Source organism: Solanum pennellii, chromosome 1 (assembly GCF_001406875.1).
Source record: "Solanum pennellii chromosome 1, SPENNV200".
In the NCBI taxonomy this organism is placed as follows: domain Eukaryota; kingdom Viridiplantae; phylum Streptophyta; class Magnoliopsida; order Solanales; family Solanaceae; genus Solanum; species Solanum pennellii.
In genome coordinates, this window is record NC_028637.1 from 59,636,279 (window position 1) to 59,708,367 (window position 72,089).

General features: G+C 36.6%; 2 protein-coding genes across 2 annotated transcripts in view; one reads left to right on the forward strand and one right to left on the reverse strand.

The window, feature by feature from the left end:
- Positions 1 to 3,478, forward strand: part of LOC107021658 — a 14,921-nt gene extending 11,443 nt beyond the window's left edge. The window contains exon 2 of the mRNA XM_027913704.1: positions 3,128 to 3,478. Within this exon, the coding sequence (XP_027769505.1) occupies positions 3,128 to 3,478 (351 nt within the window). The remainder of the gene's footprint in view (positions 1 to 3,127) is intronic.
- A 36,795-nt stretch (positions 3,479 to 40,273) lies between these two features.
- Positions 40,274 to 41,440, reverse strand: LOC107028675 (F-box protein CPR30-like). Its single transcript, NM_001323453.1, is given in 1 exon segment — positions 40,274 to 41,440. A coding segment is annotated over 1 exon segment (1,167 nt).
- Between the last annotated feature and the right edge of the window lie 30,649 nt (positions 41,441 to 72,089).

The window sequence follows — 72,089 nt, forward strand, 5'->3', positions numbered from 1 at the left end:
TTGAAATTGTTTAGGGGATATAGGACGCCCGTGTAATTAAGATATCTTTTTTAAAATTTGGAACAACTTCAGATGTTACTTTATGTCTTTTTACTATTCCGAATAAAAACACGACCTCGATCTATTCAAAAGAAAGTTTACGAATTTAGGCAGATCCATCAATGTCACTTTTCTATTCTTATCTAGACTACGTCAAAGTCAAAGACAACCCCAAACTTCATGGTCAAAATCTGAGATAATTAGCGTTCCCCGGCTACCCACAAATAAACGAAAAATATATTTGACACGATAAAAAATTGGCTCAAAATGACACGGTCTTACTATTTCAGGGTAAGATCGTAAATTTCAAAAGAATGGGAAGGGTGATAGGGTAAATTCATTATTTTATTGTACCCAAAGTATCCTCTAAAGTAAACCATTTTAAAATCTATTAAACCACTACCTTTTGAAATTGAAACCACTTTTGACTTTTCTATACTCTTTTCTTTGCAAACCACACTGTCCAAAACTGTTATATTAGCTCCAATACTCTATTGAGATTTGGGAGCATCATATTTCTATCAAATTTTTGGGTATTTCTCCATTCTTGTTCATTTTAAAAGCCCTTTATTTTCGTTCATAATTTTCATTTGAAAAATTAAATCAACTGCAATACTCTATTGAGAGCACTATGTGTTCGAAATTTTCGGTCATTCTCCATTTTTCTTCATTTTGCAACAACTCTCTATTTTTATTGATATTTTCATTTCATGACAAGTACGTCTATGTTGTTTTAAGGATTAAAAACAAGGTATATATTCAAGTTGGCAAGAATGTGCTAATTTGACCTTTGAAGTTAGCTTAAGTTTATACCAAAAATACAAGAATTATGATGATGTTGGTGCAAACTTTAGAAGATTGAAATATTCGAACAGATGGTGTGAAATTATGCCAGGAAAGTAATGGGGAATCATTAAGTAATTCTGTTCATTGAAGTTTTTGTTGGAAATTAATGAAAGATTAATTTTTTAAGGCAATTTTGTGGTGTTAATTTTAATATAGGATTGCATGTATATTTGTATTGGGTCTTATTTTTTGCATTTTTCCTGATATTTTTGGTTGGGTCTGTCAACATAGGAACTTTTATTGAGTAAATTAGAATAATAACTTTTTTTAAAAAGGAATAAACAAATTATGTTATGTGATTATAAACAAATATTATTGCATGTAACGCGTTCGAGTCTGGTGAGGTTCCACTTTAGTTATTTTCTTAAAATTACTCTCTTTAAAGGGGTGGGGATTTAAATTTCTATTATTTTTTGGTTAAAAAATGTGCAAAAGTGTAACGAACCGAGCCTACTGACAAGTCCAAGATTTAGACTCATTTAGAGCTTTATTTACAATGATTTAGTGTAGTCAAATTCTTATTTTGTGGCCATGATTCATGTAAAACCCTTGATTTCTAGGTATATAGATTGAGGAACAAAGCAAGGACACTAATTTGCAAAAAGAATCAAAGTGAGATGAAAGACTGAAGAAAAGCAAGCATGGTGATTTCCAAGTCCATTTGAAGAGTCGCCGAATGACTATTTGATCGCCTAAAGTTCCAGTGTGTCAAGCCCTGAAGGAGAAAACCAACTTGATGAGAGAAAGGAGCAATCGACGGATTTTTGATATGCGATGCAGTGTTGGATCACCCAAAGTTACAGACCTTGAGGATGCTGAAGGCCAAGGCAGAAGAGTGACGGAACTGATCAAAGGGCGGATCGCCGAGCTAAGCGGCGAGCCTGAGTTATTGCATCAAATGTCTCTTAGCAACATATTTTTGGTGACTGTAAATACATTCTTGAACATTTAGTTTATCATGAAGTTATGATTATAAAAAAAATTCTGAATCATATTGAATGAGTATTGAGACAAGTTTTTCTAGTTTTCTTAAGCTTTGAAGAATTGAAGTTTTTCACTTTCAAAAAATTGAAATTGAGTCTTCGAGATTCTTCGAATTGGAACAATGTAGGAACGACGATCTTATCCAGTTAATGAAAACTCAATTTGGTAACGATTTTTATCTTTTTTTATGATGTCTAGCTAAAATCTCAATTCTTAGGGTGTGAGTATGTGATTATGAGCAGATTTAGTATATGGCAATTGCTAATTGTTAGTTTTAATGTTGTTTAGAAGTGAGTTTCAGTAATTGTGGTTAAATTAAGAATTGTAGTTGCAAATGCAGCTCTACCTTCGTGCTTTTAGCTTGCTCGAGATAGATATTTTAAAACCAAGATTATTGATTGATGGTCAGTCGGTATTGGGTTGACATGGGTTCAACTTGACAGAATCTATTCTAAACGCAATCCCACATATTCAGCTTGAGAGAGTGAATATCCTAAGGTGTGGGCTGATCTTATTTTGCTTTCTTGATTATGTTCGATAGAAATCAACTTGATTCGGGATAAATAGTTTGAGAGAAAATTTATTCCCTCTATGGCTTCGCTTACTCACTAATATATAACTATTTTCTAAGAGTCGTAATTACCCATTTATCTATATTAGCCAATAATCGAATCACATCCCAAGAACCTGACTCATTGTTGTTATTTCATATTGTTTGTCGTTGTTGTAGTTGACAATTTTAAACCAAAACCCCCCATTTGATATTAATGTCATTCCTTAATTTGTATTATGTTTTTATTCAACAAAGTCTATTCCTGTGACTGATTTAATCATATTCATACTTCTCGATTGATTCTCAAACACGTATCGCTCATTGTTGGAAGAACCCCAACTCATTTAATTAGGTTAAATCGTTGACACATAAAATTGGATGAAGTGTCTTTGATACCGTTATTCAATCAAAATGACGTCGATGCCGGGAAGTGGTGTTGTTTAAGATTTTTTTGGTGAAGTTGAATTTTGTTCTTTTTAGTCATAGTTGAATCTATTTACTTTTAGTTTTAGTTTGTTATTTTGTGTTTTCAAAAAAAGGATATGAGTGTCAACGGAAGCAATGGTACCCAAGTGGGCCACCAAGATGACATCAAAAATTCAAATAATGTCAATAAGCCGAATGCTAATGACCCCAATCTAATGAGGTGAATTGGTGCCATTCGTTTTCCTCCGATTAATTGAACGTTGTGTTCCACATTACAAGCTCCATGCTGCAACTCTTGCAATTAAAAGGTTGTTTGGTGGTTTTTCTCATGAGGATCCACATGAGCATATCAGAAATTTTGTGGATATTTTTAGGCCGTTCTCCTTCAAGAACATATCCCAAGAGTCAGTCTGGTTGAAGTTGTTCACGTTTTCTCTAATGGGAGAAGCGCGCAAGTGGTTATCTGAAAAACCAAGAGCCTCCATCACTTCATGGGAAGATATTATCACTACATTTCAAGTGCGATTTTTCCCTCCTTTGAAGATAATGATACTTCAGGACAATATTCAAAGCTTCAAGCGTCTAGCAGCAAGCCAATCCATGAGATTTGGATACAATTTAGGAAGTTGATGTTACAATGCCCAACTTATTGGTTTGCATGAAAACGTTTTGCTATAGTACTTTTACCGAAGCCTTAATTCAGTAAACAAGGGATAGCTAACCAACTTTATCTAGGAGGTTTGATGCAACAACCTTATGTTATAGCAACCCCACAATGGTATGACAAAATCAATTAGGCATGGTACGCCCGTGAGGATCAAGTCTCTCATATCACTTTCACATTAACTAAGGAGAAACTTGAGAAAGACCAAAGAGAGAGAGATCAAAACATGGACAAGATCATGACCCAACTTAACATTTTGTCTAAATATGACATGGGAGATAGTGGTAGGAGTGGCAATGTCGTGGTGTTGGGTGTGTAAACCCCAGAGGGGTCAAGTTTTATGCGTTGTATAATGAGAAGATGAGATGGATTTTGACCCCCGTTGGATTCAAGAAACTATAATGTTGGAGTTTGTAAAACTCATCGAGCCATGGACAAATCAGCGTCTTGCCAAGCAGGTCGGCAACCTCGACTTTGTCAGCCGTTTAAACCCCAACTTAATTGGAGGTCCTGTAAAAATTGGTGAGGTAACTAGCCACTCGGCGTGTCACTGAGTGGTACAATGAACAAAATTAATGTCGCTGAAAGGACGAAAATTGGACAGTTTTAACGGCCAAAAGATTAAAAGTTCAAACTCTTTCACACTACCTCACATTTCAACTTTCCAAAATCACACCCGCACTATATTTTTCTATATTTTTGCATTATTACCATTTTTAGTTGTTGATTGTGTGTGCGGAGTTGGAATTCTTTGTTGCCTAGCTTTTCAAACTATTTGTTCGATATTAAAGGTTGGTTTTCCAAATCCCGAACTTGTATTTAGCGGTTTTTACGCAAGTGCAATTGTTTTGCTCTTAGTGATGTGTGTTGGGCCTGTATGAATCGTTGATGTGTGCTATTTTACTTGTTTTGAATTCATAATCTTGCCTGTATTGCCTAACTGTTGATTTCCCATATTTCATGCTTAAAACTAATCTAAATTATGTGGTTATGCTAAACCGTTACTGGGTTTAGTAGGGTGAAGTCTGAGTAACCTGCATTTGTTCCAAATGACATATTAGTAGAATCAAATATAGGGTCCAACGATATCTACTCTCATCCCCATGGATAATATCTTAGCAGAAGCAAGGCTTGAAGATTGGTGATTCCTCATAGCATTCTAGGATTTGCCCATCATTTCTCATATGTTATATCATTTTATATTTTAAACATTATTGTATGGGTTATGTCCCAAGGCATCCATGTTTTAGATAGTTTTGAGACAAGTGTAATAGACTTCTGCTTTTGATATGAAAACTTTATGTTGTTGAAAATGTTTTTAAGTCCCGCTCATTTCTATTATCTTATGTTAAGAAATCTAAGTGGCTTGTATGACGCCTCTCGAGGTCTTGTACGCCTTTTTATATCTAGGGGTACCACTGGGTCATAACAAACTTGGTAATCAGAGCACAAGGTTTAGAATGGCTTTAGGATGTTTCAAAACTACATCAAGTAGAGTCTTTTTCATAAGTATGAAGTGCACTATATTCATGAATGAGAGCCCATTATATGTTTAGAAAACTTTACTTCTTCATTACTCTAAATCGTGCCATATAGTTTAACTCTATAAGGTCTCTCTCCTGATCATTACCTGATGGTCTACATGATATGACTACTCAAAGAGTTCATGATATAATGAATGAGGGAGATAATGTGGATCAAAAAGCTTCTCCTCAGGCTCTGATTGACCCTTTGGCTGAAAATGTAACACATGCGGAGTTTAGGAAGGATTTTACAGTTGGTTCAAGCCGTGATGGAACAAGCCAATAGGGATGTAGTGGTACCCGTGAACCGAAGTATGGTCACGACGATGTCAAAAGTGAGGGACTTTACTAGGATGAATCCTTCAGAATTCTACGATACTAAGGTTGAGGAAGATACTCAAGAGTTTATTGACAAGGTCTAAAAGGTGTTATCTATCATGGGAGTGACCCAGTGGAGAAGGAGAAATTGGCCGCTTACTAACTAAAAGGGGTTGCTCAGATTTTGTTCAACTAATGAAATAAAGTGAGATAGGAGGAAGCGGGTCCTATAGAATGGGAAAGATTTAAATATGCTTTTATTGATAGGTTCTTGAGATGAGGGAGGAAAAATTTCTTGAGTTTATTAACCTTCGACAATAAAACATGAGCCTGAAGGAATATGCGTTGAGGTTCACACAATTGTTAAAATATGCTCCCTCTATTGTGGTAGACCCTAGGGATAAGATGAGTACATTTGTTTCGGGAGTGCCTTACTTGGTAGTGAAAGAATGTAGAACTATTATGCTTGTCCATGGACATTTCTCTTCTTATTGGTGCATGCACAACAGATTGAAGAGTAAAAGCTTAGGGAGAAGTCTAGAGAAGCAAAGAGAGCAAGAACGAATAATGTCAACTTTTCATACCCTAGGTCCGATGTATGGGGTCGTTCAAGTTTTGGCAAATTTTCTCCAGGCGAGGTTCTTCTACTGTACCTCCAAGGTCTAACAATGAAAGGGTGTCTAATTCTAAACCTCAAAGGGGAAATTGTATTGGATCCCTATTGCCTACTTGTACTAGGTATGGAAAGAAGCATGAGGGTAAGTGTTTAGCCGGTACAAATGTTAACTTCAGTTATCGTCAGAGTGGTCCTAAAATGAGGGATTTTCCAATAAATAAGTCTAAGGTAAGAGATGGAAAGCAAGATCCTCCTAGTGGTTTGAGGTCTAATGCTCGAAAACAAAACCAATTATATGCGTTGCGACTCATGGTGAGAAAGAGAGTTCTCCTGATGTGGTTACTGGCATGTTGAAAGTTTTACAACTTGATGTGTATGATTTACTTGATCCAGATGATACTTTTTCTTTTGTGACATCATATGTGTTTATGAGATTTTATATGCTTCCCTATGTGTTGTTAGAACCTTTTTCTGTCTCTACCCCAATTGGTGATTCTCTGGTGGCTAAGAGGGTCTATAGAAGATGTCCCATTTCCTTGTCACATAGAGTTACTCCTGTTGATTTGGTAGAGCTTGATATGCTAGATTTTGATGTTATCCTTGGTATATATTGGGTGCACTCGTGTATTCTATTTATTGTACAACTCATATAGTCAATTTTAGTTCCTTAATGAGCCTATCCCTTAGTGGATAGGGGGAAATTGTATGCCTAAGGTTAAGTTTGTTTCCTATCTAAAACTAGAATGATGATTTCTAAGGGTTGGATTTACCATCTAGTTAGGGTGAGGGATATGGATTCTAAACCCTTACTCTTGAGTCGGTCCCCATTGTGAATGAGTTTTTGGAAGTGCTCCCAGATGATGTACCCGATATTCCTTTCTAAAGAAAAATAGAATTTGGTGTTGACATTCTTCCAGATACGCAACCTATTTTTATTCCTATTATAGAATGGCTTCGGCAGAATTTAAGGAGTTGAAAAAGCAATTGAAAGAGTTGTTAGATAAGGGTTTCATCTGACCGAGTATCTCTCTATAGATGCTCTAGTTTTGTTTGTTAGAAAGAAGGATAATTCACTTCGTATGTGTATTGACTTCTGACAATCAAATAAGGTGATCATTAACAATAAGTTTCCCATTCTGAGAATAGATTATTTGCTAGATGATGCTTCTACTCTGTGATTGTGATCAACGACACTAGCCTACAGTAGGAGGAAAGCAAACAGTAGGAGCAATCTGATGTGCTGTATTGATCTAGATTGAGATCCAATCGATTGGTTCAATGCTTCACAATTTTCTCTCATTTCGTCCAACACACGATCTTGATCAGTGATCTTTTGGAGAACGACTTGAAGTGTCTCCTAAACACGACTTTTTTGATATTCTCTAGACTTCTTCCATGCGTGGAGAGGTATGTTCCTCCCTTGACGTTTTCACTGGTTTTACACCTGAGATATTTTTTGTGGTCAAGTCATGTAGTTGAGATCCTATTGGAGCTAATGCGAAGTCATCCTCCAGATTGTGATCTGCCTCAACTGGATCGCCACCCTCTCTTTCTATCGTGCTGAGAGTACTCCCCCACACGAACACAAAGCGAAGAAAAATAAAACAAAAAGTAAAAATAATAATCACTACACTAAAAATAACTAAGAATTCTAAGTGAACTATATTTTCGCATGAAACCAGTCCCCGACAGTGGCACAATTTCGATGTTTCTACTATAAGATCGTAATCAATGACACTAGACTAAAGTCTGAAAATCTACTAATTGAAGCGCATATAGTAATCAAACCAAAGGTTTGGGTACATGCTTTCGATAGAAATTTTTTCAAAATAACGGTAACTAGGCTAAGCCTTAGCTAAAAATAAATTCACTCTCGAGCAACTTGTCCAATATCAAATGGGTTCCTCTCAGACACCCGCTCGTCTAATGAAGACCGGACTATGCCTTCTCCACACCCTCTCTTTAGATGAAGAGTGCTTGGTTATGGGACCCAGGTTAACCCTCTCGGGTTGACCGTCATGTTGCCTCACTCCTTAGGACATCAATCTAGCGGTCTTAGTTTCGCGACCTCTCTCACGAGCAAGCCGAAAACACATGGATGGTTTTGTATTCGCAACTACAAACCCATTAAATTAAACCACAACCACTAGGTGAAATCACTATTAAAAATGCATCTAATCTTACCAGCAAGCAATACCCAACAATAATATCAACACATATTTGCTAAATCACACCCCAAGAATGGGGGATTTTAGCCACACATCAAAAAACAATTAAATACACCTAAAACTGTAAAGAAATCAAATGTGTATAAGAAATTAAATCATAATATGAACAAAGGAAGAAGAATGGAGAAGACCCCTTTCCAATTTTAGGAGGAAGAACTTCTTCCTTTAAGTCTCCCACAAAACCCTCTCCAAACATGAGAGAAAATACAAAGACCTAAATTTTAAAAACGAAAATTCATTTGAATGTTCAGAATTTCAAAAATAATAACTAAGTATAGTATTTATAGTTTTCATATTTGGTGCTGGCGAATCCGTTCGGTGTATTTAGTCGTGAATTACCGAAAAATTCGAAGATTCGCCCTTCTTCTAATTCATCGTTGTTTGTGCATTGCATTCAGCTTCTATGCGTTCTAAATCATTGGATGAAGTAATTCTTCTTCATAAAACTATTTATTGATGCACCGAATTCTCCTTTTCATCGCCTTTTGAATCAACTTCCTTCAGGGATTCGCTTGCCGGAATAAAGGGTGAAATGCATCCTTTTAGCTGATCACCAAGTGTGCTTGGCTGTAACACCTCAAAAATTGTATGACCTATAATAGAGCCTCAAATAATTAATAATGATGATTATTGACCTAAATAAGTGTAATTAACTTGAGTTGTAAGTATAAGAGCCTAAACGTCAAGAAATGACCATGACGTCCTGAAACTACTGAAATTAAACTAGTAGATGTCCTTAGATATTGTGATGGTTTGGGAGTGTCATATGAAGGGTAAAACTTGTAAAAACAATTTAAATCGGTAAATAATATTTTTAGGATCAAAAAGTCCAGGTGTGACCCCCCAAGGACCACCCTAGGGGTCCTTGAGAAGGACACAAACATTTGGCCAACGAGCTACCCAAGGCAGTAAACATTGTGCTTGGAGGGAGCACGTCCGCGACCACAAAGGGAAAAAATTTTAACTCATCTCGTGGATGTGTCGCGGACTCTACTTTCCCAAAATTTATTTCCATAAAACTTCACCGAACAGCTCGGCGACGTGGACTTGTTCGACGATGAAAATTCCAAAACTTAAAGTTAAGTTTGACTTGATTAAAAGGTCCATCCAAGTGAGGGGTGTTTTGGGTAATTTAAGGACTTAGTATATATTGAATTTAAGTAATTTTTAACCCATTTCCTCACCAAAACAAATCCCCAAATCAAAAACCCAAAAGCTCTTTCTTATCTCTAGTTTCTCTCTCTTCCCTAAACCTCCACTAAAGGACCTTGGAGCTTCAAGAAGAAGACCAATTCTCAAAGATTTCAACTCAATTTTGTGGCTAGTACTACAATAAGGTATGGTTTCTTTCACTCTTGGGATTTATTTCCCCAAGAGGTCCCTTCAAAGATGATTTCAAAATTCCCCAAATTTAGGATTTTTCTGTACACATGGGTCTTTTTCAAAAATTAAATTTGTGAATCAGTTATGATGAATTATGATTACTTAGAGTTTTTAAGTATATAATGAGGGTTAATTGTTGTTTTTCACATGAAATTCCCTTTGATCCATGTACTTCCCCAATTTCATTAATTATAGATTTGATATGGTAAATTGGTTGAGGGTAATGAATATATCAATTGTTTATATTGATGTTAGCTATATTGTTACTTCATGAATTACCTTGTGTTATGAATTGGTTAAAAATTTTTGGGTAATTATAGTATTATTCCCATGTTGTGAAAAAAGGTGTGAATGTTGGTTCGTTATTGAACTCAGTTATGAAAGGTCAATTACTTAGATAGTAATAATGTTATAGCTAAATGTGTTGTTGTGGTGTTGATGACAAGGCTCCCTCAACCTTACCCCTATACACTTCAATTAGCTATGAAGCATCAATGTATGTTATGGTATGATTGTTTTATGATTGAAAGGTAGTTCTCATGATTATAATGAATTGTTAAAGTGAAAGGTTTACTCACTTGCTAGTGTTTCTAAAGTGAAAGGATTGTTCTCACTTATGAACACTTATGAGCTATTATGATAAGATGTTTACAGAAATGGTCTAGTAAAGGCTAATGTGAGCTTATGTGATGACTAAATATGATTTCTAAAGGGAATAGATGCTTAGAACCGAAAGGGCATGTAAATGAGATGGAGGTTTTACGTTTAGTAAGTCCTACTTCCCACATGGGTTTCCTCATGTTTAGAAAGTCCGAATTCCCCAAGATATGTGTTGTCTCATGAGATGGAAACCCTCACGTTTAGCAAGTTAGGGTTTCTAGTAACAATATTATTGACCGTTAACTATGTGCACACATAGGACTTTAGCTTAGTAGATCCACCTAGATAGCTATGTACGAGAGGTTACACCTTAGGCAAGTGTTAACCTTCTCTTTTTAATGTGGGAGTAGAACACCAGATTCCATGTAGCTCTCATGGGCTCATGTCGGTTATTGCAACCTCTTTCCCTAATATAAAAGTAAATGAATAAAGGAAATGTATGGGCTCTCACTAGGGCTTTTGTTTAGGGTTTTCTAGGAAGTGTGAGGAAGGGTATGTGACTTCTCTTACACATTACACTTGTGGGATCGTAAGAGATGGTTCTACTAGTGTTTTTTTTTTATAATTATGTTGATTATGACTTGTGTATGTTAAGCTATGTATGATCATTATGTATAAATCATGTCATGATGAAATATGAGATTATGAATGTATGTATGAAGTTGGTCGTTTAATGTGATACTTAGCTTTGGATAGGGCTATGGGATTCTATACTTTGTGTTGTACAAGTATCGCTTGGATTGTCGACATATTGTGTCGATATTCTGTTGGGTTGGATTATGATGCTTATACTATGTGTATATTCGATTTACTAGGTGATACACTCAAATTTACTTCTCGAAAAGAAGTATAAGCGTTCGTGTCAAATAAAGAACCCAACTATGAGGTTGGGGTCGATCCACGAGGAAAATGATTTAGACTTAACCTTAACCTATTATTAATTCTATTTAGTCAAGTCCTTTCCAAGAAACAAGTAAATAAAAGGGGGGGGGTTTAACAAATAACTGTAATTAGCTATTTCTAAGTAAATAAGTAACAGGTTCAAAGATTTTATTTTTGTCAAGTAATGAGAGTAACTAGTGCTTAAGTGTTCCCTACAGGTTCATAACACGGTAATTCTAGCTATAACAATCATTTTCTAGTATCTTGCAGGCAAAGTGGTAAGTTATGTATTCCGAATTCCTTGATCTGGCAACTAGGAAATTTCACTCCGCACCTTGGTTCAGCTACGTGGGTATGCTTTACTAAACCTTACCTTTACCTCATATTAAGCATCATAATCGATGTTTGGCTTAGTTGTTACTTTGCACCAACCGACACTAGCCTATTAGATAGTGTATACTAAATCTACATTGATAATTTTTTTCTTATTATATACCTCCTTGGTCTGGGAAGTAGCAACAATGCGAGTTCTAACATCTGCACTCATTAAAAAGACTTCTAAATGAAAGAATTATCAATACATCCAAGACACTATTCAAAATTTGTTATTTTAGCTAGGTTTTACCTTGTTATTACCCATGGTTCCCACAACCCTAGTAATGTAGTGTAGTTACCCATGTTAATAATCACACAATTCCTATTAATTAGACAATAATTCATGCACTTACTTTGATGAGATTGAAGAAAATCCAGAATATTACTTGAATTAATCAAAAACTTGCAACAAACGATTCCGGAAAATAAAATAATTTTCAAAAAATCCCAAAATTCAATACTTAGAACAACCAAACTAGAAAATATCCAAGAGTCTAACCCCAAAAATGAGGTTTTTACAAGTATTTATAATAATAGAGTCCTAACAAAAGAGGGAAATCTATTTAAGGAAAATCTTGCCAAAAAACGCGTTTGAGTCGATGACTAGAGCGACGGACCGTCGAGGTCACGACAGACCGTCAAGGCCCTCCTTTGTCCCATACCTAACTCCTTTTTCTACTGCTTTCTTCACTAACTTTCTGTTACCATCGACGGACATGGATGACGATCCATTGCGTGCACGACGGTCCGTCGATGTCTTCCGTTCTTCCATACTTAGAATCTTTTGGAGATGGGTACTGGGGCTACTTTCTGTTAACATTAACGGATGTGCAGGACGGTCCATCGTGGCAATAATGGTCCGTCGTGGCCTCCGTAGCCCCACACTTGGTCTGAAGTCCCCAACTTCCTTTTGAAGCCTTTTTCTTCATATGACGGTGTCCACCTACTGACCGTCAAGGTCACAAAGGATCGTCGATGGCTCCGTAGGTCGTTACTTCTTCAATTTTCAGCGCATTTCTCCCACGTTCTTCTTCTGGACAGATTTCCTGCAAACAAAGAGAAAGCTACATTAAAACCAATACAAAAAGGCCTTAGACACACACTAAACTTAAGGAAAAAGTGTTGAAAGTACTGTAAAACCACGGTACATCAACACCCTCAACTTAAATTCGTTGTTTTTCCTCAAGCGACGCACTATGACTCACCACAAAATCTTTGTAAAAAATATCCTTATTTCAACATTTTGCAATCATCTGGCTATCAATCCCGATCAATTTCAAATTGATTTATGCATGCTATCACTATTATGTTTTTTCATGTGTATTAGAGCATGACACAGACTCACCACACACCAACACCTATATCTTCTTTGATCTCTACTAAGGTACCAATTTTCCAGTATTGCAACTAGTGTTCTTACTTCAAAACAACATCCTTATTTTTCACACAATGATTTCAACTTGAGTATAAGAATTATTTTTCAACACTCACTCTCAGAAAAACTTCTCACCTCATTTATACTTGTTGCCATAAGCTTTCCCTTATTTCACTGCTTTATGTTTACCATAATGCACTCTTAGGATCACGATAGGACTTTTTTATCTTGTAACTTAGGGTCAGGGTGAGGTAGGGTACATTTAGATATATTTTAGTGACTTGTTGCCCTCCTTGACATAACGACTAAGCATCCTACCTTTTTATCATTTTATTCCGCCCTTTTTCTCAATTTTCATTAACCTTGCTATTCTCCCTTATTTTTCCTTTTGTATAAGTGACTCTTCTCTTTTCTTATATTTNTATATATATATACATTTTCTTTGCTTTCAACTTTTCTTGAGTAACTTTTCTTTTGTTCTTTCTCTCTCTTTATTCTTTCAACCCCACTTTCCGGAGTATTCCTCATAATAGCCACCCTCAACTCATGGCTTTTCCATGAGTCAAGGTACACAATACCCAAAGTTGGGTCAGGGCCACAACAAGGTTGTTTTCTGCATTAGCCACCCTCAACTTATGCTTTGGGCATAAGCTGAGGTGCACATGTCCATGGAGGGACCAGGGCCAACATGTTGTTCCCAGAAAAGATCAGTTGGGGTAATCAAATGATTTGTATCAAGAAGGGATTAGTTTCATTCATTTTTTCTATTATTTAGGCTAAATATTGGCTATATTGAACAAGAGCTTATGATCCTTTCCTAATTTTCTATTACGGCTAACTTTTAGCAGGACTAACCAGGCAAGTTTTAGCACAGTACAAATAGTGGACTATTCAAATATTCCTCACACTCACTTGACATCTCATTACTCTACCAGATTATTAGACACCTAGTTCGAGTCTTAGATTTAGGGTCATGTAATGGTGTATCTCTATGTCATGCTTAGAGCACATATTTATCAGTTACTGTGCCTAGTTATGCAACATTTTCTTTAAATCAGGATATCATTTTGTTTAGCCATCGTGCTTCAGATTCCATTTCTATACTATGTACAAATGATACCAACATGCCAACTCACCAATAAAAATAACCAGTCTCTTGGGGAAAAAGAACACAAGTAAGAAAACCCCAAGATAGGATCGTGAGTTGGGCTACTCAGACTTCACCTTAGCACTCACTTTCCATTTACCCCACCCCAACAAAAATACATGCAATTGTCCTTAATGCATAAAAGTATATAAAATAAGGTGGTAGGTGAAGCAAACCTGAGGCATAAAGCGTCGGTGATCAACAAGATGGCAGGTCCGGTTGCCCGAAACTGCTCCATCTGTAGTCGGGACACCCTCAGCAGTGTCCTCAGCAACAACAACACCAACAGTAGTGCTCCTCTCAGCCTCATCAACTCTGGAGCTAGACGCCCTAGAAGCCAACTCTATAGCCCTCAACTGGCGGGCCTCCTCATCAATAAGCGAGGCTCTCCTCGCAGCTTCCAACTCAAGGCGCTCCTTCTTCCGAGCCCTGGACTCCTCCTCATCTTTAGTACGGTGCCTCTTGACATGCTCTCATGGTGGAGGTGGTGGAAATGTGGCAGTGGAGAACAAGGCAGCCAACAGTGTGTCTTCAGTGGGCTCTGCAGTAAGGGCCTCAAACTCCATCACCCGAGCCTTTAGTATAGTATCTGAATCTGCTCGAAGACTCTCCACAGTAGCCTGGAGAGCTGTCACATCCACTATAGGGGATGGTCGGGTAAGAAACTGCAGCTCAAAAGCGTCCAAGCGTTGTTGGACCTCCATGACCTTCCGCTCAGTATGCTGTGCCATCTTCCTCTCTAAGCGCTCATATGCCTCAGTAATAGACCCTTGCATCCAAGGCTGGATGTGGGGCAGAAGTGTGGCCATTTGGGCCTCAAGTTTCTGGACCCTAGCTAGCAGGACCAGTGTAGTAGATGGGATAGAACGGGAGGATCTCGGAGCACTGCTACCACTCGGGATACACTCGACTAGAGTGTTGTCAGTAGGATCAGATGTAGCCGGATTAGACCTTGCGTCTGTTCTACCGTGGCGGCAATGCTAGGTTCTCACCTAGTGGCTGCACCTCTATACGGAGCCCTCTGTTGGGATCCAACTCATTGGCCACATCCCAAATGAAGCCAATATCTACTGTGCCAGACGGGGTCTTGAGCACATCAATGTGCCACACGGGCACTCCTCCTAACCTACACAGAGCAAAAACCATGCACAGGAAAGGGTAAGTAGTAGTGAAATTGAAGACCCTCTCGTGCATCAGCGCCTGTAGTAGCCATGCAAAGTCCATCTCAAACTCCGAAATCATCATCGCCATCAGCATTGCAGGATCCCAGGTGACAATATTATCAGCAGCAGTGGGGGAAAGGAAGTGTCGGACCAGTAGCCACAAAAACTTGGCTTTGAAGGTGATGTTAGCCTTCTTGATACTTCCCTTAGGCTCCAACACCCAATCGGTAGACTCACCATCGATAGAAAGGTACTGTGCAATCTACAGCTTGGTGGTCTCTCTCAACTCTGGCTCACGCTGGAATCAACCATCTTTAATCAACTTCCACCGATAGTCGAACTTGGCGGTGAGAGGTGTCCGAGTGGCATCAATATCCGCGCCATAGAGATACCTACGGATGGCCAGCAAGGAAATATCAACCCACTTACCGCGAACTCGAACGTAATCCAAAGGAGCATGTTTGGCCGGGGCTGCCCGCCTGTCTAGCTGAGATTCGAGAGTCTCCACATAGGAGACATAGAACTCTCGGACCATCTCCTCACTGTAGTGGCCTACATCCCAAGCCATCTACTCCAGATGATGCCTGGTGAATAATTCATGAATAGCCGGCATGGTGGGGAGACTCCCCGTAAGGACCCGCCGCTCTACTGTCAGGTCCGGGTCATGACCCCCTTGTCATTCGACAACGTGACATTGGTGTATACCTGATATTGCCCCTCAACACACCACCAGTTGGGCTGATCAGTAACTAGGGTGGGACGCCAGTCTGGAGTGCTGGAGTAGAGTCAGCACTAGCAGCCTCATCAGACGAGGCAGACTGGGATCCGGTGGCGGGAGCAGAGCCCTCCTCAGACCCGGAGACCTCCTCAGAACCGGAACCTTCCTCAGAACTGGAAGCATCATCGAAGCCAGATGCTCCCTCAGACTGTGCAGCAGACCCAAAAGGTGTTCCGGTCAGTATGTACTCCTCTTCAGACTGGGAGGCAGTGACTACGCCGGGCGCCACCCTCGTGGGCGTGGCTCTAGTGGAGCGGGCAGCAGGGGTAAAAGTGCGGGTGCCTGGTGGCACGTACTTTGGGTCACGCTCATCATCTGAGCCTATGATAAGCCGGTTAGACGGACTTGGAATTCCCTCGTGAGTAGACACGGTCCTGTTTAGGTGTCATCTGTACTTGCAGAGAGAAGTAGTTAGTACCAGAGGAAGCAGCAAAGCATAGAAAAAAAAACATAGTGCAGAAGTACAAAGTGCAGGATGGACCCATCGATGGTCCGTCGTAGGCACGACGATTTGTCATGGGGGTCCGTCGAGGAACACTTAGAATTAATTTTAATATCATCAGAAATAAAGGTTCTGATAGTGGCGACGGTTGTGCAGGACGGACCGTCGAAGGGACGACGGTCCATCATAAGGGTCCATCGACAGACACTTAGAATTAATTTTAAAAATGTCAGAATCAAAGGTTCTGACAGTGTCGACGGTTGTGCAGGACGGACCGTCAAAGGAAATACGGTCCGTCAAAGTGGTACGTCGAGAGACACTTAGGGTAAACTACGGAAGGTAGTGATGACGGACCTGAATGATGACCCGTCGATGGACCGACGGTCCAACGACGAGGTCTCATATTGACCTTCAGGGAGTAGAGTTTTGCAGCCAAACTTAGATACCCTATCGTACTAATTTGAAGTAATCTTAGAACCCTAAGTTTATTAAACACTTACCTAGCATCCCATTATCCGTAGAGCATGAATTTTCTTAGTTTTAACATGCATTTTCGACAGCCTATCAAACCTAGGTCAGGATCACAATCATGCAGACACACTCTATTTTTTTTACAATACACCTCATCCCTTTCAATTTCAGTGTTCTAAGGGACTGAGGACATTTTTGTGGAAGTTTTTAGCATGCAACATGGTCCAAATTTAAGTACCCAAACAATTACACATCATAGTAATTAGGAATATTAACAAAAGCTAATCTAAGTGGATCAGAACATCATACCTGACAACTGTAGTAGAGGAATAAGAGTATGAACTCTAGGAGTTGAACAGCGGGAACAACCACCACGAACACCGACCGACAATGGACTGAAGAAACTGGGAGAATTTTGGGGAGAAAAGGGACTGTGGGAATTTGGGGTTAATGTGGGAAATCAGAAGATGAAGAGGGAATGGGAGTTAATGGTGATGAAGTGGGGAGACATGGTAGAAAATGAGGAGAGAAACAGTTATGAGGGGTTATGTGAAGAGGTGGGAATTTTAAAAGTTTAAAACTTTTAATTTTCAGTCGGACGGGTCGGGTCAGGTCGGTGGGTAAAGACGCGACAATTCCCCATCGTCGAACCGTAAAAGGATTGACGTTCCATCATGGGGGTCCGTCAAGGGTTCCCTAACTTAGAAAATTTGAAAGACATACCTGGGCATGACAGATTCCACCGACGGTCCGTCGATGGTTCCGTCGATGGGTGCAGCAGACCAATTTTTCTACTGATGTCTGGTGATTTGATACATGCACATTGAACGCCCATTAAGTTAATCTTTTTGTACTTTCTGGACACTTTTTGGACACACGTCCTAATCTATGCTCTAGACAACACTAGTAATAAAAAGAAAAGAGCAGTCAAACGGAACATTAAATAAAATCAAAAAATAATGCAACTATGCTTAGAGAATCATAAAAAAAAACTATAGTTGGCTAGAGGATACATATTGGGTTGCCTCCCAATCAGCGCTTGATTTAACGTCGCGCCACGACGGAGGGCTCTTGATTACTCAGACTTCATCATGATGATATGCCTCAATCACTTCCTTCGCCGTTTCAGCATGCCCTAGATATATTTTGATTCGCTGCCTATTCACCTTGAACCTAACACCCTCCTTGTTCTCCAACTCAACCTCACCATGAGGGAATAGTTGGGTGGTCAAATACGGACCATTCCATTTGGACTTGAGTTTGCCCGGAAACAAACGCAACCTAGAATTGAACAAAAGAACCAAATCCCCGACCAAAAACTTGCGCTTCTCAATCTTTTGGTCATCGTACTTCTTCATCTTTTCTTTGTAGAGGGTTGAACTTTAATATGCCTTCAAGCAAATTCATCAAGTTCATTCAACCCGTTTAACCTCTGTTCCGCAGCCTCATTCAAATCAATTTTCAACTTCTTCATTGCCCACATGGTCTTATGCTCTAATTCAACTTGTAAGTGACAAGTCTTCCCATATACAAGTTGGTATGGGGACATACCTGTGGGAGTCTGGTATGCTGTCCGGTAGGCCCAAAGAGCATCATCAAGCCTCCTTGACCAATCCGTTCTACTAGCATTCACCGTTTTTGCCGAAATTTGCTTAATCTCCCTGTTTCATACCTCAACTTGCTCACTAGTGTGAGGATGGTGGCGAACCCCATATTTTTCCAATAATCCCTTAAACAGCTTGTTGCAAAAGTGAGATCCCCACCTACGAACCGTCGAGGTCAGGACGGACAGTCGAGGGCTCCATAGGTCATCACTTCTGCAATTTTCAGCATAATTCTCTCACATTCTCCTTCTAGACAGATTTCTTGCAAATAAAGAGAAAGCTACATTAAAACCAATACAAAAAGACCTTAGACACACACTAAACTTAAGGAAAAAGCATTGAAAGTACCGTGAAACCATGCTACATCACTAGGTAAGAAGCATTTGACTAAAATGTCCTTTTATACATACATTGATGCTTTTTATACATTGAATCCATACTTAATACGTGTGATGTACTAACCCATATTTTCTTCCGTTTTCCCAAACAATGTAGGTTCGGGCCTTAAAGGATATCTCAAGGCTATTTCTCATGACATTTTCATTTGCTTCTCCAAGTTGGTGAGTCCTCAAGTTCGAGGAGAAGATCTTTATATTTTACATTTTCAGTTCTTCGCTTAGGATTGAAAGACGTTATTGTATTTCCTATTTCGAGATGTTCTCATTGATGTATGGGCTAAGTCCCAAGTTTCAATTCCTTTATGTCTAGATGGTACATTGTGACGGAGTTAGATTATATTTTTCATATATGAAGTGAAGTTGAACTTCCAAAGAAATTTTTTTTAATTTTTCCATATTTTTATTCTATGATATACGTTATGACGTATGCTAAGGTCTTGTATAAGACCTCTTCGAGGTCGATATGCTGATAACGACTAGGGGGTGCTCTCTGGTCGTTACAAACTTGGTATCAGAGCATAAGATTGAGAATAATGTAGTATTGACATCAAAACATACCACGGAAAGTATAGTCTTGTTCATAGGTGTGAAGCGCTACACTCATGAATTAGAGGCTATGAGATGCTTAAGAAATTTGTAAGGTCCCTCAAAATGAACTAAAGTACATAGAGCCTCAAATGTGCCTAAAATGTTTAATATTATTTTAATAAAATGATTTTCAGTATGTATACTTTATTTGAAGTGGTTTGGAGGTCAAACGTCCAAGAACGCCCAAGACAATAGAAAGTTAGCCTTGAAGCATGTTAGTGCGTTCTAGTGTGCCTTGGTATGTTTTATGTTTGTTTTTTTTTTGTGCTTAAATTGATAGTATAGTATCCTCACACATATACGAGTGTATTTAGGGTCGAAACATCCGGGAATGATTCCCCAAGGACCAGCCTAGGGGTCCTTGAGGAGAACCCAACCTGTGGCTAACAAGCTGCCCAAGGCAACAACTTTTTGTTCGTTGGTGAAATAGGTCTGTGTCGTGGACTAGGGTATCCATAAGGTAAAAGTTTTGTCCCCTCGTGGACCTGCAGAAGACTCTAATTTATCAAAATTTAATTCAATAAATCATGTGGAAACAGATCCGCGACGTGGACTTGGTCCGCGACGTGGACTTGGGACGCGGACTTGCTCCCCGACGAAGATTTCAAAAATGAAATTAAGTTTGACATGTCTAAAATTCCAAATAAGTGTGAGGGTTTTCGGGGTAAATGGGAGTCAATTATAAATAGTTTCTAGGACTTATTTAACCCCTTTCCCAAGCAAAATTCCCAATACCCAATAAGAAATCAAAATCCCAAAAGCTCTCTTCTCTTCCAAATTCTCTCAAACCTCCATTGGATGGAAAAACTCAAGGTTCAAGTTAGGGGCTAGATTTTCATGATTTCTTCTCCAAATTTTATTGTAAATTCAATAAATAAGGTATGGTGATCCTATATTCTTAGTTATCCATTCATCTAAGGAGTTCAATAAAAAAATTTAAAAAGTGATTCAAAGACCAAAATTCCCAAATTTTAATCTAGACAAGGGTTCATTGTCAAACTGATTTCAAAAGCATTCTAATGATGAATACATGATTAATTATTGATGTTAACATGAATATCAATCCAATTTCATGAAGAACCCATGATCCTCCCAAATTCTCAAATTATGATATAATGTGGGTCTTTTGATCTTGATTAGATGATGATCAAGTTATGATTAGATTGTAATGAATTTATTAGTTCTATATTCCTTTATGTCAAATGATTATGAATTTTTGAGAATTGATCAATGATGATCAAAGCATGGAGAATTGGTAAGATTGCCCTATTCCTTCTATTTTGTATAGAATTGGAAGTTGAATTGGCCTTGAATTGCATTGTGTGGTATGGTCCACTCATGGTGGCAGTGTTTACAATTCTTGTCATTATATATGTGATGTGATCATGGCCTTGATGTCAATTGTATAATGAAGGTGTTATTATTACAAGTATTATGTCTAGTCTCCAATGCTAATACATGATATATGTATATTGATGATGCTTTCTATATTTGAATGACGATGTTAGGTTTAGGGTTCAATACGTTTGACCTTGTTGAAGTCTATTGATGATTGGATATTCTTGTGTAGCATGACCCCTACCTATGAACCCCTACATGAACGTGTGGTCTTCAGTATGATTAGGAGTCCAGATTCAATGATGAAGATGTCTTGTCTCTTATGTTATAATGTTGTTGTGTGTGGTCTATGGTTCCTATTACTCTATATGTTGAGTTGTCTATGGTTTAAGGGACTGGAATGTGTATTGTGACCTTTGTAACATGGCAGTCTCAATGTTAGGATTGTTGCCATTATGCAATTATATTGTTCAATGTACATGCACACCTCATGCATGACTATAAGTAGGATAGATTCAAGGTAGATAATGAAAGGACAACTCTCATATGCACCTAATATCTACTACTATGTATGTGAAGAATATGTTCATGAAGGTATGAAATGTATCTTAACTAAGATTACTTGATAGGTGTACTAGTGTAGGCAATGGTATGGGACATTGCCTAGACATTGCACATGTGTATCATGATAGGATAGTTCCTAGGGTGAATAATCTATGTACATGAATATGAATGCATGATTAAGATATGAACATGAAAGTATATGATATGATGAAGTACGCATATGTTTAGTATTTACATGTGTTTATTTTAAAGGTCTTCTCATGTAAGTACACATGAATGCATATAATGAAGCATGTATGATAATCTAGTAAAGAGGGAGTCTTTGAAATGTATTCTCATTTGTACTCTAAACTAGATATTGGTTGAATATGCTATGTCCATGTGAAAGGTTTTCTCGCATGATTTAGGTTGATGAAAGGACACTCTCATCTATAACCATTGAGCTAAGCATATGAGTATTTAAACCTCCTAAATCCATTTTTATGAAGTAAATTTAGTAAAGACTTTACAATAAAGGGAAGTTAGCTTTGCACCGAGTGAACTTGATAATGTGGGAAAGCTTGTTCGCCATAGTCCTCACGAGGTGGATAACTAACATTCCGAATAGGCATAAATAGAGTTTCCATATATACCTCTAAGTTTCCATAACTATGTTTCCCCATAGAACCTAGGCAGTGGATCCACCTAATATGCTAGTATGATATTCATCTCTTACCTTGCAGTTAAGATACCCTCATTTGTTGTGAAAAGAGGACACCAAATTCCATGTTTGGCTTACATGGTCTTATTATCGGTTAAGGCTAGGATTTTCCTAAAGTAAAATGGACAACGGAAGTATAGTAATGGACCCTAACTAGGATAACCTAAGGGATGTTGCTTAGTGTAGTTGATGGTATGGGACTTTACCTACGAATATCATAAGTAGCTCTTGAAGGGAGTTCTAGGAAGGTGTTCTATAATTATATGACTATGTATGTGTCTTATATGCATGATATTATGGTATTTACCTACTTGGATGATAGTATGCATAGTATGAGCCCTATGGTGTCCATATGATATGGTCTCACTTTATATACATAATGTTGGTCTTGTTGACTATATGATGAAGGTCTTACTTGTTATTCATGTAGTTGACTAAAGTTTTCATGTTGATGTATGAAGTAACGATGATGCTTGTGGTCTATTTTGTGAGTTTATTTAGTATGTGTGAGGTTATGGAGTTTCACATGTACATTACACTATTAGGCTTAGATTAGGATTAAGAGTAAGGTCTCATGATGTTTAATGAAATGAAGTCCATGTATGCATTTGTTGACTATCGCCTATTATGATATTATTGGTAGTGTTGACTTGTATGTTTTCTTGGAATGAATTTAATATGTGGTTCATACATTATGTTGGGTCATCTGTGAAGTATATGAATATCACCTTGGAGGCTCTAAGGTGATGCTTGAGTATGGATGGTGTAATGGGATACTATTTATACATTGCACCAAGTGTTACTAGAGGGTCACTTGGGGGTTAAAGACTTAAGGTAAAAGATAAGATAATATTATGAAGCTCTCAATGAGCTTTAAAAGAATAATGTGGTTAGGTGATGTTATGAATAGTGTTCATGCTTATGTGAAGTATATGAGCTATGTCGTGCTTATTATTCCAAGGTTTTTATGAAGTTTTAATAAAAGACATGATGCACAGTTTTCGTCGAAAATGTCCTCTTTAAATGCATGTTTTTACATGGTTGTCATATTTAGTGCATTCTTGCACTAACTCTATTTTTCTTCACCTTTTCACACAAAGTGTAAGTTATGGATGCTTAAAGGATGTACCTAAGATGAAGGGCTTGATATGTGTTTCCCAAGCTCAAGAAAAGGGATCCTTAAGTTTCAAGGATTTCCTATATCATGCTTCATTCAAAGTATATGTATTAGCTTAGATATTATGTTATGATTTCAAAGGTATGTGTCCCTATTCTACTCTGATGTTGAGTCTAAGGTGGGAAAAGAAACTTAGAATCTAAACATGTATTATGACTTTGAAATGATGATTCTAGCATACGATGTGCTATGAGAAGTTTTAAATTTTCCGCCAAATTTACCTATAACAATGCGATGAATGATGATTATGGGCTTGTATGCTCAAGTACACCATGTTACTTCTAGGGGGTGCTCCCCGCTTGTGACAAACGTGGTATTAGAGCATGAGCATATAAAGGTGGATATAGGGTCCAAAATCTCATATTGCCACGTCTAGTGAAGTATCGTTCATTGGTAGTGAGTCGCGACACATCTATGAGAGACAGGCTATAGGACATTAGAGTTTCCCTTTTTTGTTATTATCACGTCGTGCCATGGAACTTAACTCTATATGATCTATATCTTATGTTTTCTTGTTGGGTGGTCTTTTAGATATGATTGCTTGGATGAGATGGTTTCTCTATGCTTGAGGGAGAAAAAGGTGTGTTTTGATGCTTACTTGATTTATGGATTTATGAGTATGTATGAATGTGAATATTGGGTTGTTTGATGATATGCCATTTATGGTTATATATGTGGTTTATCAGTAATCATTTGTTATGTGAGAAGTTATTATATGACATGGTTATAACTTGCTAAAAGTTGTTATGGTTAAATGGGTTGCCTTTTTGGGATGATAACTTGCTATATGGTTTTGTATGATGATAGTCTAATGATATGGTTTAGGCTTCAAATGTTTTGAAGAAGTGTGGGAAATATCTAAAGATGCATGTTGCCTTTGTATTTATGTAATGGTTCAAATGTTGCCCTTTTGTGTATGATTCTTCATAGTTGCCGTGTATGGATTGGATTCTTTTATAGAGTCATGAGTCTAGAAGAGAAGGTAGTGTGATTACCTTGTAAGGTGATTGTAGACTATCCTAGTTAATGGGAGAACCCTTATGATTAGTTGATTAGTTCCCTTATGAACCTATTCTAAGAGTGGGGAAAAAAGGGAAGAAAAGAGTTTTGTTCAATGGGTTGGAATTATGTTTTTCCTTAAGGTTGACTTTTAAGAATTAATTTTAAGTATGACCAAACGAGGAAGTGTTTAGGTTGTGTATAGGTGTGGTTGAAAATGTTCCTCCAAAGGTGATGATGTGGGTTGAAATGACCTAGAAGTTACCGTGCCCTAGTGTTGAATGAAAACAAAAAGGCCTTATGGCTAAGTCTCCTTTATTAATGCCCTTAAGGTTTTCATGACCCTTGATATTCATGGTATAGTTGAGGCCTTATAAGGGTTGGGTAGTATGATCTAACTTGAATGTTATGAGTTTTCTTTAGGTGTTAGACTTAAAGAAAGGATGATGCATGAGTAGTACCTCTAGATAATTAGTTAGTAGACTCCTTGATATGAGAATAGGAATCAAAACCCTCAAGGATGTTAATCCTTCTTGTGTGAAGAGTATGTAAGTATGGTCTTGACTTGCCTTGACCTTGGTGTTTAAGGGCATGATGTGATTAGGCTTACTTCAAGTTGGGGATAATGTGCCTAGATGGTAAGATTTTGAGTACCCTTGATGTTCCCATGTTGAGTCCCCTTGATCTTCTTTAAGTTGAGAATCACTTATAGGTAATGTTAATGAAGGTTGAGCATGAGCTTGGATCCCAATTAAGGGATGATGTGCTTAGTTGCTAAGGTTTGTAAACTAAGGTTCTCTTAAGGTTGAGTTAATTTGCTCTTAAATGGTTTTACCCTAAGTGGGGGATGATGATGTGAGTAGTAAGGTTGTAAATAACCCTATCTTGTCCTTCTATTCTTACTTGATCTTTAAACCAAAGAGTTCCTAGTAGCTTTTTCATGATAGGAGTCTCGCATAAAAGTATAAATTGCATGTTCTCCATATGTTATGTATGTCTAAATTGACCCTATGTTGTGCATGTTTTGAATACTCTTAGTTTCATGCAAATGGATTTTCCTCAAATTCATGTATTCTCATGTTGCTTGTGCATCTTGATATGATAATTGTGCTTTTTTTTTATGAGATGATGTAAGAATCATGCTTGATGTCACTTTTGAGGTGTGGCGTTTTATACCACAATGATAATTTGAGTCTTTTTAAAATTAAAGATGATGAGTCTCTGAAAAATATGTGACTTTTATGACTTGGGAAGTATTAATGTAGGCTCACTCTTAAGATGTGTTGGTGTGTTTAGCCAGTGCTCTTGATGTGTGCCTATAAATTGCAAGAATTTCCCTAATTGATGCATGCTTATGGACTAGTGTCATGCTAGGACTTGAAACTACATGTAAGTGACATCCTATTGTTGTGATGTGTGTGGTGTAAATTACCATTTTGACTTCACTAGGAAGAAAGTATGAGCATGCTTTGGGAAAAAATTGAGAAGTTCTTATTAAAGTGAATTGACCCTTGTGCATTGCTTGTATGTGAACCTTGTGATAACATGTGAGTATGTTAAGGAGAAGGATATTCCTCCTTACACATAAATAAACATGCAGATTTTCAGTATAACCTTAATGATACTATGTCTTGATCATAAGGATCTTTGTTGATCTACTTGACTCAAGTCTATGTGCATTAAGTATGAGTTGCATATTTGCTTCGTGAGAGATGGTGATGAATCTGTCTTTATGTGATTTAAATGATTATACATATTGATCTCTTAATGAAATGAGATGTAAAGACCACGTTATGAATACGAGAAGGATGTTCCTCCTATAAACATAAGAAGTGCCTTTGTGCTTGATGCATTAAAGAGTGAGCGAATAAAGGTTTTTGATGCTTGTGTTGCATTGATATCAAAATGATTTGAAGTTGATGTTCATTGTAAGTTTGGTTCATTGAATACTATGTGATGATTTGTTTAATGTTTTGAGCTTCTCTATGGGTCATTGTGTCCTTGAAAGTGTTTTAAAATGTTCGATGTGTCATTCGAGGACAAATGTTCCCAAGTGAAGGATATTGTAAGGTCCCTTATAATTAATTAAGGTACATAGAACCTCACATGTGCCTAAAAAGGTTAATAATATGTTAATCAAGTGTTTTTCAGTATATATACTTGATTTGAAGAGGTTTGGACGTCAAACGTCCAAGAACTTCCAAGATGTTCGAAAGTTAGCCTTGAAACGTGTTACTGCGTTCTAGTGTGCCTTTGTATATTTTATGTATTTTTTTGTGCTCACATTGATAGTATAGGACCCTAACATGTATACAAGTGTATTTAGGTTCAAAATGTCAGGGCACGACTCCCCAAGGACCGCCCTAGGGGTCCTTGAGGAGGACCCAACCTTGGGCTAAGAAGCTGCCCAAGCAGACAACTTTTTGTTCCTTGGTGAAATAGGTCCGCGTCACCGACTAGGGTGTCCATAGGCCAAAAGTTTGGTCCGCGTTGCGGACAGTCAAGGGACTCTACTGTATCAAAATTTAATTTCAAATATCATGTGGGAATAGCGCCCCGACGTGAACTTGCTTGCCGACGAAGATCTCAAAAATGAAAGTTAAGTTTGACATGTCTAAAAGTCAAAATAAGTGTGGGGGTATTTTGGGTAGTTAAGATTCGGTTATAAACAGTTTATAGGACTTATTAAACCCATTTCCCAAGCTAAAACCCCAATACCTAATAAGAAATAAAAGTCCCAAAAGCTCTTATTCTCTTCCGAATTCTCTTTAACCTCCATTGGAGGGAAAACCCAAGCTTCAAGATAGGGGCTGGATTTTCATGCTTTATTCTCCAATTTTTCATGGGACCTCAATCAATAAGGTATGGTGATACTTCATACTTAGTTATCCATTCATCTAAGGAATTCAATCGAAGAATTTCAAAAGTGATTCAAAGACAAAAATTCTAAATTTTCAATCTAGCCATAGGTTCATTGTCAAATTGATTTCAAAAGCATTGTAATGATGAATACATAATTAATAACTTATTTTAATATGAATTTTATTCCAATTTCATGAGGAACTAGTGATTCTCCCAAATACTCAAATTATGATATGTGGTTCTTTTAATCCTAATTAGATGATGATCGAGTTATATTTAGATTGTAATGAATTTCATAGTTATATATTCCTTTATGTCAATTGATGATGAATTGTTGAGAATTGATCAATGATGATCAAAGCATGGATAATTGGTAAGATTGCCCTATTCCTTATATTTTGTATAAAATTGGAAGTTGAATTGGCCTTGAATGGCATTGTGTGGTATGGTCCACTTATGCTGACAGTGTTTACCTTCTTGCCATTCTATATGTGATGTGATCATGGATTGAAGGAAATTATATTATGAAGGTGTGGCTATGATAATCACACAATGTGAGGTATTATGACTAGTCTCAGTGCTAATCCATGATATAGGTATATTGATGATGCTTTTTATATGTGAATGAAGATGTTAGGGTTAGGGGTCTATGTGTTTGACCTTGTTGAAGTCTATTGATGACTGGATACTCTTGTGTAGCATGACCTGTACCTATGAACCCCTACATGAATGTGTGGTCTTAAGCATGATTATGAGTATAGATTCAATGATGAATGTCTCGTATCCTATGTTATAATGTTGTTGTGTATGGTCTATAGTTCCTATTACTTTATATATGAGTTGTCTATCGTGTAAGGGACTTGAATGTGTATTTTGACCTTTTGTAAGGTGGTTGTCTCAATATTAGGATTGTTGCCATTATGCAATAATGTTGTTCAATGTGCACACACACCTCATCCATAAATTTAAGTAGGATAGACTCAAGGTAACTAATGAAAGGATAGCTCTCATATGCACCTAATGTATACTATATATTGAAGAATATGTTCATGAAGATGAAGGTATGAAATGTATCTTAACTAGGATGACTTGATAGGTGTACTAGTGTAGACAATGGTATGTGACATTGCATATACATTGCACATGTGTATCTTGATAGGATAGTTCCTAGAGCGATTACTCTGTATACATGAATATGAATGCATGATTAAGCTATGAACATGAAAGTATATGATATTATGAAGTATGCATATGTGTTGTATCCAAATGTGTTTATATGAAAGGTTTTTCATGTAAGTTGTATATGTTTTGTATCTAAATGTGTTTATATGAAAGGTTTTCTCATGTAAGTACACATACACACATGAAGTCATATAATGAAGCATGTATGATAAGCTAGTAAAGAGGAAGTCTCTTGAAAGGTATTCTCAATTGTACTCTAAACTAGATTATCCTTGAATGTGCTATGTCCACGTGAAAGGTTTTCTCACATAAATTAGGTTGATAAAAGGACACTCTCATTTATAACCTATGAGCTAGGATATGAGGAGTTAATTCTCTTAAATCCATTTTCATGAAGTAAAGTTAATAAAGACGTTTCAATAAACAGAACTTAGCTTAGCACTGAGTGAACTTGACAAATGAGAGGGAGGTGCCCCTTCCTAATGAGGAAGGCTTGTTCACTAATGGTCCCATATGAGGTGTTGACTTCCCTTGGGGGGAGATTCACCTTATGTTTCACATTATATGGAAGTTGCAATGTCTATTGGAATAAAGAGGGCTTCAATATATATCTCCTAGTTCCATAACTATGTTTCCCCCATAGGACCTAGCAAGTGCATCCACCTAGATGCTAGTATGATGTTAATTTTCTTCTTTGGCAAGAAGATGATCTCATTTCGGTGTGGGGTTCCATCAAACTGGATTCCATGTTTGGCTTACATGGTCTTATTGTCGGTTAAGACTAGGATTTCCGTAAATTAAAATGGATAATGTAAGTAATGTAATGAACCCTAACTAGGATAACCTAAAAGAAGTTGCTTAGTGTAGGTGAGGGTATGGGACTTTACCTATGCATTGCACAAGTATCTCTATAAGGTAGTTCTAGGAAGGTGTTCTATATGTATATGTCTTATAAGCATGACATTATGATATAATTACATGATGATATGCATGGTATGAGTCTTATAGTGTCTATATGATGAAGTCTTACTCTAGATGCATAATATTGCTCTTGTTGACTGTGTGATGAGGACTTACTTGACATGTATGAAGTTGTCTATACTTGTATTGATGATATATGGAGTATATGATGCTTGTAGTCTCTTTATAGGTTTACATAGTATGTGTGAGGTTATGGGGCTTCACATGTACATTGCACTAGTAAGCTTAAATTGGGATTATGAGTGGAGTTCTATGATGTTTTATATGAAATGAAGTTAAAGGATGTTGATGTTGACTATTATCTTGCTATGATGATATTGGAAGTCTTTAATTGTATGTGGTCTTGTAATGAGTTCCACTATGTGGTTCATAAAGTATGTTGGGTCAAATGTGAAGTATGTGTCTTAGATATGTTATGCTTCTATGAAAATATGTGTTCGGTTAATGAAGGTTGTATGTATGTTTACCTTGTGTCTTCAAGGTGATGCTTGAGTGTGGATAGTTGAATGGAACTTTATTCATACATTGCACCAAGTTTCACTAGAGGGTTACTTGGGAACTTAAGGAGTTAAGGTAAAAGAAGGATATTGTGAATGAAATGCTAACTGTGGCTTAAATGCAATATATGGCTATGTGATGTTATAACCATTGTAAATGTCCATATGAAGTGTGTGAGTTGAATGATGATTGTTGTATCATGTTTTATGAAGTTTTGACTAAAAGGCATGATGCATGGTTTTCTAACCAGATGTCCTCTTTAAATGCATGTTTTTGCATGTTTGTCATACTTAGTACATTCTTGTACTAATACCATAATTCTTCACCTTTTTACACAAATTTAGGTTACGTATGCTTAAAGGATGTCTCTAAGGTGAAGGTCTTGATATGTGTTTCCCAAGCTCAAGAAAAGGAGTACCTAAGATTCAAGGATTGCCTATGTGAAAGTTCTTATTTGAAGTTATGTAATTGTTTAGTTATGATTCTATGTTGATAAGGGTCGTATCCCTATTATACTCTAATAATGTTGAGTCTAAGGTGGCAAAGAGACTTATATTCTAACTATGTAATATGATATTTCATATATAATGGAAGTGATGTTCTAGCATATGGTGTGCTATGAAAAGTTTTAAATTGTCCATTAAATTTACCTATGACAATGCAATGAATGATGACTATGGGCTTGTATAAGACCTCTTAGAGGTCAAGTACGTCATGTTACTTCTATGGTGCTCCACGGTCGTGACACCGACATTATATGTGAAGAAGAAGGATGGGTCCTTAATAATGTATATTGATTATTGTCAATTGAACAAGGTCACTATAAAGAATAAGAATCCACTCCCTAGGATTCATATTTTTTTAACCAACTCCAAGGAGAGAGTTACTTCTCAAACATTGACTAGAGGTTGGGTTATCACCAACTTAGAGTGAAAAGTATTGATAAAATGACATTTCAAACAAGATATGGTCATTTTGATTTCTTAGTGATGTCCTTTGGTCCTACAAATGCTTCAGCTGCTTTCATGGACCTTATAATAAGACTTTTTAAAAGTTACTTGATTTTCTTGTGATTTACTTCACTGATGACATCTTGATATACTCTAAGAGTCATAATGATCATATGAACAATTTGAGGATGGTTTTGCAAGTACTCAGGATAACCAACTTTTTGCTAAATATAGTATATGTGAATTTTGGTTGATATCGGTTGTTTTTCTTGGTCACATTGTCTCTACTAAAGGGGTAGAGGTCGATCTGAGAAAGACAGATGTGGTAAAAATATTCCTAGACCTTGTCCCTACCGACATCCGAAGCTTTTTGAGTTTGGCCGGGTACAATAGGAGGCTTGTTGAGGGATTTTCATTAGGGGTGGGCATAAACACCGGAAAACCGAAACACCTTAGAATTTCGGTTTCGGTATTTCAGTTTTCGGTTCGGTGTTTGGTTTATTTTTTTGTATTTTTTGGTATTTCTGTTTGATTTTCAGTACGTGTTATTTTGGTTTTCAGTGTTACGGTTTAAACCAAAATATTATACTATAATTTATACTATATTAAATAACAATTATTAATATTAAATAATTTTTTTAAAAAAAGAAACCTTATGGCCCTATTCCTCTCTCTTTCATCTTTCTACTGATTTTCTTTTTCTCTTGGTCTTTCATCTTCTTCTTGGCTCTTTCCTCTTCCCCTTCTTCCTCTTCCTCTTCTCCTCTTCCGAGTTCCGCCAGCCAGAAGCAGCAGCAGCCGCGCCGTCCGCCATCAAGCAGCCAGCAGCCGCGCCGTCTCAGGCCAATTAAAAAACTGAAATAAAAAACCGAATCGAATTAATAAAAACCAAACTGAATTAACAAAAACCGAACCGAACCAAAATATTTCGGTTCGGTATTTGGTACACAATTTACAAAAACCAAAAACTGAAAAAACCAAAAAAAACCGAAACCGAATCGAAATACCGAATGCCCACCCCTAATTTTCATCTATCACATCTCCATTAGTGACCTTGACTCAAAAAAAGTCCAAGTTCGAATAGTCAGAATCATGTGAAAAGCGATTCTAATTATTGAAAGATAAACTCACCTCTGCTCAACTATTGACCTTGCCGGAGGGTACCGAAGGGTTGTGGATTATTGTGATGCTTCCCGAGTGGGTTTGGGTTGTGTCATCATGCAACATGGTAAGGTGATATCATATACCTCTAGGCAACTCAAGGTTCATGAGAAGAACTACCCAACTCATGACCTTGAAGTAGCGTCCATAGTGTTTGCTTTAAAATTTTGGAGACACTATCTCTATGGGGGTACATGTAGATGTATTCACAGATCACAAGAGTCTCCAATATATGTTCACTAAAAAAGACTTGAATCTACGGCAAAGAGGGTGGTTAGAGATTATAAAATATTATGATATGAGTGTCCTTTACCACTCCAACAAAGCCAATGTGGTTGCTGATGCTTTAAGTCGAGTTTCTATAGATAGTGTGACTCATGCAACAGATGATAAGAAAGAGCTAGTAAAGAGGTACATAGGTTGGCTCGGTTGGGTGTTCGACTAGAAGAATCTCCAAAGGGTGATTTCATGGTTCATCATAACTCTGAGTCGTAATTAGTGGTTGAGGTGAAATTTGCAACATCTTGATCCTCTATTAATGGATTTGAAGGAATCGGTTCTTCATAAATCTATAAAAACATTCTCTCAATGAGAAGATGAGGTTCTCAGGCACCAAGGAAGGTTATATGTACTAGATGACTAGATGTGGATAGCTTGATGGAAACAATCTTCGAGGAGGCCAATGGGGCCCGATATTCCATCCATCCGGGGGCCACCAAAATGTATCGTGACTTGAGCGATAGCTATTGCTAGAACAGAATGAAAGGGACATAGTGAACTTTGTGGCTAGATGCTCAAATTTCCAAAAAGCCAAGGCGAAGCATCAATGAACTGGAGGTCTAAATCAAGATTTTGATATCCCCACTTGGAAGTGTAAATATGTCAACATGGACTTCGTGGTAGGTTTGCCTCGTACCCATAGGCAACATGATTCCATTTGGGTCATTGTGGATAGGTTGAATAAATCAGCCCATTTCCTTCCCGTCAAAGTTTCTGATTCGGTGGAAGATTATGCTAGATCTTTACATTAAAGATATCGTAAAGTTGCATGGGCCCCTTTGTCGATCATTTCGGATAGAGGTTCCCAATTTACTACTTTTGGAGGTCTTTTCAAAGTGGGCTTGGTACTAAAGTGAAACTTAGTACCGCATTTCATCCTTAAACGGATGGCCAAGGAGAGCGCACCATCCAATCCCTGACAGACATGTTCAGAGCGTATGTCATTGACTTCGAAGGTAATTGGGATGACCACCTACCTTTGATAGAATTTTCCTATATAAATAGCTACCTTCGAGTATTGCTATGGCACCATTTGAAGCACTCTATGGTAAGAGGTGACGGTCTCCGCTTAGGTGGTTTGAAGTGGGTGAATTTTCTCTTCTTGGTCATGAGGTAGTCTATGAGTCCACAGAGAAAGTTTGACGTATAAGAGATAGGTTGAAGACGGCTTATAGTTGGCAAAAGCCATATGCCGACAATAGAAAGAGGGACCTTGAGTTTGAAGTAGGTGATTAGGTCTACTTGAAAATTTCACCCATGAAAGGGGTGATGAGGTTTGGTAATAAGGGGAAACATAGTACCAGGTATGTGGGCCCTTATGATTTTGAAGTGAGTGGGGAAAGTGGCATATGAGTTAAAATTTCCAATTGAATTAGCCAGTTCATCGGTGTTCCATGGATCTATGCTCAATAAATGTGTAGGTGATCCGTTGTCTATTCTCCCTCTAGAAGGTTTAGGGGTAAATGAGAACCTTTCTTATGAAGATGTTCCGGTTAAGATCTAGGATCACCAAGTTAAGAAATTGAGGAATAAAGAGGTTGCCTCTGTAAAGGTCATATGGATAAACCATCTAGTTGAGGGTGTAATAGGGGAGGTCGAGGCCGACATGAAGTCCGGCTATCCTCATATTTTCCCTCTTATTCCTAGCTAAAGTTGAGGTTAGTATTTCCTCTTAAACGGGAGTTATGAATAATAATTGAACTTTGCATGGTTTTCTAATATGTGCATATTCTTGTACAAATTCATGCTTCAATTGAGATTTCATGAAATATGTTTCTCATGTTTAACTTGCATCTATATGTAGTGGGATATATTTTCTTCCTGAGAGTTATTGAACATGCTTGATGTTGTTTTGAGAAAAAATTAGCATATCAACCCTTTAATGTTCATATTGAAATGGACAAGGTAGTTCCTCCTGATGTGATAGGAAATGGTGAGATTTTATATGTGATGAATTGTGGATTAAGTTCCTATGTTTTAATGATATTACTATGTGTTGAACGAAGTTGAGAATTTATCTATGAGCTGTGACTAATGATGATATTGCTTGTTGTTGGGCATAAGTCTCTTTTTTTCCCTATGAATGGTTTAAGGTGTCATTCGAGGAAGAATATTCCTGGCGGGATATTGTAACACCCAGAAGTTCTATGACCTAAATTGGAGCCTAACATAATTAAATATCATTATTCTAGACCAAAATAAGTGTAATTAACTTGATTTGGAAGTATTAGAGCCTAAACATCAATAAACGACCATGAGGTTTGGAAACTATTGAAATTGAACTAGTATATATCCTTAGGTCTTGTGAAGGTTTGGGAATGTCATATGAAGGGTAAAATTTGTAAAAACACTTTAATTAGGTAAAATAATGTTTTTAGGATTAAAACTTCAAGGTATGACCCCCCCAAGGACCACCTTAGAGGTCCTTGAGAAGGACCCAAACCTTTGGCCAACAAATTGCCCGAGGCAGCAAGCATTCTGCTTGGAGGGAGCATGTCCGCGTCGAGGACTAGCTCCACCAAGGTCCAAAATGTTGGTCCACGTTGCGGACGTGTCGCGGACTCTTCTGTCTCAAAATTTATTTCAAGAATACTTCACTGAAAAACATTGCGACGAAAATTCTGAAAATTAAAGTCAAGTTTGACTTCATTAAAAGGTCCATCCAATTGAGGGGTATTTTGGGTATTTTAGGAATTTAGTATATTGAATTTAAGTCATTTTATACTAATTCCCACACCAAAATAAATCCCCAAATCAAAAACTCAAAAGCTCTTCCTTCTCTCTAGTTTCTCTCTCTTCCCAAAACGTCCATTGAAGGACCTTGGAGCTTCAAGAATAAGACCAATTCTCAAAGATTTCAACTCAATTTCATGTCTAAGACTACAATAAGGTATGGTTTCTTTTAACTCTTGGGATTTCTTTCCCCAAGAGGTTCCTTCAGTGATGATTTTAAAATCCCCCAAATCCAAGGTTTTTCTCTACACATGATTCTTCTTCAAAAATGAAATTTGTAAATCAATTATGATGAATTATGATTACATAGGGTTTCTTATGTGAATAATTGTGGTTAATTGTTTTTGTTCACTTAAAATTCTTTTGTATCCATGTTCTTATCCAATTTCATAAATCTTGGATTTGATATGGTGAATTGGTTGAAGATGATGAATATATCAATTGTTTGTATTGATGTTAGCTATGTTGTTACTTCATGAATTACTTTGTGTTATCTATTGGTTATACAATTTTTGGTGATTGAAGTATAAAGTCTCATGAAGGGATAAAGGCATGAATGTTAGTTCTTATTTGAACTCAATTATGAAAGGTAAATTACTTAGATACTAATGATGTTATAGCTAATGTGTTGTTTTGGTGTGGACGGAAAGGTTCTCCCATCCTTACCCCTATACAGTTGAATTATCTATGAAGCATGTATGTATGTTATGGTATAATTGTTATATGATTTAAAGGTAGTTCTCATGATTATAATGAATTGTTAAAGTGAACGGTTTACTCACTTGCTAGTGTTTCTAAAGTGAAATGATTGTTATCACTTATGAACACTTATGAGCTATTATGATACTATGTTTACATAAAGGGTCTAGTAAAGGCTAATGTGAACTTATGTGATGACTAAATATGATTACTAAAGGGAACAGATTCTTAGCACCGAAAGGTCATGTAAATGATATGGAGGTCTGACATTTAGTAAGTCCGACTATGCGCATGGGTTTCCTCACGTTTAGCAAGTCCGAATTCTCAAAGATATGTGTTGTCTCATGAAATGGAAACACCACGTTTAGCAAGTTAGGGTTTCTAGTAACAATCTTCTTAACTCTTAACAATGTGCCCACATAGGGATCTAGCTTAGTGGATCCACCTAGATAGCTATGTACGAAAGGTTACACTTTAGGCAAGTGTTAACCCTCTCTTTTTGGTGTGGGAGTAGAACACCGAATTTCATGTAGCTCTCATGGTCTCAAGTCGGTAATTACAAATTTTTCCCTGATGTAAAACTAAATGAATAAAGGAAATGTATGGGATCTCACTAGGGATTGTGTTGAGGTGTTTATACATAGTATGAGGGAGGATATGGGACTTCTATTACACATTGCACTTGTGGGATCCTAAGAGATGGTTCTAGTAGTGTTATTTTATGATTATGTTGATTATGACTTGTATATGTTAAGTTATGTATGATTGTTATGAATAAATCATGTCATGATGAAATATGAGATTATGAATGTATGTATGATGTAGGTTGCTTAATGTGATACTTAGCTTTGGATAGGATTATGGGATTCTATTCTTTGCATTGTACAAGTATTGCTTGGGTTGTCTACATGTTGGGTAGATATTATGTTGGATTTGCTTATGATGCTTACTTTATGTGCATATTGGATTTACTTGGTATCATACATATTTTTTACTAAAATGTCCTTTTATACATGCATTGATGATTTTTATGCATAGAAGTCATACTTAGTGCGTGTGATGTACTAACCCATATTCTCTTCCCTTTTCCCAGACAATGTAGGTTCGGTCCTTTGAGAAGATTTCAAGGCTATTTCTCAAGACACTTGGATTTGCTTCTCCAAGTTGGTTAGTCCTCAAGTCCGAGGAAAAGACCCTTATATTCTAGCTTGTAGTTCTTTGCTTATGATTGAAAGACATTATGGTATTTCCTATTTCGAGACTTTCTCATTGATGTATGGGCTAAGTCCCAAGTTTCTAGTCCTTTATGTCTAGATGGTACATTATGACAAAGATAGATTCTATTTTCATATATGAAATAAAGTTGAACTTCCAAAGTAAAACTTCTAATTCTTCGTATTTTTACTCTATGATACATGCTATGACGTATTCTTAGGGCTTGTATAATACCTCTTCGAGGTTGAATACGCCCGTAACGACTAGGGGGTGCTCTTGGGTCATTACATTGGTGATGCTAAGGCTTTAATCTTCAGCTCTTCTTATCCTTTTTGTTCCAGTTTTATACCTAAGTGTCCATGCTTACACAAAACTTCAAATACCTGAGGCTTAAGAGTTTTAATTAGTTATTGAGATAAAATGAGCATTTGAGGAAATTATTTTCATCAAAAAATAAGGTCCAAAATGAGTCCATTTTGAGGACTCATCACTTGAAAACCTTTTAGGGGTAAGCTAATTTTATAAGATTGATCTCTAGTCAGATTTTCACCAATTGAGGGTGAAAGAAGAAGATATTCAGAAAACGGGCTTAAGAACCCGATATGGTCATTTGAATATTTGGTCATGTCACTTGGTTTGACTAGATCTCTAGTAGTATTTATGGATTTGATGAATATAATGTTTAGACGACACCTTCATATGTTCGTAATTATGTTTATTTATGATATATTGATTTATTCGAAAAGTGAGGATGATCACATTAGTTATTTAAGGGTTGTGTTGCAAATTCTTAAGGAACAACAACTGTTTACAAAGTTTAGCAAATGTGAGTTTTGGCTAAGGTCTGTGGCTTTCTTAGTTCATATTATTTCAAGTAACAGTATTGAGGTGGATCCTATTAAGACAAATGCGGTCAAAAGTTGGCCTAGACCTATATCACCTTATTATAAAAGGTATGTTGAGGGTTTTTCTACGATTGCCTCTCTATTGACGACATTGACTCAAAAGAAAGCTAAGTTATATGGTCCAAAGCTTTTTGAGAAGAGTTTTCGAGAATCGAAAGATGATAGACTTACTTCCGCTCCAGTGTTTACTCTACCATAAGGTACATATGGCTTTGTGGTGTAATGTGATACCTATAAAATTTGGATGGGATGTCTGCTTATGAAAAATGGAAAAGTTATTGCCTATGATCCAAGGCAATTTAAGGTTCACCTAGAACTATCCTATCCACAATCTTGAATGAGCGACAGTCATTTTTGCCTTAAGGATTTGGAAGCATTATTTGTATGGGTTCATATTGATGTTTTCACTGACCATAAGAGTTTTCAATATATGTTTAATCAAAATGATTTTAATCTTCGCCAAAAAAGGTTCCTTGAGTTATTAAAAGATTATGATATGAGTGTTCTCTATCACCCCGGTTAGGAGAATGTTGTACGGATGCTCTTAGTCGTTTATCTATAGGTAGCGTTCCTCACGTTGATGCTGATCGAAAAGAGTTGGTTCGGGATTTTCATAGATTGACCTGGTTAGGTGTTCAGTTAGTAGACTCTACAAAGGGTGGTGTTCTGGTTCACATCGGATCATAATCATCTTATAGGGGGGATGTAAAGCCCAAGCAAGGTCTTGATCTAATTTTGGTAGAATTGAAAAAAGTGTTGCTTAAAAAGTCCATAGAGGCTTTCTCCCAATGGGAAGATGATGTCCTTAGATATCAAGGTTGTTTGTGTGCTCCTAATATTTATGACATGAGGGAACAAATCTTGTCGAAAACCCAGAGTTCTCGGTATTCCATTCACCCGGGAGCCACCAAGATGCACAGTGATTTGCAAGAGATATATTGGTGGAATGGGACGAAGAAAGATATTACGAGATTTATGGCTAGGTGTCCTAATTTCCAACAAGTGAAAGTTTAGCATCAGATATCGGAAGGTTTATCCCAAAATATTAGTATACCTACTTAGAAGTGAGAAGATTTAAATATGAACTTCATAGTAGGCTGCCACGTACTCGGTGACAACATGACTTGATTTGGGTTATAGTATATTGAATGATGAAATCAAACCATTTCATTCATGTCAAGGTTCGTTATTCCGTGGAGGACTTCTCTAAGTCATATTTGAGCGAAATGGCAAGGTTGCATGCAGTACCATTGTCCATTATCTCTGATAGAGGTACTCACTTTAATTCTCAGTTTTGGAAGTCTTTCCAAAAGGTTCTTGTCACTAAAGTTAATTTTAGAATGACTTTTCATCCACAAATTGACGAGCAAGCGGAGCGTACTATCCAAAATTTGGAAGATATGTATAGAGTGCGTTTCATCGTATCAAGGGAAATTAGGACGATCATTTGCCATTGATTGAGTTTGCTTATATAATAGCTATGACTCTATTATTGGTATGTCTCTATTTGTGGCTCCATATGGTAGGAGGTAGGAGGTGTAGATCTCCCATAAGTTGGTTTGAGGTGGGTGAAGTCTCCTTGATAGGACCCGAGTTAGTTCATGAGGCTATGGAAAAAGTTTGACTTATAAGAGATAGGTTGAGAACAACCCATATAGAAGAAAAGATCTTGAATTTGATGTTCATGATTGGATCACTTGAAAACTCAACCATGAAGAGTGTAATGAGGTTTTGTAAGAAAAGGAAGCTAAGTCCCCATTTTGTAGGCCCATATCAAATTTTTAAATGTGTTAAGGTTGCTTATGAGCTTTGTTTGCCAATTGAGTTGGCATCGGTGCATCCTGTTTTCCTCGTCTCTATGTTAAAGAAGTGTGTTGGAGATCCCACATCCATAGTTCCATTAGAAGGTTTGGGATTTGATGAACGTATTTCTTAGGAGGAAGTCCCGGATGAGATTTTGAACTGGCAAGTCAAGAAGTTGTGGAACAAAGAAGTAGCTTTCGTGAAAGTGTTATGAAGGAATCATTTAGTTGATGGTGCTACTTGGGAGGCTGAAGCCGATATGAAGTCCCAATATCCTCATCTTTTTCCTTTTACTCTTCCCTTGGCTTTAGATAAAAAGTTCCTCATGGTTTATTCTTGTTGTGATATCATGTGTATTTTAGATATTCCCATTATTTCCTTACACTATGCATGTTCATGTGAAACTTGTGTTCTGAAAGAAAATGAGTTTACATGATTGAGTTTCCTCATGTTGTAGTGAATTTGAGTATAAGTTGCCTATAAACTTCATAAGATGAATTGATGAACATTCTTTAGCTTGGAGTTGAGAATTCCTCCTTCGATATAGGCTATGAGTATAGATTGATAGGTCATGACTGTAATAAACAAGGTAAAATTATTGTATAATATACTTGAAAAGTGAAACCTAGTGGCTCATAGCATAGCTACGTTCTCTAAGACACTACTCTTCTTGTATAAACTGCCGTGTCCTCTTTTGAACAGTTAATATCCAAAAATATAATATTTCATTTCTGAATGATGATAAGTTGAGAGTAAAACCTTTCCTAAAATTTTTCAATTTGTGTGCTACTCCCGTATCCTCTTGGAATTAGAGTTAAGCTTTCCTTGTAAATTATAACTCTTAGACTTGTAGGAGAACCGTGTAAATTGTACTCACTGACTTCATTTGAACGAAGATTGCAAGACATCAAAAATCCATTACTGCATTGAAAGAGTAGTAAACATTCTCTCCAAATTGCCAATGGAGATTGAATAGGAAGACCTTTAATTGTATATTTCTTAATCCAGGAATCACATCCACTGTAATCCTTCCTAAGCCATATGTATGTAAATTCATTTGTATTCTTAGCTCTTTCTGTTCGTGGATAACAAATTAATGTAAAAGTATCATTCAAGACAGCTAGGCCATAAGACGGACCATTCATAAAATAACAACTGTCGGGCGTTTTTGCTGTGTGAAACGTCTCAGTACTCAAATCAAAAGAAAGAATTACCAGTGCGTCTTCTATCGAGATTCCAATCCAATGACAAGACCCCTGGTAAAACATCTGAGAACTAGGCAACCAATATATAGTGGGGAAATTTTGATCGGCGTGATCCAATTCTCTCCAAAAATCAATATCCACATCATAAACCTCAATTTTTTTCTCAAAATCTTGAGGGTACCCATGGTCTTCCAGATAAACGTCCAGAATTCTAATAACTTTGTAATCATTTGATATATTGTCAAAGCCAAACCCTACGCATTCAATAGCATAACTGAAAGGCGGTGGTATATTGAAAGGACTGGGTGGAAGCATCCTATAATTTCTAGTGGATGGATTAAATAATACAGTTGTAAGGTTATCCATCAAAGCAACTATACCTTGGCAAGGACCAATAAATTGATCAAAGTCATTGCTATAATTAGAGGTCATACAAGGCACATCTAGATCTGGATTAATGGGGCTGAGATGATTCTCATCATCACCTGAAAGAAAAGACAAGATAGTTTTATGTAGGTCATCATCTTGTTTGATTGAGCGTTTAAAAAGAATTAAGCCATCTCTGAATGTTGTGGGACGGTTAAGATGAAGATTCACAAAAGTAGAGGATTGCACGAGAGTGTAACAAGATTTTGAAAGACATTTGAGTCTCATGAGAGATTTGACTGGAAGCATCAAAAGTATATTAATAACCACATCTTGCGGCAGTTTCATCATTACAACCATTTTTTACACAATGATGGTGAAAGAATTTTGGAGAATGATGTTTAGAATATTGCATAACCTTATTTAATGCCCATTCAGATCCATAACGAACAATGCATCTTACTTGCATTTTGTGGTTCTGAGGAGGGCTTCTAAATTGGGATGACAAGTCAGATGGAGTGGGGCTGATGGGAGGCAAATTCACATGATCAATTTATGAAGACGTGGTTCGTCCCAAACCACGTAAGCTCACCTTGCATAATCCCAATCCGTATAATTTGAAAGAAAAAAATTAATAAATAAAAGAACTTAAAAGAAAATGTGTTTAACTTAACCGAGTGGAGCACGCTTTTTGCTTGGAGATGGTAGTTCCTCCTCTGACATGAGTAGTTTTAAATTTCATGTATATTGGGTTGTTAGGCCTAGTTCCTACCTTCCTTATCATGTATTGAGTATGTTTAGCTTGGACTCCTCCTTGGTTTTGTGAATTTACATGAGTTTGCATGCATGATTGGCTACTAGTTTTGAGTCTTTTATGTTAAAAGGTGTCTAAAGTCCTAGTCGAGGATAAATGTTCCTAAGGGGGGTAATGTTAGACCTCACAATCTAGTGGTCGAACTAGGCAAAACAGTTCACAACATAATATGGTTATCACTTTGATTTTTTTAAAAAAAAAAATTGTTTTGTTTTTTGAGTCGCCGCCTAATTTTATGAAAATATTAGGAAAATTCAATTTTTTTAAATATGTAAACGTAAATTCTGTTTTAATTTGTGAAATCACGTTGATTCTGAATAAGGTTTTGTTTCTCGAGGGGATGATTTTAAGCATCCCTCAGAGCCTATCCAAACATAGTCCCTAAACTCAATTTAGGAAAAATAATTAGGAAAGCTTATTTATTTATTTTTATTTTTAAATCAATGATAAGTAAATTAGTTTAAGAAAAAGAGCAAAAACAATTAACAGCATGTATATGTGTATTATATAAAATTAGTAGTAGTATGTTTATCATATAGTAAAATAATGCATTTCAAATGTACGACAATTTTTATAGGAAGAAATACTTGGATGAGTACATTTTAATAAATAATTATCATTTTTAGCAATAATATATTAAATTTGTAATACGTATTAAAAGTGAATTATGTATGCAATATATATGTATTATCATTGTTTTTTATATATTATGCTTGTTTGGTAAGAAATTGACACATTGTATTATAATTGTATTAAAATATGTAATAAATGTATTATCCATCAATAAAACTTGTATCATATGTGAATAATAAATTGTATATGCATTATAAATACATTAAAAGTGATCAAATGAGAAAAAAAATGGTATTGCTATTTGAAGGAAATATTGATTGTATTGAAGTGTTAACCTAATAAGGGAATACATGGGAGATATATATAGGAGATATAGGAAGGAGTACTATCCTAATAGGACTAGGATTAGTACACAGTAAATCCTAATATTATTTAATACTATCTGTTATTATCCCCCCTCAAGCTGAGCTGAGCGGAAGCGAACGGAAGCTTGGAACTGAGGTAATCGTGCTGTCGGCTCGGGAGAGGCTTGGTGAGAATATCAGCCGGTTGTTCTTCAGTGGGTACATACTGCACAGTCATGGTGCCGGCCTGAACTTCATCGCGAACAAAGAGACAATCGATATCAACATGCTTCATTCTGGTGTGTAGGACAGAATTCTTGGCCACACAGATGGTTGATTTGTTGTCACAATAGAGAGCAGGAACAGTGTGAGTGGCGCGGAGTTCGTGAAGAATATATGTGACCCAAATGTTAATGGTAAAATATTTTTTTAATGTTATCTATTTATGTAAGTTTTTCTTTTTTATATGTTGAAAAATATAGTTATACCATAAAACTTATCCTAAAAATATATAAATGTTGAATTTATGAAAATATGTCGTTTTGTAGTAGTCGGGTGTAATTATATAGTAATATGTGATGTGTAATTTGAATATAAATACATAAACGGAGTTTCCAAAAAATAAAAATAAATAATAAATGAGACTAAATGTTAAAATATTATATAAAGTTTGTGATCTAAAATCATTTATTATAAAGTATAGTATTATATATGTATGTTGTTTAAAACTTATAAACTTTATTGTAGGATAAGTTGATGATAAATTATATATTATAAAAATAAATAATATTCGCAAAAAGGATAGTGGATATGAGAAAAATAATATATAATATACCAAAATAAAAGGTTATGTGTGGAGAAAACTAAATATAAAATAATGAATTTATATTTTTATGTGCATGACATATTTATGTATGAACGTATTGGCATATTTTAAAATATTTTTAGAAGTATTTGATTTTTAAAAATAAAGATAGTGATAATATTAAATATAATTTCTTTAAAAATAGGCCACTAACTATTGACACTTATTAAATAATTATATTTATTTTTTATTAATAAAATATATAAGCCTACTTCCATGCTTGTCTATTAAAAAGGTATAATTCCACAAGTTAATTATTTTGGCCTTATATGTTTCTAAAAGTGATTATTCTAGTTTTTGAACTAGTTTTAGATTTATTTGGAAATCCAAAGCGATGAGTAGGTCTTAATGAAGATCGGTTTAGCCTTTTCAAACTTCAATTGGAAATTCTAAAATGTAAGCCTCCTTCTCTTCAACTTAAAGGCTTAAAGGAACGTTAAAATAGAACTGTCAAGACGGTTATGAAGAAAATCAAAAGATATGAAAAGGCTTCAGGTCAAAAAGTTAATGAAGATAAGAGCTTCTTTCTTACAGACACCAAGGCTAGTCCCTACAAAATCAATAGGTTGAGGCAACGTACAGGATTTATGGACAAGTGTTTTCCTTTCACTTATTTGGGTTGTACACTATATTCTGGAAGAAAGAAAGTGAAGTATTTTGATATCATAATTTCAAAAGTGGTCAAAAGCTAAGGTTGAATGGTTGGCAAGGAAAGATGCTCATTGTTGAGGGAAGAGCAGCACTCATAAAGAGTGTCCTTCAGTCTCTTCACCTTTATATTAACCCTCTTACAGGTACTCTAAACACCATTGAGAAACACATAGTGAGGTTTTATTGAGGGTCTTCAAATGAAAGAAGGAAATATCAGTGGAGCTCTTGAACTAACTTATGTTGTCCTAAAGAGAAAGGGGGTATAGGTATTAAAAGTTTAGTTGATATCTCTAACACCCTCACTATCAAAAGGTGGTGGAGACTAAGGGGCTGATTTTTTGAAGAATCAGTATCGTGCTTATAAACATAACGCTCAAAAGAAATGGAGCTCTGGTAACTCTTACGGATGGAAAAGTCTTGTTTGGTCAACAAATATAGCAAAACATCACATCAAATGGAACATTAACAATGGTGATAGCAATTTTTGGTGGGATAGATGGACAATTTTTGTCCCTTTAGCCCTTATTCCTTTTCTATATAGTGATGATCTCCTTGACAAACTATGTGTTAAAGACTTTATGCTAGATGGAAGATGGGACAAAAGAACCTTGTCTTGTGTACTTCCTGCAAATATTGTTCAAAGCATTATGAACATGGACATTGGCCCTAATGATCAAGATGATGATCCCATTTGGACTTGTACTGAAGATGGTCACTATTCTTACAAATCTGGTGAGAAATATCAAGCAAAAAGATGAGTTTCTGCAATATTTGTGGCATAAATCTATTCCTTTTAAGATCTCATTTCTTTCTTGGAGATTATGCAAAGAAAAATTGTCTTTTAATTAGGTGGCACATAGATTTGATAATCATTCAAATGTTGAATGTTATTGTTGCAATGACCTTGTAATAGATTTCATTCAACACAGGTTTACACGAGGGAAGGCTGCAACTCATATATGAAATTATATTGGTGCCTCCTTACGCATTATTCATCAATCTGTTTCTATCATAAGAATTTTCAATAAATGGAGTGTTGAAATGAAAAATAACGTACACGATTTGATAATTCAAATTGCTCCTATAATTATTAGATGGGAAATCTAGAAAGAATGGGCAGCTTGTAAGTTTGGGGTTCAAAACAAAATGTACCACAAGAAAATGGAGTATCAGGTATTCCGGAACATCACTACAGCACTCAAGATCATTTTCCCCACTATTAATATAATGGGCAGCTGGCCTAGCATGTGTGAGAATATTGAAAGACTGCAACCAGCACTCAAGATCATTTTCCCCACTAATAATATAATGGGCAGCTGGCCTAGCATGTGTGAGAATATTGAAAGACTGCAACGCAGGATGAATGTCATACAAGTCGTCTGGCAAAAACCAAAAGCAAGGGAATTCAAAGTCAACGTTGATGGAATTTCATCATGGATACAGGACAAACGGGTATTGGGGGCATAGTTAGAGACAAAGATGGTAAATTTTTATATGGCCTTCTTTAAGGCAGTATAGTTCACCAACAACAACCAAACAGAAGCTACTGCGTCAGATTTGGTGCTAATTGGTGTGAGAAAGGAATTAACTATTTCACCACCTAAATGGATTCTTTGGTAATTACTATCATGTCGAAAAACATGAGCACTACTAATCTAAAGTTGAAAAAGATCATATATGAACTCACAAAAGTGTTAGCAATGTCAATGTCAACTTCATTCATTGTTATCGAGAAGCTAATACGGTTGCTGATTACTTTGCGAAGATGGCCTCTACTAGTGGAAATAAAACCTATATCTCCTCTTGCAATATCTTCCTCAAGAGGTTAAAGGCATAATTCAACTCGATAAATGGAAAGTATCTTTCATGAGGAAAAAATATAAAAAGTGTAATTTTTTCGTAAGCTAATAACAATTTTACATAGAGAAGGAGATTATATAGGCTACTCCTTCCCCTCTCGTTTTTGTGAAGCTGTAATCTCCTGGTTAGGGGTATGGTTTTGTAACTTTTTGAATTAATCAACATAGTAGGGGTCAAGCCTAATCCCCCACACCAAAGGAATCACAACCCGAGGTGATGGTCTTCAAAAAAAATTAAAAAAATCTTAACCCATTTCCAAAAATATTGTTTTTCTTATCATTTTTTCTAAAAGTTTTCCCAAGGGTTTTTAATACAACTTTAATCTTGTTAACAAATGACATTAAGTCGCGTAAATAAGCTTCAAAAAATAAAAGATAATCAATTCAACATATAAAAAACTTAAGAGTTATATAGACATAAATAAAGATTACCCAACATATCAAAATAATATAATCAATATCGTAAAAAAAAAAAAGGCAAGGCTAAAGAACTGTAGACTCCTATTTATGAGATTCCAAACATTGCGATAATCCTAATTGTTATTGACCTAATATTTTAGGTAAATAACGAGTCTCAAAGTAGAAAGTTCAGCTCTTCGATTGTACATGAAACATATATAGAGGAAAAGAGATAAGGAACTAATGGAGCAACCAATATTGATATGAGAAGATCAGATAAAAATATATGCCTTAATAGAAACAATGAGCATTAAGTGATCAAAAGCAAAGGTACTTGGCAAAAAATAAGTATCAATTCTAGTATGAGATTTAATGATCTTAACACTTAATTAAAAAGGCTAGGAGATTTTCCTCTCACGAAAGTGATTTACAATTTTTTCTACTTTTGTTAGTTGGTTGTAGCACTACCCGGAAGTTCTGTATCAATGACAACATAGATCAGGTTAGCATTTAAAAATTTATAACACAGTTCATTGTAAAAACTGCTAAATTGCAGATTATCTTCTCATGAATTCTCCAAGAAGTAACAACCGCAAAACAATGATTGTGTTTTACCTTATACATGAAACTCAAACTAAATGTTATTTCTACCCAATATATGCCTATGCTAAGGTACACCATGACACTATAATCTCACCATTGCAGGTTAATGAAAAACAATAACACTATACTCAACAGAAAAGCACCCAAGGACTAGCAGTACCATTTAAATAATCTAGTATGCCTCATTCATTAACAACCTAGAAAGTGTTAGAGCAAATCTTCAATTGAAAATCCATGGCAGCAGCTAATTATTTGAAAAAATAGTTCAACCATTTTTTACAATATTTTAACAATATTCTAGATATTATATCCGTCATTCCTAATACGACAAATCTTATTTTCAAGAAAACTACAAACTTAGTCTCATGATTATTACATTGAAAAAATTAGCTAAAAATGTCTTATAGATTTTCAATTTTAAAAAAGAACAAGTGGTTTCCTTTATTGTTCTCTGCTTTTTTATTTTTAATATTAATAAACGGAGTAAATTAATAACATTATTCGTATTTGTCAGAACAATTATTAAATTTGTTTGGACAACTACTGAAGTTGTCGGACAACTAAAGAAGTTGTTTCCACAATTACGATAATTATTGAAGTAAAGTATAAAGGTTAAAAATTTGCAACTATTGAAAAACATCTTTTAACCTAATTAATAATATTTGTCATTTCTATCCAATTTTTAAGACTTGAAGGACTCCTACCTAATTGACTAACTAGTTTGTCCCTATTAATAGACCTTCCCCAATCAAGATCGGAACATATTAATCTTAATTTAAAACTCTCGAAGAAATAAGAAATGAATAAGATGGGAACATATTATTCGTAATTTCAAACTCTCGAAGAAATAAGACATGAATACGAGAAACAGGGCACACTTAACATTTCTTCACAGGACCAAACTAGATAACATCAAGCGGATTAAAAAAAATAAGAAAAAGAATTTTATATTGTGTTGAGCAGTAAACTAGAGTTTTGACGTTAACTAGAATTATCATAGAAATATTATATTTCATCAATAATTTTGTAAAGTAAATTTTATTGATCTAAGTTTTGATCATAGTTTGAAAGACATCAAACCTATTGCATTTTGTCCTAAAAATCCAGCAAGTTATAGTTTTATAATATTCTTTTAATTAAGTGGGGGATTATAGGAAAAAATATTTTATTTCAAAAAATTATTTTATTAAATATATTTACAAAGCCAAATAATCAAAATTATTTTGAAATTGTTACTTGAAGAAATGGTAATTAATTAAGGTAATTTTTTGTCCATCTTACACCTCTTCCTCCATGTGTCTTCTTGCATGCAAGACTTTGAACAAGTGGCATGGCCACTTGTCATGATACCATTTATTTCTTAACTCTATAAATACTACTCATTTTATTCTTTCAACGATATACAAAAAGTGAAAAACATTCTGCCTCATTTTTTAGTTTTCATCTTTCACTTCTTATAATTATTTAATTAATGATGTTGACTTGTTATTTATATCCCCCTAATAACTTGTTGATAGTAATTAATCTGTGATTTCACCTCTATTTATTTAAGGTATCAAACATCCCTTTAATAAAGGATGAATTGTCAGCTAATCGCTTTGACATGAAAGACAAATTATTGATCTCTTCGATGAAGGACGAATTATTGATTCCTTCGATGAATTTAAATTGTTGATTCCTTCGATGAAGGACGAATTATTGATTCCTTCAATAAAGGACCAATTGTTGATCCATTCGATGAAGGATAAATTGTTCATCTCTTCAATGAAGGATAAATTATTGATTACTTCGGTGAAGATGAATTGTTCATCCCTTGATAAAGGATGAGTTGTTGATACTTTTGATAAAGATGAATTGTTGATCCCTTTGATAAGATGAATTGTCTCATGTGTTTATACACTGGAATTGTGAGGCCGCAATCGATATTGCGAAGAATGAAACTTATAATTGTAAAATCAGACACATGGATTGAGGCATGATGTCGTTAAGCAGCTGCTGAAAGATCGAATAATTGCAATTGATTATGTGAAGTCAGAATTGAATTCGGCCGATTCACTGACAAAATTCGTGGGAAGAAAATTAACTCTTCAGACCTCAATAAAAATGGGTTTAAGACCAATTGTTAGCCAATAGAGATGGAAACCCAATATATGTGATTGGAGATCCCATGAAGTACGTTCATATGGGTAATAACAAGTCGATATTGGCTCTGTGCACTAACTGACAGTGTTTGAAACTGCTACTAAAAATGAGAGATTAGTTATTAACTCTTAATGAATTCATAGTCCTTAATTAAGAAAAGAATATTTAAAGTAGTGTATACATGATGAATTCACCTATATGATAGTAGGGGTGTGGCCGCTCCTATGAGACTTTTGGCCTAGTCTGTAGAGCTCTCATGAATACCAGGCACGCGCTTGACCTATACGCACAAAACTGCGTTGAACAGAAAAATTACTGTGATCAAAATGTGATTGGTAAGTCACTGATTTACAACTAGAATTATCATAAAAATATTATATTTCACCAGTAATTCTATAAATTAAATTTTATCAATCTAAGTTTGGATCATAGTCCAAAAGACACTAAATCTATTGCATTTTGTCCTGAAAATCAAGCAAGTTATGATTTTATAAACATCTTTTGAGTAAGTGGGGGGTATTGTAGGAAAAAAAGTTTTATTTCAAAAAATTAATTTATTAAATATATTTAGAAATTTAAATAATTAAATTATTTTTAAATTATTACTTCGAGAAATGGTAATTAATTAAGACAATTTTTTGTCCATCTTACACCTCTTCCTCCATGTGTCTTCTTGCATGCAAGACTTTCGACTAGTGGTCATGCCACTTGTCATGATATCATTTCTTTCTTAACTCTATAAATACTACTCATTTTATTCTTTCAAAGATATACAAAAAGTGAAAAACATTCTGCCTCATGTTTTAGTTTTCATCTTTCATTTCTTATGCGTATTTAATTAATGATGTTGGCTTTGTTATTTTATATTTTCCTAATAACTTGTTGATAATTAATTTGTGATTTATGTTACCTCTATGTATTTAAGATAGGGAAGTGCTTGTTTAGTCTTGGAGAAAATATTTTGCTGTTGAAATAGTTTCTTAGGACACTGCCCTGCACGACTAAAGTATTTATCTATTTTCTGTACTAATATTTATATATATATTTATAGTAATTTTTATTTTATTTTCAAGACTAATTTTTGATAAATAATAAAGTTATTTATTATTATTATTATTGTGAAATTTATAATATATCCCCAACAATCTAAGAAACTAGTGCGTATAATATGTGCTCCATAACTTTTGATGACATGTGTTCTGAAACTATTGATGATACTGATGGTATTGAGAATACTAATGTTGCTACTACCCTGACTGGTACTGTACAAGTCATTCTGTCGGAGGATTACACTAAAGAAAATTACAGGTATGTAAATAGGCATGGTTAAAAATCCAATGCTAAAAAAATTAACCTTCATGAAAAATACACCACAATGCAAAAGAATGTTGAAAAGAAATAACAATCCCGCTAAGCTAAAAATAATTTTGGTTGAAACGGATGATCTGATTATTGCGATCATTTTAGAAATAAATGTTGTGGCCAATGTGAGAAAATTGGGTAATAGATCTTGGTGCTACTAGGCACATTTGTATACACAAAAATGATTTTGTGTCAACACCAATGTGGAGAAAACAGAAGATATTATTTATTTTGGTCACTCAAGGACAACTAAAGTTCTTCGAAAAGAAAAAGTTCTCATGCTCACATCTAATAAAATTTTGGCATAGAGTGATGTATTGTATGTTCCTAAAATTCAAATTAATTTGATTTCTGTGGATTTATTAGAAAAATGTGGAATGAAGATTTCTTTGAAAATAATGAAGTCATATTGATTAAAAATGATATTTTTGTGGGCAATGAATTTTGTAACTATAGTTTATTTATGCTTAATATTTGTGATAATTTTACTGCTTACATGATTGAGCTTATTTCATTATGGCATACCAGATTAGTATACATTAATGTGTCATATATTAAAATATGTGATCTCACGATTTACTACATGATTTAAATTTATATAATTTTGATGATTACATAAAAGATGTATTTATTTTTGCATGTTTCTTTATAACAAACTACATTATAACATGTTAATGTCTCATATATTTAGAACCTGCAGTCTCTTGGTTTAATACTTAATTTAGATATTAATTTTGATAAACGTGAAATATGTGTTGAAGCTAAAATTATTAAAAAGTCATATTTTTCAGTAAGTAGAGAAACTGAATTATTGTCTTTGATCCACATTGATTTGGATGATTTGAAATATACCATGAATAGAGGTGGTAAAAGATATTATGTAACTTTTCTTGATGATTTTTCAAGATTTACTAAATTACATTTGCTCAGAAATAAAGATGATGAATTTGAGTCTGAAGTTGAAAATAAACTTGGTAGGAAATCAAAAAAAATTTGATCTGATAGAGTTGGAGAATATGTATCTCTAAATGTTTTGTGTGAAAAAAGAAGGCATTATTCATGTAGTTACCCCACCTTATTCAACTGAATCTGATGGAGTAGATGAAAGAAACAACAGAACTTTAAAAGAAATGACGAATTCTATGTTTATTGGTTCTAATGCTCTGATAATTTGTGATGTGAGTCGATATTATCAGCATGTCACTTACAAAATAGAATTCCTCATAAAAGAGCTAATAAAACTCCTTAGAAATTGTGGAAAGGTTATAGACCTAATTTGAAATATTGAAAAGTCTAGGGGTGTCTCTGATATACCGTGGTTTAACAATATTTTTAATATTTTTTTCTTAAGTTTTCTGTGTGTCCAAAAGCCTTTTTGTATTGATGTTTATGTAAGTTTCTCTTTATTTGCAGGAAATCTGTCCAAAGACGAACGCGAAAGTTTTTGAGCGAGAAATGCAGAAGAGACCACCTACGGAGCTTATGACTGTCCGTCGAGCTTGTGACGGTCCGTAGGTGGCATCGTAGTGAAGCTGCTGAAGGAAGATGGGGAAGTCTGACCCAAGTGTTAGATTACGGAAATCCAAGACGGACCGTCATAGTCACGACGGTCCGTCCTGCTGGTTCGTCGTGATGATTAGAGAGTAGTCCCAGTATACAAATTCCAAGAAGTTTAAGTATTATGGAACGTAGACCTTCGACGGACCGTCATGCTTGGAACGGTCCGTCATACCTGTTCGCCGAGGGTAATGAAGAGAGCAGCAGAAGAATTTGTGAAGTATGGGTCGACGGAGGCCATGACGGCCCGTCATAACCACGACGGTCCGTCACGAGGTCCGTCGACCCAGCCGCGTTTTGACAGATTTTCAGTAATTAGAGTCCTTCTTTTATTAGGTTTTTGATTTTTATAAATAGTTCAAAAACCTCGTTTTTGGGGTTAGACTCTTTTAGGTTAGACTATTTTATGTTAGACTCTTTTATATTAGATTTTTTTATGTTAAACTCTTTGATATTAGAATTTTGATTGTTAGACTTTTGGAGAATCTTTAGTTCTCTTGTTCATGTATTGAAGGATTAATTTCAGTAATTGATACACTTTTTTTGGAATTGATTGTTGGTGCTTTTGTTGATTAATCAAGTGAATTTCTGGATTTTATTCTTTCTCATTAAAGTAAGTGCATGAATTCTTATATTACATATATGAATATTGTGATTATGACTATGGGTAACTAAACTCCATAACTAGCGTTGTGGGAACCATGGGTGAATAATGAGGTAAAATCTAACTAAAATAGCAATTCTAGAATAGTGTCTTGCATGTTTTGATAATTCTTTCGTTTAGAAGTCTTTTTAAAGGATGACCAACGTTAAAACTCGCCTCAATGCTACTTGCCGGACCAAGGAGGTAGATAATAGAAAAAGAATTATCAACATAGATTTAGTGTATACTATCTAATAGGCTAGTGTCGATTGGTACGAGGTAATAACTTAGTCAAATATAGAATACAATGCTTAATATGAGGTAAAGGTAAGGGTTAGTATAGCAACACACGTAGCCGGACAAAGGTGCGGATTGAAATTTTCTAGATGCCGGACCAAGGATTTAGAGATACATAACTTATCACTTTACATGCAAGATACTAGGAAAGAATTGTTATAGCTAGGATTATCAAGTTAGGAACCTGTGGGGAACACTTAAGCCCTAGTTATTTTTATTAATTGATTAAACTCCAAGATTTGAATCTATTAGTTGTTTACTTTAATCTAGTTAATTATTTTCATTAATTTAGAAATAAAAATCCCCCCCTTTACTGTCTTCTGTTTTATAAGGAAATAATTGACTAAATAATAGTAATAATAGAATAAAGTTAAGTCTGAACTATTTTCCTCGTGGGAACGATCCCAACCTCATTAGTTGGGTTCTTTACTTGATACGACCGCTTTACTTCTTATTAAATAAGTAAGTTTGAGCGTATCAAATTTTGGCGCCGCTGCCGGGGAAAGTAGCTTTTAGATTAACTTAAACTTATTACTAAAGTTTAGTCAATATTTTCTTGAATTTACTTTTCTACTGTTTTTTATTCTTGTAGAACTATCTTGCTTGTATGCCAAATACACGGAGAGGAAGAGAACTCTTGTTTCCCTACGATCATGAATTAGAGCGTACACTACGCAATATGAATCGAAACATGGGTATTAACGATGATGATCCAAACCAGAACATCCCAGCTCCTGTTCATGTTCATGTTCATTTATTACCCAATGATCCGGGTAAAAATCAACAAAGGGGACAAAATCCCGCTCCACACCCTCAAGAATACTACAAAGGTTATGATAATATTGCAAACTCTGATGGACCACTTGTCTTGCCCCCTCTACCACAAGGCCACACCTTTGTGTTAACTAGTAGTCTGATTCAAATGCTCACTGCTAAAGGTTTTTTTTCAGGGCTACCTTCTGAGGACACACATGCCCATATAGCTAAGGTAAGGCAGTGTGTAAAAGCTGTGTAGGGAGGCCTGATTTGGAATTAGATGTAATAGGGCTAAGAGTATTTCCTCTCTCACTGATGGGAGAGGCTGCTATTTGGTTCACTAAGCTCTCTTATAACTCAATTTTCACTTGGAACCAACTAAGGGACGTTTTCTTAGCACGTTACTACCGGTCTCCAAGAAACTAACCCACCAAGACAGAGTGAAAAACTTTGTGGCACTAGCAGGAGAGTCAGTTAGTAGTTCTTGGGCTAGATTCACCTCATTTTTGAGAAGTGTCCCCAATCACCGCATAGATGATAAGTTAGTGAAGGAATACTTCTATCGGGGACACGATGATAATAATAAGGCGGTATTGGATACTATAGGGGGTGGTTCTTATGGGGAGTGTCCTTATGCCGAGATTGCTGAAAAGTTAGAGAAAATCTCCTGAAATAATAAAGCTTGGAGTACTAAGAAGTCAGATACTGGGAGAAATACCTTTGCAGTGCAATCCACTCACAACCCAGCCACAGATGAGATTTTTGAAGAGATGGCTCAGATGAGAACTGAGCTTGGGTTGGTATTAAAACATGTTACTGGGGGTGTAGAAAAGATAAATACAGTTAACTACTTGTCTAAAACACCACAATCAAATGATGAATGCTATTATGAGGAGAATTCCTATGCGGTAAATGAGCAGACGGGGGGTTTCTGACCGAGTGCCCAAGGCTCAAATCAGGAGAATTGGCGCCAAGGTCAAGGAAACCAAGGTCGGATCTATGGTAACTATAACCGTGAGGGTCATTATATCCGAGATGGAAACTAAAACCACGACAACAACTTCAACAAGGGTAACTATGGTAACACAAATGATAGGAATGGGCCCTATGTCCCTCCTCAAAATCGTGAAATTTCTCCTAGGGATGGTGGAGATAGTATGGCGCGAGTTGAGGATATGTTGAACAAAATGATGAGGAGGTTCGATGCTAGTGATGATCACATTAAAGAGTTAAGGAGTGATTTAGCGGGTATTGGGCAGAAAGTCGATACACATGCAATATCGATTAAGCAGATTGAGTTGCAAATGGCCCAAATATCTGCGACTGTGAACACACGGCAACCGGGCACTCTTCCTAGCAACACTGTCCAAAATCCAAAAAAATGATGGACACTGTATGGCAATCACTACTCGGGGTGGTAAGCAAACCATTGACCCACCTATGTCGTCTAATGAGGAAAAGGTGATAAAAGATAACGATAAAGTGGTAGTGATTAGTGGTGAAGTAGAAGATCACACGGGAAAAGATGCTGAAGTGCCTAAAAAGGTAACTCCCATTCCTAGACCACCACCCCCCTTTCCTCAAAGATTGGTGAAAAAGACCGAGGATGGTAAATATCGGCGTTTTATAACAATGTTGAAGCAGCTTTCTATCAAAGTCCCGTTGATAGAAGCTCTAGAACAAATGCCCGGTTATGCCAAGTTTATGAAAGATCTGGTTACAAAGAAAAGATCGGTCACTTTCGAAGATGATAGAATGCAGCATTGTAGTGCTATTGCTACAAGATCTCTAGTACAAAAGAAAGAAGATTCGGGTGCGTTCACTATTCTTTGTATAGTCGGGTCATTACATTTTGCGAGAGCATTATGTGATCTGGGGGCAAGCATAAATCTCATGCCCGTCTCGATTTACAAGAAGTTGGGTTTGGGTGATCCAAAGCCCACTGCGATGCGGCTACTGATGGCCGATCGAACAGTAAAAAGTCCTATAGGGATACTCCACGATGTTCTAGTAAAAGTGGAGTCGTTCATATTTCCAGCAGATTTTGTTATTCTTGATTGTGAAGTCGATTTTGAAGTGCCTATTATTCTTGGAAGGCCATTCCTAGCTAAGGGTAGAGCCTTAGTTGATATGGAAAAGGGGCAGATGAAATTTCGGTTGAACAATGAAGAAGTGACCTTCAACATTTGTAGGTCCATGAGGTAGAGTGGTGAGCTCCAATCGGTATCTGCTATATCCTACAAAGTAAAGATGAAGAATCACCATGACCTAAAAATTGAAAAACGAGAATTTATGGTTGGAGATTTGGTGCTTTTATACAATTCTAGGTTGCGTTTGTTTCCGGGAAAGCTCAAGTCCAAATGGACTGGACCTTACTTGATTACCCAACTATTCCCTCATGGAGCAGTTGAGTTGGAAAGCATGGAGGGTGTGTGGTTTAAGGTGAATGGACAACGAATAAAAATCTACTTCGAGCATGCTGAATCGGCGAATGAAGTGATCGAGGCATACCATCTTGATGAAGTCTGAGTAATCAAGTGTCTTCAGTCGTGCCGCGACGTTAAATTAGGCGCTGGTTGGGAGGCAACCCAATACTTATAGTTTTCTTTCTAGTAATCGTAGCATTTTCTACTAATGGGTTTTAAATTTGCAGGCACATCACCAGAAAATTCTACAGAAAATCACTCTGCAGCATTCATTGACGGATACATCGACGGACCGTCACGCATGCGACGGACCGTCGCATGAATCCGTCGTGCCAGGTACGTCTTTCATTTATTTTCAAAATTAGGGAACACGCAACGGAACCCATGACAGATCATCGCATCTGCGACGGACCGTCATCGGGGACTCGTTGCGTTATTAACCAGCACACCCAACCCGACCCGGCTGGGGTATTTTAAAAATTGTTAACATTTAAAAAACCCCACCCCTTCATTTCAACCATTTCCTTCCCTCTTAATCCCATTTCCCTCCCTTTCCAACTTCCAACTTCCAACATCCTACCTCTCTTCTCTATCAACTGATCACTTCCCCAAATCCCCAATTCCGAAAATCTCCTTTCTACTGGTCGGAGTGTGCTGCTGTGGTTCTGCTCTTGATAACCAAGTGTCTCATTTGCTTGTTTTTCTCCTCTTCTCAGGTATGTGTCTCTGATCTCTACCCATCTACATTGCATTTTTGTTTTTCAATTAGTATTAGCCTATTTCTTGTTGGTGGGTCTTCATTCTTTGATCCAATTTTGTCTGACCTAGGTTGAGAATCCTCGAATTGCCTTGTTAAAACTCGAGAAATTGGTGATTTAGCATTGCTAGTTTGCTAGGTATTTGGGTTAGAAACATGTAGGTTAACACTAAGTATTCCATTTGAGTCACAGGGGATGATTGTGACATCCTCAGTTCTGTCACTGAATGACAGATGGAGACCCCGATGATGGACCATCGTACCCACGACGGACCGTCATAGGGTCTGTTACAACACCCCACTATTCATTTTCTCTAAGTGTCCACCAACGGACACATGCGACGGACCGTCGTTCCCACGATGGTTCGACCTGCACAACCGTTCTGGTTGTCAGAGACCCTATTCCGAAGGGTCTCCAATTTTTTCAAAGTGTCCTCTGACGGACATCTACGACGGACCGTCATAACCTCGACGGTCCATCCTGCACAATCGTTCTGGTTGTCAGAGACCCTATTCCTAAGGGTCTCCAACTTTTTCTAAGTGTCCTCTGACGGACATCTAAGACGGATCGTCATTAACATGACGGTCTGTCCTGCACAACCGTCATGGTTGTCAGAGACCCTTGTCCTAAGGGTCTCCATTTATTTTCCAAGTGTCCTATGACAGACATCTACGACGGACCGTCATACCCTCGACAGTCCGTCCTGCACAACCGTCATTATCATGACGGTCCGTCCTGCTGATCCGTCATAACTTTCAGAGACTTTCCTTTAGGGGTCTCTACATAATCATAGTTGAAGTAAGACATGACGGACCCCATGACGGTCCATCATACTCACAACGAGCCATCACCTGGTCCGTCGTGTTTCACTACTACTACAGAAATGTCATTGCAGCTTTGCTCTTATATTTATTTTGTGTCGTTTTTGCTTGTCTTGTTTTTTCCTTCTAGTGCTAATATTGATTCTTTACAGGTACTATCTATAATGGCACCAAAACAAGATCGAGTTTACGCACGTGGGCATTCAAAGTCTGTAGCCCCGTCTGCCTGACTGGTTATAGGCTCTGATGATGAGCAAGATCCCGAGTACGTGCCCCTGGGAACTACCACTCCATCACGAGCTGCACGTGCAACAAGAGCTACGCCCAAAAAGGTGGCATCCGGCGTAGTCACTGCCTTCCAGTCTAATGAGGAGCGCATACTGAGCAGCACACCTTTTGGGTCAGCTACACATGAAGAAGGAGAGCCTGGTTCCTTAGGAGTTTCTTGGTCGGAGAAGCCTCCAGGTCTACAGAAGTCCCTACACCCGCCACAGCTGCACAGTCTGCCTCCTCTGATGAGGCTGACAATCCTGATTCCACTCCAGGCTCACCGACTGGTGCTCTTACCCCGGTTGCCGATCATCCCAACTGGTGGTGTGTCGACGGGCAATACCAAGTGTATTCAGACTCCAAGTTTCTAAATGATAAAGGAGTCATGACACGGACCCTTACACTGGAGAGTCGAGTCCTTACGGGAATTCTCCCCACCATGCCAGATATCCACAATCTCTTCACCAGAAACCGGCTAGAGTGGACAACTGATTCTTTAGGCGGCTACAGTGAGGCGTTGGTCCAAGAGTTTTATGCCTCTTGCGTAGATACTCTCCGATCACAAATAGATAGGCGGGCTGCCCCCGCCAAACAGGCCCCACTTGAGCACGTCCGAGTATGCGGCATACAGGTCGACATCTCCCTGCCCGCCATTTGGCTGTATCTGTACGCGAGGATGTTGATGCCAACAGGACCCCTCTCATCGCCGAGTTCGACTACCGGTGGAAAATTGTAAGAGATGGACAATTATTGCGTGAGCCATCGCTGAGAGAGACCACCAAGAGGTGGATGGCCCTGCACTTGTCTTATGGAGAGGGTGCCGACTGGGTAACGGAGCCGAAAGGAGCCATCAAGAAGGCTAACTTGACTTTCACGGCTAAGTTCTTATGGTTGATTGTCCGCCACTGCCTTTCCCCACGACTGTTGATAATATATTCACATGGGATTGCGCAGTTCTGATGGCGGCGATGATAGTCGGGTTTGAGGTGGACTTCGCTTGGCTTCTACAGGCAGTCATGCATGAGAGGGCTTTCAAGGTCACAACTACTTACCCTTTTCCGTGCGTGATATTTTCCTTATGCAGGTCCGCAGGTGTGCCCATCTGGCACATTGATCAGCTCAAGACTCTGCTTGGCACTGTTGATATCGGCCTCATCAGGGATGAGGTCAATGAGTTGGCTCCACGCAGAGGGCCCCGTCCAGAGGTGCCTCCACTTGGTGAAAATCTGGCTGATACGGTAGCACATGCTCGAACAGCTACGCAGGCTGCTTCCGAAACCACCGACACTACCCCGGTCGAGTCTATCCCGGGTAGTAGCACTTCCCCTAGCTCCTCTCGCTCAGCCTCTTTCCCCTCTCTGGTCCCGCTTTCTAGGGTCCAGAAACTAGAGGCTCAGATGGCCACACTTCTGCATCACATCCAGCCTTGGATACAGAGGTCTATTGTTGAGGTGGAGGAGCGCTTGGAGCGTAAGATAGCCCAGCACACAGAACGGAAGATCGCTGAGGTTCATCAACGCTTAGATGCTTTCGAGCTGCGGGTGCTAGCCCGGCCATCCTCTTAGGTGGACGTGTCGACCCTTCAGGGTGCGCTTGAGAGTCTGCGAGCTTATATTGATATGATCCTAGAGGCTAGGGTGCCTAAGTCTGAGGCCCCTTCTACAGAGCCTGCTGAGGACACAGTGATGGCTGCCTTATTCGCCACTTCTGAGATTCCACCACCTCCCCCTCGAGAGAATGCCAAGAGGCACAAGGGTTGAGATTAGGATGAGGCTAGAGCACGGAAGAAGGAGTGTCGTGAGATTGAGGCTGCAAGGAGAGCCTCGCTTGCTGATGAGGAGGCGCGACGGATCAGGGCTGTAGAGTCAGCTGCTGGGGCATCTAGCTCCAGAGATGTGGAGACAGCGGGAGGCACTACTGATAGTGTTTTTGCCGATGAGGACACTACTGAGGGTGTCCAGACTACATAGGTAGTGAGTTCCGGGAAACCAGACCCCACCGCTTGTTGATCGCCGGCGGTTTGCGCCCCAGGTTTGCTTCACCTACCACTCTCGTATTTCAATTTTTTTATGCGTTGGGGACAATTGCATATCTTTTTGTCGGGGTGGGGTAAATGGAAAGTGAGTGCTAGGGTGAAGTCTGAGTAGCCCAATTGATGATCCTCTTTTGGGTTTTCTTGCCTGTGTTCTTTTTCCCCAAGAGACTGATTATTTTTATTGTTGAACCGGCATGTCTATATGTTGTGTACATAGTATAACTCTGAAGCATGATGGCTAAAGCAAAAATGATATCCTGATGTAATGAAAATGATGCATGATTAGGCATAGTAATTGATAAATGTGTGGCTCTAAGCATGACATAGAGATACACCACTGCATGACCCTAAGTCTAAAACTCGAACTAGGTGTCTGATAATCTGGTAGAGTAATGGGATGTCAAGTGAGTGTGAGGAAGATTTGAATAGTCCACTATTTGTACTGAGCTAGAACTTGCCTGGTTAGTCCTGCTAAAAGTAAGCTGTAATAGACAATTAGGAAAGGATCATAGGCCCTTGTTCAATATAACCAATTTTTATCCTAAATAAAAAAATGAATGAAATTAATCCCTCTTTGATCCAAATGATTTGAGCTTAAAATAGACCTTTCTTTTTCACTCCAACTGATCTTTTCTGGGAATAATGTGTTGGACTTGGTCCCTCCTTGGACATGTGCACCTCAGCTTATGCCAAAAGCATAAGTTGAGGGTGGCTAATGTAGTAAACTACCTTTTCGTGGCCCTGACCCAACTTTGGGTATTGTGTACTTTGACTCATGGCAAAGCGATGAGTTGAGGGTAACTATTATGAGGAATGCTCTGGAAAGTGGGATTGAAAGAAAAAAGAGAGAGAAAGAACAAAAGTAAAGTGATTCAAGAACCAGTTGAAAGAAAAGTGAAATAAAAAAAATATACTAAATACAAGCAAGAAAAGAAGAGAGTCACTTACACAAATGAAGAAAGAAGGGAAAATAGCAAGTTGAAATAATATGAGAAATTGGGCGAAATAAAATGATAAAAAGTGGTGTGTTTAGCAGATATGTCAAGGAGGGCAAAAGTCACTAATGTATACCTAAATATACCCTACCTAACCCTGAGCCTATGTTACAAGCTAAGAAAGTTCTATCGTGATCCTAAGAGTTGTATGGCGAACTTAAAGTAGTGAAAAAAGGGCAAGCTTATGGCATTATGTATGAATGAGTTGTGAATTTGTTCGGAGAGTGCGTGTTGAAAAGTAATTCTTCTACTCAAACTGAAATCATTGTGTGAAAAATGAGGATGTTGTTTTGAAGTGAGGACACTAATTGCAATACCGGAAATATTAGCACCTCGGTGAGAAAATGAAGAGGATAGGTGTCAGTGCGTGGTGAGTCTGTGTCATGGTCTGATTCCACATAATTCAAGCCTGATAGTGATAACATGCATAAACATGATGAGACAGATCGGGATTGATAGCCAAATGATTGCAAAAGCTAAAATATGGATACTATTGTACAAAGATTTTGTAGTGAGTCATAGTGCGTCGCTTGAGGACAAACAACAAATTTAAGTTGAGGGTGTTGATATACCGTGGTTTCACGGTATTTTTAATGCTTTTTCCTTAAGATTAGTGTGTGTCCAAAAGCCTTTTTGTATTGATTTTTATGTAAGTTTCTCTTTATTTGCAGGAAATCTATCCAAAGACAAACGCGAAAGTTTTTGAGCGAGAAATGCTGAAGAGACCACCTACAGATCTTATGACGGTCCGTCGAGCTTGTGACGGTCCGTAGGTGGCATCGTAGTGAAGCTGCTGAAGGAAGATGGGGAAGTCTGACCAAGTGTGGGATTATGGAAGTCCATGACGGACCGTCATAGCCACGACGGTCTGTCCGACTGGTTCGTTAAGATGATCAGAGAGTAGTCGCAGTACCCAAATTCCATGAAGTTTGAGTATTATGGAACGGAGACCCTCGACGGACCGTCGTGCTTGGAACAGTCCGTCATACCTTTTCGTCGAGGGTAATGAAGAGAGCAGCAGAAGAATTTGTGAAGTAGGGGACGACGGAGGCCATGACGGCCCGTCATAACCACGACGGTCCGTCACGAGGTCCGTCGACCCAGCCGCATTTTGACAGATTTTCAGTAATTAGAGTCCTTCTTTTATTAGGTTTTTGTTTTTTTATAAATAGTTCGAAAAACCTCGTTTTTGGGGTAAGACTCTTTTAGGTTAGAATCTTTTATGTTAGACTCTTTTATGTTAGATTTTTTATGTTAGACTCTTTGATATTAGACTTTTTGATTGTTAGACTTTTGGAGAATCTTTAGTTCTCTTGTTCAAGTATTGAAGGATTAATTTCAGTAATTGATACACTTTTTCTGGAATTTATTGTCGGTGCGTTTGTTGATTAATCAAGTGAATTTCTAGATTTTATTCTTTCTCATTAAAGTAAGTGCATGAATTCTTATATTACATATATGAATATTGTGATTATGACTATGGGTAACTAAACTCCATAACTAGGGTTGTAGGAACCATGGGTAAATAATGAGGTAAAATCTAACTAAAATAGCAATTCTAGAATAGTGTCTTGCATGTATTGATAATTCATTCGTGTAGATTTCTTTTTAACGGATGGCCAACGTTAGAACTCGCCTTAATGCTACTTGCCGGACCAAGGAGGTAGATAATAGGAAAAGAATTATCAACATAGATTTAGTGTATACTATCTAATAGTCTAGTGTCGATTGGTACGAGGTAATAATTTAGTCAAATATCGAATACAATACTTAATATGAGGTAAAGGTAAGGGTTAGTATAGCAACACACGTAGCCGGACCAAGGTGCGGATTGAAATTTTCTAGATGCCGGACCAAGAATTTAGAGATACATAACTTATCACTTTACATGGAAGATACTAGGAAATAAGAATTTGTATAGTTAGGATTATCAAGTTAGGAACCTGTGGGGAACACTTAAGCCCTAGTTACTTTTATTAATTGATTAAACTCCAAGATTTGAATCTGTTAGTTGTTTACATTAATCTAGTTAATTATTTCATTGATTTAGAAATAGAAATCCCCCCTTTACTGTCTCTTGTTTTTTAAGGAAATAATTGACTAAATAATAGTAACAATAGAATAAAGTTAAGTCTGAACTATTTTCCTCGTGGGAACGATCCTAACCTCATTAATTGGGTTCTTTACTTGATACGACCGCTTTACTTCTTATTTGAGAAGTAAGTTTGAGCGTATCACTTGCTAGAGTTCTTTTGCCTGAATCTCGAAAGTGAATAAAAATTATTCTAAAGCATGCAATCAAATAGGTCTTAAAACTGTTGATTAATTTCTTGCTTATTCGATATGCTGAACATAGTGTTGCATGTAGATTTCTTGTTTTAAAAAATGATGGTGTTGGTTGCAATACTATTATTGAGACAAAAAATGTTGAATTCTTTTTAACATAATTTTTCACTTTGTGATCAAACTTTTCATGCACCTGTTAAAGAATTAATGGAAATACCTCTTATATTAAGGAACTGCGAAGGAGTAGAAGGCCAAGAAAATATTATTTTTCTTAGAAAATAATTTTCAAACTTTTCTTGCTGATAATGAACCATTAAATTATTCTGAAGCTATATCTTTTTCAGATGCTAACTTTTGAAAAGAGGAAATAAAAATTGAAATTGACTCTATTATGTAAAATAAAGATGAATTTTGACTGACTTACCTCCTGGTGCAAAATCTATTTGTTGTAAGTGGATTTTCAAAAAGAAATTAATCCTGATAGATCTATAGATAAATATAAAGCTAGATTAGTTGCTAAAGGATTTTCTCAAAATTGAAATATTAATTATTTTGATACATTTGCACCAGTAATTTGAAATTTCTTCTATTTGAATGTTAATTGCCTTAGCATAAATTTACAAGTTTTTTATTCATCAAATGGATGTAAAAGCAGCATTCTAAAAGTGTGATTTTAAAGAAGAAATTTATATGGTTCAACATGAAGGATGTGTTATTCCTAACAAGAAATAAAGTCTGTAAATTAATCAAATCTCTTTATGGCCTAAACAAGCTCCTAAATAGTGGCATGAAAAATTAGATCAAGTCTTAATGAAAGATAATTTTACCTCTGTTGAAGTGGTTAAATTTGCATACTAAAATGGTAGACAATAATTATGTGATAACATGTTTATATGTTGATGACATACGTATATTTGGTACAAGTCTAAATATTGTTAATAGTACCAAATTATTTTTGTCTACTAACTTTGATGAAAATCTGGGTGAAGTAAATATGATTTTGGGAGTTAAGGTAATAAAGAATAAAGATGATATAATGCTCTGTCTAAATATGCTCAAATTATTGGAAGTCTATTGTCTTTGACAAATTTTACTAGGCTTGATATTGCCTATATTGTTTGCAGATTGAGTAAATATACTCATGATCTCAATATGAGCATTGATTTGTGTTGAATATAATAAAGGAATATTTGAGATGAACCATGAATTATGGTATTGTGTATAGTGGATTTCCTTATACTTTAGAAGGGTATTGTCATGCAGTATGGATCTCTGATTCAGATGAGACAAAATCTACTAGTGGACATGTGTTCACCTTATGTGGTGGTGCAATATCCTGAAAATCAGCTAAACATACAATCATTGCTAGATCAATTGTGGAGACAGAGTTTGTAGCTCTTGAGCTATACGGTCTGAGGCTAAATGGCTAAGAAAATTTTTAGCGAACATCCCTTTAATAAAGTATGAATTGTCAGCTAATCCCTTTGATACGAAGGACGAATTATTGATCCCTTCAATAAAGGATGAATTATTGATCCCTTCGATGAAGGACGAATTATTGATTCCTTCGATGAAGGAAAAATTATTGATCCCTTCGATGAAGGAAAAATTATTGATCCCTTCGATAACGGACGAATTATTGATCCCTTCAATAAAGGAGGAAGTGTTGATCCATTCGATGAAGAATAAATTGTTGATCTCTTCGATGAAGAATGAATTATTGATCCCTCCGGTGAAAGATGAATTGTTAATCCCTTCATAAAGGATGAGATCTTGATCCCTTTGATAAGGATGAATTGTCTCATGCGTTTATACACTGGGATTGTGTCACATCCCGAAATCACACCCTAGAAGATAGGGCCAATCTCGGATTGCAACTGGCATACTTGACCTCTCGGAGGTCTTGTACAAGCCCTTTCCGTATTGTTCATCGCATATACATAATGAAAAGTAGTGTGGAATTAAACATTTTCACAAAACATTAGAATATCTTTAATAACATCTTTCATTAGAAATCATAGGAAATACTAAGTATCAATCTCATCAAAACATAGACATAAGAATACGTGGGACACGACCTATACTTCAAAATATAGAAATACTTAGTCTATTACAATACTTCGATAAAGAAAATAAAAGGCATCTTATGCCCTCAAGTCAATGAGGACATATTTCAATTTCACTTACATGATGCTATGATCCAAGTCTTGCTTCTCAAATTCTCCTCACCTACCAACCACTATAGAGATAGATAAATCCATGGAATTAGTACAAACACATGTACTAAGTATGACATAATACATAAAATCATGAAAACGAACGTTTATTAGAAATAGGCACCTTTTTCATTAAAACATCATATCATAATCATAAGAATAACATTTAACACCTTAGAAACACATAAGATAACATTTAAGCAATTTAACACATTTTTAAGGTCACTTTACTATACATTGAAGTTTCTTTACTCTACAGTGAAGTGTCTTACCTTTAATTTAGACACTTCCTAGCATGTAGTTCCCTCACTAAAAGTTATCCTAAGATTCACGTAAGTAAGACAAAGAGATACCGCCCATACAAGCTCTCTAGGCACACCGAAATGATCCTTAATATCACCTATAATGATATCAACACACACTTACGAGACATCATAAACTTGAACATGAGATCCTTTTACCAAAGGTGATTCTAAGTCTCACTTGAGTGAGTTATGAAGAGAACGCCATACAATCCCTTACACACACACTTAAGAGATACTATAGACTACCTAAGATAGAATCATTCTCACTTAATACATCAACATATAGATAATAAGACATTCTCCTTCCAAAGGCTATCAAAAGACTTACTTAAGTAAATGAAGAAGATAACGTCCATGATTGACCTCTTCAAGACTACCTAAATAATCCTTAATACTACCAAAGGCTTAGATCATGTCCAGATAATCAACATATTCCATAACTAGAGTCATTCTCAAGAATTATCTAGGTAAGATACGAAGTGACCATTCCTATGCCCCCTTCACACCTTAACTACTCTAGGTAAGTACTTATTCATTTGATACTTTCTTAACTTGAATCATTACATTCATTAGTTCATTTAAGACTCATTCATCACATAAATACATTCAAGTAATGGTCTTGGACAAGACGTAGGGACTCTAACTAACACCTTCAAAGCCTATTGTGTCATGTCTAGATAGTGTCCCATACCACCACCTAAACTTTATAGAACTTCTCTAATGTTAATAGGTATACTATATGATGATAATAGACAATAACCGACATAGACCATGTTAGATAGACATGGAATCCGGAGTTCTAACCTTCTCTGATGAAGGTGTTCTACTCGCCAATGGTAGAACTAGGATACATCCCATGTAGGCACATGGTTAAGGAATAAGAAGGGTGTGCTTTGTCCTCTTGTCTCATCCTTTAACTAGAGATACTTCCCTTAACATACTCACTCGGTGCTAGCCTTTGTTCTCATAGAGTAACTTACATCAAAAGTTTATATAAAAGGGTTCCATATCAAGTTCATAACCCAATCACATTCACCCTACCAAAGAGGTCCACTAGGGCTACCTTACAATGGCGACAAGAAGATCATAATGACTTTCCTAAGGATTGATATGATGTTGTTCCATCCAACCAACCTTAAGTCCATCATTCCTTTACTTAAACGATACCATTACGGCTTTCCACTCCAACATTCATAACCTTACCACTAGGTTCAAGGTTTCACAATAAGGACCCTCTTAACATTACTTAAGGTTTCATGTCATTCATACATACAAGACTAAGAGGATTTAGCATCCTAAGTCAAAGACATCTTATATTCACATTCGCACATGCATCAAGTAAAGCACACAAGTCAACCAAGACAAGACATAACATACTTTACTTTAACATACATTACATGTAATTCTAGAAGCACATTGAAATAAGCATTATAATCTTTGAGTCATCCTATACACAAACATATCATCATCAATATGACCATCATATACTCATATATTCAAGTAGGAATAACCATGAATCAACCCTAAGACTATACACATAAAGACATAGTCATAGTCTAACATGACCACCTAAATAGCATCAATAAAGAACACGTATACTTACACACTATATATTATGTAGATAGATATTATCCAACTTTACATAATCAACTACCCAAATCATCAAAATACTTCAAGTAGTGCCGCCAAGGCCATGATCATCATATTACATAATGTAACGTCGACAAGGCCTCATCAATTTCAAATAAAGCACATAACACCGTCACCATAAGTTGACCATACCAATCACATTATAATTTATGTCTAATTAATATAAAATAAAGAGAATTAGGGCAGCGTACCACCACTCTGTCCTCAACACTTCAATCTAATGCTAAATCATCCAATTCAATACCATATGTCCCTTACCCATGGTCATGAACATCAATTACATAAAAAAAACTATGATATTCAATTAAAATAGGTCAATTCAATATAGATTCATAAATCTAAGACAACCTAGATATAAATTTAATACAATTATTACATCAATCAATAGCCCATAGAAAATTACACTAGAATTCATAATCACTAAGTCCAAATTGCTTACCCCATAAAGTAGTCAAAAACTAGGATTCATCAATTTCATGGGTTCATAGGTTAATTGAGTTAAAATCATCTAATTAACAAAAATTCAATCAATATACAATGTTTTAAAACCTTTCTTGCAAGAACCCATGGATGGATCATGAAATTGGTCATTTTATCTTTGAAAATTTTAGAAAACTTCTTTGAAAGATGGGCTCCTTGATGAATAGAGTTTCAAGGATAAAAAACCATACCTTAATAAATATAATACTCCAATTTGATGAAGAATATCCAACTCAATTCTCCAATCCAAGCCCTTCCTTGAGTTTTGGCTCCAATGGAGTTCTACAGAATTTCTAAGGGAATTTGGGTTATGATTTGGAATAATGAAATCTTCTGAGTATTTTAGGCTTATAAACATGTTTAAAATACTCAAAAGACACCTAAGTAACCTCCCTTTCTCTTATTTGGACGTATGGTAAATTTAAAACTTCACCCCTTGAACTTAACAGTAATGCGCAGAACACAGACCCAGTCCACGGTTGCCCATCGACAGGGCGTCTCTCCATCCACGGACCGTCCTATACTCCGTCGATGGGTTTAGAGGCTTGAAAATAGGAGCTTATATCCCTAGTCTAAGTACCAAACAATGCACTCCACCTACGAGACGTCGACCAGGCCGCCGGCCGTCGTTTGCCATCCGTAGGTGGGACTGTATTAGGCAGTTTTTGCCACCAACATGGGTCCTTCCTCAAAGACCCTTGGATGGTCCTTGGGGATGTTTGACCAAACGTTTACAACCCAAATATGTTTGTATGCTAGTTTAAGACCTCTCACATTAATTTCATCAAAAAGAAATACGTAAAATTCAACAAAAAACGCATAGAAACAAAAGGTTGTTTCAATGCAAACGTTTGACGTTTGACCTCCAAACTTCACGAAACTTGACACACTCTATATATACACTATAATAACTCATATAGTGACGTTATAGCCTCATCAATCACATATAAAAACATAAAATCACATATAATGCACATAGGTGACTTAGTCGTCGAACGTCTTAGTCGTCCCTAGAAGTTTCACTTCCGATTCACATAAAACTCTAGACACTGCCTCAATACCAGATTATAGACCATTTTAGGACCTTTTACCATCATGACATATATGTTATTCTCTAGCTTCACCTAAGTCAATTTTGAGGTATAACAATCTCCCCACTTGGACAACATTCGTCTTCGAATGACACTTGCCACTCTCAAAGCACTTCCAAGAATAGAAATTCAATTTGCAACTCATGAACATACCATATAAAATCTCATAAAATACAAACATCTAAGAGAACATGAATTTCACATTATAAAGAAACTCGCAACGTAACAAGAAACTATAATAAATCCTATAACTAATCACGCTATAAAACTCACATGCTTCATTCTAAATAGAATAAACTCATTTTATATTCAATATCATGCTCATATACATCAGTTATAACCACATTACAACAATTTTAGACCAAAGAATGAATTAGTCATTTTTCCAAAATTTTTAGACTGAGCAGGCATGCATTACAGAGAATTTTTTTACATTCTTCAACAATGCAACTTTTAGGAATTCATGATAGAAACATGCTACTATGCAATATAAAACCAAATAAACACATCTTAAAACATATTCATAAATTCATAAAATGCACAATGCAAGGAATCAATGAAATTCAATTTCAACAAGACCCCTAAACACAATGCACATGCAACATACTTCTATGACTTTCTACTCTCAAGCTTAAGTTAAATAAAAGAGATAAAATAATCGATCAAAACTCACCATACTACCCCACTTAGAAGGAACTCATAACAGTAAAGAGATATAAGGACTTACCATCATTATCATCATCATCCGGCTTTGCTCCTCTAGTCCGGAGTGCATAGAAACGCCTCTTATATGGAACGTCATCCATTGGAACGTTAGGAGCAACTTGCTTATCCGCTCTTTACCTAAAAGCTATAGTAGGACAGTCTCTCACCTTTTGTCCTTCTTTACCACAACCAAAGCAACTCCCGCTACCCTTTAGGTATTCCCCATAGTGCCTCTTTCCATAAGTGACACGCGTAGGTTTTACATTTTGAGAACAGCCTCCTTTTCTCCATTTTCACCTTAGCACGCCTAGGTTCTTCTTGAGTTTGAACCCTCTTTTTGAACCTAGTTTAATATTGGTCAACTAGAACCACTCCTTTTCAAGTTTATAGACACTCTCTTAAGTTTGGACTCTTCAATTTATTGGGCATACACCATGAGTCTAGCTAGGGTCATATCATTATGTTAAATTGTCGTATGACATTCCTCCCTCACTAGATTGGCGACCCCAGTCACAAATATACTCATCTCATCCCTCGGATTAGACACAAGGGATGGGGAATGTCTAGAGAACATTAAGAATTTCAAAGAGTATTCCTCAACACTCATATTGCCTTGCTAAGATTGATAAAATTCTCTACCTTAACGTCCGTCCTCTGATAAGGAAAGTACTTTCCAAGAAAAGCTTCCTTAAATTCTTCCCACTCAATAGGACCCCGCTCCACCGGCCTGTTATCCTTCCATTGAGTGTACCACACTTGAGAAACAACACTCAATTTATATAAAGCTAACTCCTCCTTCTCCCTATATGTAACCCCCATCACACTCAACATCTTTTACACACCATCTAGAAACTCTTGGGGATCCTCTCCCACCTTAGAGAAATCCTCAAACAAAAAGCCTCTTAACCTAGATGTCATAGCGCTTTCCACAATATTAAGTTTAGGCACCATACTCAAATTCGCTTGAGTAGTCAAGGCTCGGGCTAAAGCAAGCAAAGCCTCTCTAATATCACTATTACTCAACTCTGGGCGAACCACCAGAACATCATTACCTCCTTCCACAATAGGGAATTGATCACGTTGAGGAACTTGCTCAACTTGAAGAGGAATCTCCACTTGCACATCTTTCTCCTCAACCCTCCTAGACGGTGTCCTCCTCATATTCATCTTCCTAGAAACACAAGGAAAACCATAAGAAAAGAGTACTCATAACTTTTACTCTACAGCATGACATAGGAGTAAAATACAAGGGAAACTCTATTGTCATATAGCCTCTCGCCCATAGATGTGTCGCGACTCACACTGATGGTCAAGACTCTACTAGACGTGACTTGATGAGATCTTCTATTTCCTAGGACTACTTCCATAACATATTCTCTGATACCAAGCTTGTCACATCCCGAAACCACACCCTAGAAGATAGGACTGATCTCGGATTGCAACCAGCGTACTTGACCTATCGGAGGTCTTGTACAAGACCTTTCCATATCGTTCATCGCATATATATAATGAAAAGTAGTGCAGAACTAAAACTTTTCACAAAACATTAGAATATCTTTAATAACATCTTTCATTAGATATCAAAGGAAATACTAAGTCTTAATCACATCAAACTTAGACAACAGAATACTAGGGAAACAGCCCATACTTCAAAATATAGAAATACTTAGTCTATTACAATACTGCGATAAAGGAAATAAAAGACATCTTACACCCTCGAGTAGATGAGGACATACTTCAACTTCACTTGAATGATGCTACGATTCAAGTCTTGCTTCTCAAATGCTCTTCTCCTACTAACCACTATAGAGATAGACAAAAACATGGAATTAGTACAAACACATGTAATAAATATAGCATAATGCAGAAAATCATAAAATGGACATTTATTAGAAATATGCATCTTTTTCATTAAAATATCATATCATAATCATAGGAATAATACTGAACACCTTACAAACAAATAGAATAACATATAAGCAATTTAACACATTTTTAAGGTCACTGTAAGAACCCATTTCACTATTACACTGAAGTTTCTTCACATTATAGTGAAGTGCCTACCTTCAATTTAGACACTTCCTAGCATGTAGTTCCCTCACTAAA